At 40.4% G+C, this 72,089-nt stretch overlaps 2 protein-coding genes and 2 long non-coding RNA genes across 5 annotated transcripts in view; 2 read left to right on the top strand and 2 right to left on the bottom strand.

The window, feature by feature from the left end:
* The window catches only part of LOC136664151 (B- and T-lymphocyte attenuator-like), a 7,746-nt gene extending 73 nt beyond the window's left edge, over positions 1 to 7,673 (bottom strand). The window contains exons 1-5 of the mRNA XM_066641228.1: positions 7,537 to 7,673; positions 5,190 to 5,534; positions 3,084 to 3,221; positions 2,888 to 2,919; positions 1 to 1,730 (exon numbers count right to left, since the gene is read on the bottom strand). The exon at positions 1 to 1,730 is cut by the window's left edge and continues 73 nt beyond it. Of these exons, the coding sequence (XP_066497325.1) occupies positions 1,440 to 1,730; positions 2,888 to 2,919; positions 3,084 to 3,221; positions 5,190 to 5,534; positions 7,537 to 7,621 (891 nt within the window). The 5' untranslated portion in view covers positions 7,622 to 7,673 and the 3' untranslated portion in view covers positions 1 to 1,439. The remainder of the gene's footprint in view (positions 1,731 to 2,887; positions 2,920 to 3,083; positions 3,222 to 5,189; positions 5,535 to 7,536) is intronic.
* A 26,640-nt stretch (positions 7,674 to 34,313) lies between these two features.
* LOC136664270 (uncharacterized) lies at positions 34,314 to 41,301 on the top strand. Its single transcript, XR_010795103.1, has 3 exons — positions 34,314 to 34,402; positions 34,594 to 34,768; positions 40,658 to 41,301. It is a non-coding gene; the product is annotated as an uncharacterized lncRNA (long non-coding RNA).
* LOC136664269 (uncharacterized) lies at positions 38,543 to 71,629 on the bottom strand. 2 transcript variants are annotated; one of them, XR_010795102.1, is made up of 5 exons: positions 71,558 to 71,629; positions 39,640 to 39,984; positions 38,988 to 39,107; positions 38,802 to 38,833; positions 38,543 to 38,719 (listed from the first exon to the last, which is right to left on the bottom strand). XR_010795102.1 is itself a non-coding variant. In XM_066641398.1 (5 exons), the coding sequence occupies exons 1-5, from the start codon at positions 44,778 to 44,780 to the stop codon at positions 38,606 to 38,608; spliced, it is 681 nt and encodes a 226-aa protein (XP_066497495.1). In that variant the 5' UTR covers positions 44,781 to 44,825; the 3' UTR covers positions 38,543 to 38,605. The 2 variants fall into 2 exon arrangements, 1 of the variants encoding a protein (XP_066497495.1); XM_066641398.1 differs by lacking the exon at positions 71,558 to 71,629 and adding an exon at positions 44,711 to 44,825.
* On the top strand, positions 52,186 to 63,237 carry LOC136710844 (uncharacterized). The gene is made up of 4 exons (XR_010804669.1): positions 52,186 to 52,305; positions 56,178 to 56,286; positions 57,776 to 57,967; positions 58,209 to 63,237. It is a non-coding gene; the product is annotated as an uncharacterized lncRNA (long non-coding RNA).
* Positions 71,630 to 72,089: the final 460 nt, after the last annotated feature.

Genomic DNA, 72,089 nt, shown 5'->3' with positions numbered 1-72,089 from the left:
GCTTTGAGTTCTGTGTGACGTATGGTAAAGAAAAAAAAACATCAAATGGTAAAATTGTGATTTTATACCTGTATTTGCACACATTCACAATATTGCACAGCAATCTATCAACATTAAATCTAAAGGAACATCATTGTAACAAATGTATAACGTTATGGAGAGTGAGAAAAAGGTGTGAGAGTTGAGTACTTGACTCAGGTGGAAACACGAGTGAGATATTCATTCCATTTGCTAGACTGAGATCACACGTTTTAAAAAAAACCCACAACTTGTGAAACTTAAGACCCCAGCACACACACAAACACCTAACCCCAATCAGCCTCTTGGCTAAGTATCACTACGTGACTAAACACGTAACAGTGGTTTGACACCATTCATTTTTTCCATTATGGTAATATGAGAAACAAGCTCTTTACACAAGCAGGCCAGATTAATATTAGATTTTATATTAAACTAAGTTTAAATAACGTCTCTAATAACATCCGTGTTTGGAAAAATAGTTTTGAACTGGGAGTCATATATCAAACACATGGTGCAAATCAATCACACTTCAAACGTCAGTGGAAATTTGTATGTAATGAAAAGTTATTTTCCACTAAATAAATCAATGCCTTTTAAAGTTATTACTCATCAGCATTAGTCACAGGAAGTTTACCTCCTTCATTCAAACCGAGCAGTCGCTCAATGGTTTAAACCCTAAGGGATCTAGAGTTATTACTGTCAACACTACATACATAATTACATTAACACTACCACCATTACACTAGCGATATTGAGTTTACATTCTTTAAGAGTATGTTACATATTTCAGATCTCTTGTGCCCTATTTCCCCACCAATTCCACCCTTTACCTAGGCCTCACCTAATCACACTGTAGCACCAGGCTGGGAGTTTGAACACTAAATGCTTCCTTTGAGACATGTGAAGCCAAACAGCGCTTCTTTTCAAACTGTTGCTAACACCAAGTGATCGGTTCTGTTATGTCAATTAACAGATGCTCATTCTGACTAGCACTAGCATCCAAATGTGGAAACTGAGCTGCACCAACTGCTCGTTTTGAGTTCACTCTTTTTATGATGTCAAGAAAACCAGTGCATTTACACTTTCTGTTCTACCTACAGCAGTTAAGCCCTGTCTATTCACACACAGATTTGACTGCTAGGGTTAGGGTTAGGCATAAAGCTGTGGATGAGAAATAAGTTAGTTGGAAACTAATGTAATGTAATGTTGTCACATTTGGAGAAAATAAGTGCATTTCAGTAAGTTTATACTCCACGGTTCCACTGTGTGATCATGATTCTAGACATCACTGAGGAAATTGGTGCTGGACCATTGAAATAAGTAGCATTCCCATGTTTCCTAGTACATCGTTGTTTCTTTATTTAGGTTCTTGGAGGTAGTTAGGAAACTCTTCATCCTGTATGTGAAACTGGCTTATTTCAATTCATTCTAATCGAGGCGTACTCTGAGAGCTGCTCCCGTGAGCGGATGTTGAATGCAGGTGCTTCTCTGGGTGTCAGATGTTCTAGAGTTGCATAAACGATCTGCTGTGGTTCTCTCTCATGATGGCTTTGGGTTTGTGTGTTGTCGTGATACATTGTGGGACACTGCGAGGTGAAATTATGCTGTAGAGTCACTGTGGACGAATCAGCGATGTTCTTTTGCAGCTCTGGCTCTTCCTGGATGTGGACATGTCCATCATATTTTGGAGGGCTGGGGCTGGCCGGCACCTGAAAGGACATTGACGACTGTCATTTATCAAAGCTACTTTCATTTCAATGCCATTTTACCTCAGCCAATGTTATGCTAATTTAGACTTGTAAGAATAAGCCTCTAAGTAGCTATTTTAAAGGCTAAATTACACCAATAAGCATGAATTTCCACAAAGTCTGTTTTTAACCTGTTAAGTGTCATGTTACTTCTAGATTATGGCCAATGATGCTTGAAGGAACAAGGCTTGAGAATTCTCAAGGTCTATGTCAGTTGTCCTGTGTGTGGATGTGGTGTACCCTTATGAATGCTACACTGTAAAAAAATTCTTGTAAATTTTACAGTAAAATAGTGGCAGCAGAGTTCCCAGCCATTTACCGTATTTTTACAGGAACACTACTGTATTTCAAATTTACAGCATATTACTGTAATTGAATAATACAATATTTTACTGTAAATACTGTGATTTACAGTAAAATACTGGCTACAGAGTTCCCAGCCATTTACCGTATTTTTACAGGAACACTACTGTATTTCAAATTTACAGCATATTACTGTAATTGAATAATACAATAATTTACTGTAAATACTGTGATTTACAATAAAATAGTGGCAGCAGAGTTCCCAGCAATTTACTGTATTTTTATAGGAACACTACTCTATTTTAAATTTACAGCATATTACTGTAATTGAATAATACAATAATTTACTGTAAATACTGCAATTTACAGTAAAATACTGGCAGCAGAGTTCCCAGCCATTTACTGTATTTTTACAGGAACACTACTGTATTTCAAATTTACAGCATATTACTGTAATTGAATAATACAATAATTTACTGTAAATACTGTGATTTACAGTAAAATACTGGCAGCAGAGTTCCCAGCCATTTACTGTATTTTTACAGGAACACTACTGTATTTCAAATTTACAGCATATTACTGTAATTGAGTATTACAATAAAATACTGTAGCAGACTTTTTTTTACATTGTACTTTTTTACAGTGTACTTTAAAGTAAAGCATTCCTGAAGACGTTTCCAGAAGTTTTTAGCCTCTTAAACTACAGAATAATTATGAAATTATAACTTAAATATACTTCAGGGTTCACAATAAATTAGACATATATATTTACAACAGGCCAAAAAGTAAGAAGCTGAGATGATTTTATCACTTACCCCTGTTCTGTGGTTGTTACATTTTCTTGAACCTAAAATATATTGAAAATAAGAAAATAAGAACCAAGGCCTGATAAGATGCCCTATAGAAGATGTTCATGAACACAACTCCCCTAATCTTAACATCATAAATACCATAACAGCAGGAAATAATAAACAAATAATAAAATAAATAATAAAGTGATTTATTACTCACATATGCATCCATGTAGGCTCAAAAAAGTAACCAACATCACAACAGTAACCAGGGAGAAGATACCCATGCAGATTATAATGTAGGGTAACCAGCTCAAGGGCTCCCCACCTGATTTACTGTCATTTACAGTTGAGTTTGCTGAAAAAAGGAAAATAATACTAATTCAAAACAGGAAGTGTACATATGGAAAGACATTAAAATCTATGGAATCGACATGTTTCCATGTTATGACTCTGGACATTTATTTCTAAATCATTCATTCATTGTCTGTAACCGCTTATCCAGTTCAGGGTCATGGTGGGTCCAGAACCTACCTGGAATCATAGGGCGCAAGGCGGGTATACACCCTGAAGGGGGCGTCAGTCCTTCACAGGGCAACACAAACCCACACACTCACACCAACAGACACTTTTTGAGTCCAGCTAACAACGTGTATTTGTGACTGTAGGAGGAAACCGGAGCACCCGGAGGAAACCCATACAGACACACGGAGAACACACCACACTCCTCACAGACAGTCACCCGGAGGAAACCCACGCAGACACAGGGAGAACACACCACACTCTTCACAGACAGTCACCTGGAGGAAATCCACACAGACACAGGGAGAACACACCACACTCCTCACAGACAGTCACCCGGAGGAAACCCACACAGACACAGGGAGAACACACCACACTCCTCACAGACAGTCACCCAGAGGAAACCCACGCAGACACAGGGAGAACACACCACACTCTTCACAGACAGTCACCTGGAGGAAACCCACACAGACACAGGGAGAACACACCACACTCCTCACAGACAGTCACCCAGAGGAAACCCACGCAGACACAGGGAGAACACACCACACTCCTCACAGACAGTCACCCAGAGGAAACCCACGCAGACACAGGGAGAACACACCACACTCCTCACAGACAGTCACCCGGAGGAAACCCACGCAGACACGGGGAGAACACACCACACTCCTCACAGACAGTCACCCGGAGGAAACCCACACAGACACAGGGAGAACACACCACACTCCTCACAGACAGTCACCCGGAGCGGGACTCGAACCCAAAACCTCCAGGTCCCTGGAGCTGTGTGACTGTGAAACTATTTATAAACTTAACCACCATTTTTAAACACCATATTTAACTGAAACCAGTACAAAGTCCACATTTCAAATGTTGAAATTAAATGTTTTTTGAAAAATATTTGCCCATTTTTAATATGATACTAGCAACATATTAAACATAAAAGCTGGTGCAACAAAAGTAAAAACTGGTAAAGTTGTGTAATGACACAAAGAAAAAACATTAACTGGCAACTGGACAGAGACATATTTGCAGTTAAAAAGAGCAGAAAGTCTGAGTCTTTCAGAAGTAAAGATGGGGAGGGGTTGAAATATTATTTTTGAATTTCTATCACTATTCACCTGCACAGTATTATACACAGAGTGCTGGCAAAGAGTGAAAAAAATATATATATATTTCTCAACTCAAAAGGCCTCTGGGCCTGGGACTGGGACAAAGTGGAAAAGTGTCCTGTGGTCTGACAAATCAAAATTTGAAATTCTTTTTGAAAATCATGGAAACTGCATCCTCCAGCTAGTGCAGAGGGACTGGCTTGTTAAAAGTGCACAATGCAAAAGCCAGTATCTGTAATGGTCTAGGAGGTCTGTGAGGGCACAGTTGATGTTAAACGATACATACAGGTGTAGGACATGCTGCCATTTTGACATTGTCTTTAAGTCAAGTCAAATACATATTCTCCATGGACTACAACAGCATGTGACTTTAGTAAAAGAGTCCAGAAGTTCCCATTGAAAAGAACTGGGGCGTTATGAAACTAAAATCACTAACAGAGCTGTTGAGCGGCTGAAATCTAACAAGCAAGAAACTTGAGAGAAAAAAAAGAGGTGATGAACACAGGGGTAAACAACACCCGTGTCCCAACTTTTTTTATTTTTTAAATGGATGGAGGGCATTAAATTCAAAATAATTTTGGAACTGTTTTAACTTTCAGATCACTGTTCCTACTTAACCACAGTGTATGTGTTAATACTAAGACACTACTATATTTAACATTACCATAGCAACCAAATGATCAGTTTCTCACCTGAACCATTAATCAACACATTAATGGTGTGGCTGGATGATGAAGAACCTAAATATGAAGCTACGCATCTGTAGAAGCCTTCATCATGGTCTGATACGCTCCTGAAGTTCAGATATGAGATGAACACCTTCTCCTCTGTAGTCTGTGAGTGTGTAGTGGTTATTAGATCTGTTTCATTCACTGGTATCCTATTGTTCGCTTCATCAAGTTTGAACCATTTCACAGCTGGTATCTCCTCACAGTAACGCACTGGACATGAGATATTTAATGGGCTTTTTGTCAAACCTCTCACAGAAGTGTTCTTCCGAACATTGATTGTAGGAGCACAGAACCTATCAGCAGAACCTACAGGAAAGAGGAGAACCTGAAGTTACATCTTAATCACATATTAAAGACAGATCACATAAAGACAGATCACATATTGTCAGATCACATAAAGACAGATCACATATTAAAGACAGATCACATATTGTCAGATCACATAAAGACAGATCACATATTAAAGACAGATCACATATTTAAGACAGATCACATATTTAAGACAGATCACATAAAGACAGATCACATATTTAAGACAGATCACATAAAGACAGATCACATATTTAAGACAGATCACATAAAGACAGATCACATATTTAAGACAGATCACATAAAGACAGATCACATATTTAAGACAGATCACATAAAGACAGATCACATATTAAAGACAGATTACATAAAGACAGATCACATATTGACAGATCACATAAAGACAGATCACATATTTAAGACAGATCACATATTAAAGACAGATCACATAAAGACAGATCACATATTAAAGACAGATCACATAAAGACAGATCACATATTAAAGACAGATCAAATATTAAAGACAGATCACATAAAGACAGATCACATATTAAAGACAGATTACATAAAGACAGATCACATATTGACAGATCACATAAAGACAGATCACATATTTAAGACAGATCACATATTAAAGACAGATCACATAAAGACAGATCACATATTAAAGACAGATCACATATTAAAGACAGATCACATAAAGACAGATCACATATTAAAGACAGATCACATAAAGACAGATCACATATTAAAGACATAATTTTATTTATTTCCTGATACACAATGCAATGTTTGCACAGGCCACATATTTATTTCCCCTTCAATATGTTAAACATGGCTAACAAACAGTAAGTGAAATTTGAAATGTATGGTGTGTTCTCTCCAGAGAATTTGAACTTATTTTTACTTGTAATTTAATTTGATTGAAGCAGATTGCATTTTCCAAGTGCTTCTATTTTTCACATATATTTTTGTTGTGGAAATATGCTTTATGTGCATATGTGATTCTTGTATACAGGTTTCTCTATGTACATTTGATGTTGACCGTGAGACCGCAAGAAAAATTTAAACCTGTGTTTTTTATTTGCTCTTCTATTTGTGTGATCATAGAGATAAGACCTGGCTGTAACAGGGAATAGACAAAGCAGAGGTTTCAAAACCAAACAACTTCAATTAAATTTGATTTAAAATCACTGTGAAAAGTTGCTGTCCAAACAAAACGATGATTTGCATTTTTCTTCACAATTTAATTCCTTCACACTGAGATAAAATGTCATCATAAATGGACCAGCAAATTCTCTTAGATGTTCTCCATGTTCTCCACACGTTTGTGGGAAATCGTACACATTAATCTGCACATAAAAGGGATGCAGGTTTAAATTACAACTCAGTAAGTGATCAACATGGAGACCTTGATGTAAACTGTATTAAACTGCAAGTTCAAACAGTCAGACTTCCAATGAAACACGTGACCTGTTTCGAATGAAACATCCTTTGAAACTCATAAAAATAGAGTTCATCTCTTAAAGGGGGAAATCCAATGATTTTTTTTTAAAATATTTTTAATTTTGTGCCATTACACAGTTAAGAGGTAAACATCATGTGAAAGTGCTCTATTCTAAGACTATTTTCTTTACAGATGTAGAGACGGAAACCTGAACTCATGTCTACAGCAAATATAACCACTACAGTTAACAGTCTCATAACAATTGTAACAGTATGACACTGTATCTGTATTAATTTTATATGATATCTCCACTTTTTTTTAGGTTTTATGGGTATTAATGTAATCAGATTTCTGGTTCCATTCATCAACACGGTGAGCTTTTCTAAAATCAATTGTTTTTATTATTTATTTATTTATTTATTTTTATATACTTTAACCCTACATCATTTTTGAAAAATGTGTGGAATTTCTCTTTGAATTATACTTTGTAGAAATAAACTGGCAAACGTAATCTCAGCTGTTAAAAAGAAAAAGAAAAAAAAGCATCATTACCTTGAGCATCTATAGTTCCAATAAGAACAAGAGCCATTAGAAATACATTTATCCCTGAGGCCATTTCCACAGACTGTTTGTCCATCCTGGGTTAATCTAAACGTATGATTAAGAAAGTCTTCCAAACAAAAACATCTTCATCTCGAGTGTCAGAGTTTGAAGTCAGTGAAAGTATACTTTTCTGTGACAGTGTCTACCCCGCCCCCCCCATTCTCACATCTCTCACTCCACGTGTGGTTTCTATTTCCTTTATTTTGATTCCACTCATCTTGACTTCCGCCTGCAGAGAGAACATCTTGTAATGTTGGCCCAAAATTTGTGGACGCCTCCTCACTTAACTCAATTTCAGAAGTAAATGGTTAACAATTATATGGTTCCCACGGGGTGTTACACTGATGCTGGGGCTTTTCTGTCAGAGCTTGGGGACATTCAGCCACGGAAACATTAGTGAATTCAGGTTCACTGTTGGGTGGCGATATCTGGTTTTAAAAGACTCAATGTCTTTTAAGGCGGAACGATGTGTTTGAGGAGAAACATGACTGTTGTTGTACATGGCTGAGGTTTTGTTTTTTTAACTTGTCTATAGGTTTTTAGTCACTGTTTGAATGACTACAGAAACTCATTTGCAACTTGAGTTGTTTAGTTTTGTAGCACTTTCTGTCTGAGTTTACTTTCATGCAGTTAGCACGCTCCTGAATTTGGTGTCAGTTCCACCTTAAGTAAACTGAAACCTACCTATGGAGCAGGAACAGAACACTATCCTCATCTCAGTTCATGCTTTTCAAAGTTTGGAGGTCTCTCCGTGGAATAAACAACTCCAGATGTCTTTTCTGTGCCATGGGCCGAGTGAGAAAGCCTAGCATTTTGGACCAATACACTTTGTTTTTTAGTCATTTACAGACACTGTATATCAAACATTAGACCAGTTTTGAGCATGAAAACAATGCAAACAGAGTGGGCAAATGGTGAGGAAATATCTGATTTTTTATAAAAAGTGTTTTTATTCTTTTTTTTATTAAAATCTTGCCCCCTTTTAAAATGAATTATAATTATAAAATTGTTAGCGCATAATTCTTCAATTCAAATCATTTTCAGAATGTATTAATAGTTAGTGTGTTGAATTGAATACACTTTATTTATCCCAAAGTGGGCAATTCATGCTGGTCCCATAGACATTAATAAACAGTATACAACAGACAATGAATAAATAAATAAATAAATAAATAAATAAACAAACAGAAATAAAACCAATCCAAAACTAATGTAGATTCTCATTCAGTATTTTAATGGCTTCAGGTACAAAGGTTGCTGTCGTTGCACAGTCCGACATCTAGGACAACAGTAGAGATGACCATGAGGCAACAATTCAAAAGCAAAATAGAAAACATACGATGGCTCATTAATAATAAGTCATACTTTTTTCAGAGTGAATAGAGCAGACGATTTGACCGAGAGTGCCTGAGGGGGAGTTTGAGCTCTCGCCCCTCGCTGCCGTTGTATACTTAGCTAAACCTATGTGTGCTTTTAGGTCTTTTACACCTTTATTTGCTACACAAAACATGGGAATTTCTTTTTTAATTCATCCGAGAACTTACATTTAGGGACTAGTTTGTGAAGGAAACTTCTCGAAGTTCTATGTAAGCTCTAGAAAAACAAAATCCTGGACGTTTGTGAAATTCCGCCCGGACATTTTTTTAAGTCTAAAAAAGAGGACATGTCCGGGTAAACGAGGACGTCTGGTCACTCTATCTATACTGGACCAGGGTAATGGAGTCAAACTGTCCGACTGCATGTTTTGTGGTTTTATTTTACTAAACACCCCAAAAATCTAAGCTTGTACAACTATAGTCGGTACAAAACTAAACGGATGCACTTATTGATCAGTTTTTATCCGTGTTTGAATATTCCTCATCAATACTCTTTACTACTAAACTAATGAATGGACTCTTAAATAGCGTAATGTACTCAATTAACGTACTCTGTAGAATGGTAATATGTAGATTTGAAAAGTCCCTTGAGTTGTAACCACAAGGTACTGAGTTGTGGCCTCTCTCTCATTTAACAGTGAACGCTGCCCTCTTGTGCCTGTGGAAGAAAAGCAATATTCCCTTTTGTAAACACCTTCATAATCCGCTGATGAGCTGGATCTGGTGAGTTTGGGTGAGGAAGAGTTGTGACGGTAAAGTCAGAGGGTCCCCAGTGCACTCCGCCTCAGTCAGCAACAGAACAAACGCATGTAAACACTTCAGTGTCTCTGTGATAAAACATGAAGGAGCTCCAGTGTAGGTATGGAATAATTAACACAGGTTTCACGTCAAAGCGAGCTATTAATAACTGAGTGGACACACTGAGGAGCTCAAACCTCATACCAGGCTTTCGCTGAATTCCAGAGGTTCCTGAAACTAACAAGTCTTTATTGCCTGTCTACAATCTTCCTATTAAATATAATTCACCATATTTATTAGTAATTTAAAAAATCACATAATTGAGGACCTTATATTTACAGACAGCGCAACTAAGGTAAATGACACAACTATGCGATACCTATAACGGCCACCAGAGGGCACCACCTTCATTTAACGCCTTATTCAAGGTAATGGAGCACTGTTTGACCCCATGTTTGACATTTTGGGGATTCATTTCCGCAGATTTTCAAAAAGGACAAATAGTTACACACCTGGTAAGTCTATTATTACTTGTCAGAACCTAAAATGGACTAAAATGACTTGTCATGGCCCAAACATAAGCCATGAAATGCATATTTGTAACTCATAAAATATACTGTATCTTTATATATATATATATAAACCGAAAAAAAACACTTGTAGAGTGGTTGAGACACCACGTGGGATCCTATTAGACTTGAATAAATATCAGATAAATAAAGTTGGAACACTCAAAAGTTTTCTGGTAAATGTTTACATATAAATCCACATCTGAGCCACAAACTGGATCCCAGATGATGTCTCTAAAGCCATATAATATGTAAAAAAATAAAACTAGAGGTCTGCATTTCCAGGAGGAAACGCGAGATGTTGCGCCGCCGAAACCCCCGTCCCCCGATCCGCGTCTTTCCCGCTTAAAGCGAGGTCCTCGGTACGGAAACCCGCGTGGGTCACTAGGCGACGCTTATGGTGAAGGAGTTTACTGCTAAGCTGTTGGTAGTGGGATGTTAAGAGAGCACTCTCCCACAGCAGTTTACATTGGACTCTATGGAGCTCGGTAGGCCGTGAATGGAAAATGGGGTCAAAGGTCATGAAGCGGGCGGGCTATCGGCCTATAATTTCACGTGGTGGGACCGTGGACTCTCGGGTCTTGAAGATGAAGAGTTGATGATGAAGAATCTTGAAGATGAAGAGTCTCAATGATGAAGTTTTTCGCAATTAGTCGCAAATAAGAAAGAGATATCTGATCCAGTCACCCCAGTGGCTTGAATCAAATGGAACGAATCACTGGAAATTTCGAACAGAAGTACAACACAAAATGGCACTGTTATGACTGCTGCTGCTTACGTTTTAATTTAAAATATACTGCCAGCCAATCGTGGGGGAGGATTCATTTTGTGTTTTATAAAATCATGTTTGAAAATCCAGATCAACGTCTCATCTTTAGCAGTGTAACGGAGCACAGCACGCAGACTACAGTAAGTGGATTTTTTCACATTAATTACAATTATTCAATGTATGAACTTAATGTCATGACACTACATTCAAGTGATAGAAACCATTTAGCTACAAATGTTATGTTGAAATTTATATTGTCATTTCAAGATCGCTTGTTTGAAAAAAATTAAATACAGGATTTTGTGATTAGGTTACTACAGTAAAATACAGTGGAACCTCTAGCTACGAACTTGATCCGTTCCGTGACCCGGTTCGTAAGTGGGAAAGTTCGTTTCTCGAGTCAATTTTCCCCATTTAAAATAATGGAAAAGCAATTAATGCGTTTCAGCCCCCACCCCGAAAGTCACCCGTTTTGCACTGATATATGTTTACAACACTCTCAAATTAGTAAAAAATACATGTAGCGTTACTAAAAATAAAAAAGAAATACAGTGGTAACAGTAATAAAAAAGAAATAAAGTTTGAAGTGGTTACACATCGCTACCTTGAAGACATGACGACTGGCTGGAGGAGTAACACAGGCACTGGGCGACGAAGCGTAGACACGGCTTAACTTAGCACGAATTTACATGTCTGCTATTTACACTAATGCTAAATTGCTAAATCTACAATGTGCTAATCTTAAAAGCTCACTCAAGTCTGGGCACTGGGAGACTCGCCTATTGGGGTCAGTGGCCATTTCAGTGCCTTATTTTCAAAATGTAATGTGATGCAATTTTAAAGTGAACATTTTGTTACTTACTATAACGTCATAACCACTGTAACTTCAGTAAATGTTTTTTTTTTTGTTTAAATGATTAAATGCACATTATTTTAATGTTGATGTTGAATATTGTATTATATATTTTTTTTGTAGATTATGAGTCATCAACAAACCCAAGGTATGCAGGAGGTAACAAAACATTACTACATACAGCACTCAATACTCAGAAGTAAGCAGTCAGTTATTCAGTGTATGATATGAAAATCATTTGCAGCAATTCATGTATTAATATAAAGATTAGCTTTAGCGTACCTTGCAATAAATAAGTATTGTTCCCAGTGACTGGACTTAATGTAGGCACAGATGAAGATTCTTAACTCAAAAATATACACTGAAATACATCTGAGTTGAACCTCAGTTTCAGCTACAGTAAAAGTCCATATGAAATAATAATAAGAAATTATCCAGCAGTTATAGATCAATAAGGGAAATCAGTCACAGCACACCATGGGGGCAAACCTAGGCGTCACTGCCCAGGTTGAGTGGCTTGGTAGAGGTGGATTAAGGTGGCACTCTGTGGTCCCCCTCTTTAATAATTGGCTTCATGGAAAATTACCCCCAGAGGTCCTGCTCATCCACTGCGGTGGGAATGACTCGGGCAAAATTAAGTCTTTGCACCTCACTGCAGTGATGAAGCGTGACCTACAAGAGCTCCATCGGCACTTTCCCCAAATGATTATTATTTTATCAAACATCACCCAAAGACGCCGCTGGGGTTCTGTACACCCTAAAAAAATTGAACATGTGGGTTCAAGTGGGTGAACAGTGAAATGGCTACTTTTGTGTTGGATATTAATGGGGGTGTAGTGCATCACCATGACATACACTTTAACGAGCCTGACCACTTTCTTAGAGATGAGGTTCATTTGACCCCTTTGAGCAATGACATTTTTTTAGATGACATATCTAGGTGTCTCAGAGCCTTGTTCCCACAGGGGTGAGATGGAATTAATGCTCTAGAGAAGCTTTTTAGCTTTTTAAATGAGCAGCTCAGACTTCTTAAAGTGTATGTAATGTTTGATGTTATTTAGGTTCATATTAGCTTTATAAGTATTACATTTGTTGCCATAGTACTGTTCATTTTCTTACCCATATTAAATAATCATTTTTTGATTGGTCTTCCCTTTCCCACAAATTACAATCAATTGGCCATAAATCCAAATTTGGTTTTGATCAAATTTCTGTTCCCTCATGTCAAAGCCATCTATCCACCTCAACCAAACACTCACCGCCTCCTGGTTCTTTGACCTGTCTCTCCCCTTGGTAAATGTAGCTTGGAGAATGGAGTTTGAAACTTCCAAGTGACATACAACAGCAGGCAACCATCCTACAAGAACCGTTTATGGTATGTACAGTAAAAGCTTCTCCGTGTTATAACCTGTTTCCTTAGATACACTGAATTTGTGTAATACTGTATTTATACTGTTTTTCTTTTCAGAAGGATATCTTGCACTCCCTCCTGTAATTGTCCCCCAAAATGAACACATCTTGGAGGATGCGGCGTGCAAGCCTCTCCACTAACACTCTGTGGTCCCCCTCTTTAATAATTGGCTTCATGTAAAATAACCCCAGAGGTCCTGCTCATCCACTGCGGTGGCTGATATCTTGCACTCCCTCCTGTAATTGTCCCCCAAAATGAACACATCTTGGAGGATGCTGTGTGCAAGCCTCTGCACTAACACTATGTGGTCCCACTGTGGTGGCTGATATCTTGCACTCCCTCCTGTAATTATCCCCCAAAATGAACGCATCTTGGAGGATGCTGCGTGCAAGCCTCTCCACTAACACTCTGTGGTCCGCCTCTTTAATAATTGGCTTCATGGAAAATTACCACCAGAGGTCCTGCTCATCCACTGCGGTGGCTGATATCTGGCACTCCCTCCTGTAATTGTCCCCCAAAATGAATGCATCTTGGAGGATGCTGTGTGCAAGCCTCTGCACTAACACTATGTGGTCCCACTGTGGTGGCTGATATCTTGCACTCCCTCCTGTAATTATCCCCCAAAATGAACGCATCTTGGAGGATGCTGCGTGCAAGCCTCTCCACCAACATCGATGCTCTGGGTCTTATCTGTCAGAAAAGAGCAGCCAACCACTGTTCAAGTGCCTAGTAAGCAGGATGCAGAGATATGCTGATGATCTTAATATTGTCACCCAACATGGATTAATTTTTTTAATGTTGCTTTGTCTTTCAGTATAACATCATATGTTTCCCACAGTGTCATCCAACAGCCAGTTGGTGGATGGAATCGGCAACCCTCTCCCCCTGTACCTGCAGTAATGAAGTTATTGACTGTTACACACCTGTTTTAAGGTTCCACTGACTGATGTACAAATATAGCCATCAACACTTTAAGGACCCAATACCTCACTGCCCTGAAGTGAGCGTGTGTCGTATCCAGTTCCCCAACACTGACAATATGTTAATAAAACAAAGCATAAAACAAGGCCTACTTATCATTTCTTTGTGCATTAGCTCTGCGTTACATGTAAGTATAAATTAACCATAAATTGATGTACTTTTTAAATTAGTTGTGCCAGATCAAATGTGGAACTAACATGGTGCCTACTGTAAAACATGGACTTAAGAGTGTGTCATATTTCTAAACAAAATTGCAGCCTATATACAGGATTCAATTTGTACAATTCAGAAAATGTAGCGAAGGTAAATCCCATTACCTTAAGTCACCAGCTGGGTCATTGTAGGTTTGTTACAAAATAAGTAGAAAATTTAAAATTGTTTTCTTAAAAAAATATATAGAAGTTGAAGACTCTGTCACTTATTGTGTGTAAACCGCTTATTAAGTTCAGGGTCACGGCAGGTCCGGAGCCTAGCCAAAATCAATGTAGAGTTCTGGTGCTAAGTATTATGACCATATCATTAGTGTAGAGTTTTGTGCTATATATGATGACAGGTAGAGGAATCCCATTGAATATCAATCAATAAATCACATTTTATTTGTATAGTACTTTTCACATTAGAAGTCATTACAAAGCTGTTTTACACAGATGTGGAACCAAGACTCCTATGAGCAAGCCAGGAGTGACAGTGGCAAAGATAAACAAAGTTATATATAATATGAATTTAGAAAAGTAGTGAAGAAGATAGACGTGAGAGGGAGCAGGATGTGGTAACTCATTCTGTGTGAGAGTAAAAGTAGGTACAGAGTCTGTTTGGGCTAAGAAAATGGCCATGCATGATGTTGTAGAAGAAACAAGGCCAAGATCTTGGAGAGATTTCATAGAGTGGAGCTGGATCAGGACAACATCAAGGACAGCAGCAGGAACAGGGCTCTCCCCCTCAGTCTCTGCCTCTGTCCCTCCCCCTCCCCCCTCTCTCTCTCACACACGCACGCTCACAGAATACAACTGACAACGATTCAATGAATTTCGACCGGGGGACCCTCCAAAAAATCACCCGTAGCTCGAAAACTTTTCCCAATCAAAATTGAACGAAACATACCGTAGCGACAAGGACAGTCTGGTGCCTGAGATGGTGTAAAAATTGTTGCACTTTGAGCGAGAATTGATGGTGTAATGAGTTAAATACAGGCAAAGTTTTGAAAATCTGCGTGCCGAGCCGCTCTTAAAATACATTGAGCTCTATATGGGAGTAAAACCCTCCCAAGTGTCAAACAAACATTCATAACTCAAAAACGGTATTCTCAAAGGGTCTGATACTTTAGTTTAAGAAAGGGGAAATTTCTCTAGCATCTAAAATTTAAATGAAGTCTGTAGGTGAAAGTATAAGGAAGTTATGGTGAAATGTTAGGCAGAAAATTGAAAAAGAAAAAAAAATCATTTCATTGGGTTCCTATGGGAGCGTACCCACCCTCCGAACAAATGCTTATAGCTTGGAAAGATTTCCCCACATCACTTAACCGTATATACCGTTGCCACAAGGAGAGTCTGGGGATCGATATGGTATAAAAATATGCAGATTAAGTGAGAATTGAGCATGTTATGACGAGTTAAAAACAGGAAAAAATTTAGAAACCGCACTCTGAGCCGCTCTAAAAAATACATTGAACTCTATGGGAACCGAAACCATCCCTAGTGCCGAACAAAAATTCATAACTCAAAAACCGTATTTTCAATAGCGTTCAATTTTAGAGGTTTTAGAAAGGACAAGTTTCTCTACCATTTAAAATTTAAATCAAGTTTCTAGGTGAAACTATAAGGAAGTTATGGCGAATTGTTCGGCTGAAAAGTGAAAAAGCGGTTTTCGGACAAAGAATCTAGAGTTTATGACCTCACCCACTCTAAGAGCCTCCCATTGAAATGAATGGAGGGATTTTTAAGGAGGGATAGAAAGGGAAGGATGAGTGCAAGAGGTCCAAAAACGGACATGATGGGACCTGGTACACACAGGTCCAACCGTCTGAAATCCCGTGTCCGTAGCTTGAAAAATGGCAGAGTTAGAGCATTTTGAAAATTAATTCCACAGAAATGACTGGGGAAAAACGGAGCAAACGAGTGCAGGTATCAGAAAGCTGTATACAAGCCCACATCGTCGCTATAGGACGCACGATTTGCAGGTGGAACAGAGTCGATAGCTCGAAAGCTGCGGGACTAGTTAAGCAGACAAGGAAACGCGGAATAATAAGAATAATTTAAAAAAAAATAAAAAATATGACTTTCGAAGAACAACATAATAAAAAGAAGAATAAACTGACTTAAGAAGAACAATATATTGCGCGCGGCTAAAGCAGCAAGCGCAACATAATAAACTGAGCATCTACATTTTTTTGGCATTCAGGAGTAAATTGGAAGCACATGTAAACATTCTTGTGGTCAGAGGCCTTTAAAAGGATCTTTAAAAGACTTTAAAAGGATCTTTTACAAAACAATACATACTTCATTTATTCCAAACTTTCAGAAAAAAATAATCATTCAAATATGGCCGTGAATTTTCAGATAAATTCAGAAAATGGCCAGTTGATAAACACTCAGACTGGACTGAGAACCCTCCCTCACAGTTCATCTTTTGCAACACACACTGCACCTAGCATAATTTGGAACAGAAAATGATTTTAAGCTCTAATAGCTTTATATGAGTGTAAAATCTCATCTTTTGTAAAACAGAACACATAGATATTAAATAAGAATATTAGTAGATTTATGGGGTGGTCAGTTAGTTAGAACACAGTACAACCCTATTTCCACTCATTCATTCATTATCTGTAACCTTTATCAGGTTCAGGGTCGTGGTGGGTCCAGAGCCTACCTGGAATCATTGGGTTCAAGGCGGGAATACACCCTGGAGGGGGCGCCAGTCCTTCACAGGGCAACACACACACACACACATTCACACCTATGTACATATTTGAGTCGCCAATCCACCTACCAACATGTGTTTTTGGACTGTGGGAGGAAACCGGAGCACCCGGAGGAAACCCACGCAGACACAGGGAGAACACACCAAACTCCTCACAGACATTCACCCAGAGGAAACCCACGCAGACACAGGGAGAACACACCACACTCCTCACAATCACCCAGAGGAAACCCACGCAGACACAGGGAGAACACACCAACACCCTACCTGCTGCACCACCATGCCACCCTTCCCAAGTCAAATTAATTAATAAAATTGCAAGTCACTGAGTATAAGGCCATCTGTGGTAGAAACAGAAGTCTACATTAAGGAAGTACTGCCATGATGACCATGGTCCTCTTCCAGTGTAGTCTCATCAAACCCAAATGAGGAAGCATAAAAAGCAAGCAAACAACAAACAAATTTAAAAAAAAATTGTGTTTTAATTTCACAGAATCACACACACATGCAGGAATAAACATATGATTAATTTCCATTTACATATTGATTCATGAAGCAGCGCAGTGGAGCAGTAGGTAGTGGGTAAGTCACAGCTCCAGGGCCCAAGGGTTGTGGGGTGACTGTCTGTGAGCTGTTAAACATTGACTGAATGTTTTTTTTTTACTTGACAGAGCCTGAACTGACCATAGTACCTTTTTTGCCAATGTAATGCATTTTTTCCACTTCATTGCTTCTGCTTTTTGAATTTGTTTTCTGTTTTTTTTTTGTTTTTTTTTTTTTTTAAAATCTTGAGTAATGGCATGTTGCACAATTTATTTCGTGGGAAATTTCCCGAGGCCTAGCTTTCACTCTGCTTTACCTGCCAGAGTTAATAGGTGGAGCTGAGCTCTATTCCGTCTCTTGTCTCAGTTTGTCACATTTCCTGTCGTATCCAAAGACCTTACAGACTTTATTACCAAGAGCGCTGTAGCGGATCATATGACCTCACCGGTGTCAGACTGAGCATTGATTGCTATCACCTGACTCTCTGTGTATTTATCCCAGCCCTGTCTCACTTTCTCTGCCAAGTTTTGCCCAGTATTTTCGACCCTGTTATTGCCTTGCACTGATTTGTCTAGATACTGAGGTTTTGGACTGTTGCCTGGTTTCTTCATTGCTTCCTCTAGTATGTCCCTACATTCTAGTTATGCTCTATTGTTACTGACCTGGGCTATTTTTGACCTTGTCTCTTTGCCCTAGCCCTCTGTTAAAGCCTCAATACTGTACTCAATGTTTTGCTGTACGATGTATCTCTTTCTTTGAAGCTGGTGTTGGAGGCTCACGGGTCGTTTGGACTCATGGTCGTTTGGTCGTTTTCAGTCTCATGTATATTGAATGATATTCACATTTTCATTCAATTACTACCATTCTGTCTGCTGCACACACACCTAAAATGTCCGCTGCTGTCCAAAAAATCTGCGTAGAAGAGAATAAGTCCTCTGGAGTCTGGGGGGTTGAACTTTATATGATGAACGAGAGAGGTCCAAGCACTGCGGAAATATAGAGGGCTCTTTTAATATAAATGAGCACTTTATATTTTATTGTTCTTCCCCAAAGTTTCTCCCCATATTAGACATTTCCACCACTTAGTGAGGTCTCCAATCACACGGTGTTACCAAAGAGTGAGGATATAGACAGCCAGCACCTTTCTTTCCCTTTTTCCCTCTGCTTAAACACACATCACTGGACAGTTTTATCTCATGTCATCTAGAGCCAAAAAACCCATGATATCTTACCGTAATGGAAGATCCATTTTATCCACTTGTAGAACAAAATCCAACTATTTTCTTTTGTGTAAATATAAACAGAGGCTTTAGTTACACCATACGGACTGACAGCTTCACAGATGTACATCCCATTCAGCTCAGAGGAGCGCTTTAGAAAGTGTAGCCTGTCATCTTCTGCTTTTACATTTTCAGGAAGATCAATAAAGGGATATCTAGAAAGAACATAGAACACCATGTATTAGATATTATCTGCCAGAGAGCAGATGAGAACTGCAGAAGGAGAGAGGTTAGTCATCAGTTCCACCAAATACACAGTTAGGTCATTTATTTCTGGTTGGTTAAGAGCAGAAGGTCAGTAGAGAAAAGTCACATTGAAAAATAAAATTTGCTTTATTCTGAGCGGCACGGTGGCGCAGCAGGTCACAGCTCCAGGTGACTGTCTGTGAGGAGTGTGGTGTGTTCTCCCTGTGTCTGCGTGGGTTTCCTCCGGGTGACTGTCTGTGAGGAGTGTGGTGTGTTCTCCCTGTGTCTGCGTGGGTTTCCTCCGGGTGACTGTCTGTGAGGAGTGTGGTGTGTTCTCCCTGTGTCTGCGTGGGTTTCCTCCGGGTGACTGTCTGTGAGGAGTGTGGTGTGTTCTCCCTGTGTCTGCCTGGGTTTCCTCTGGGTGACTGTCTGTGAGGAGTGTGGTGTGTTCTCCCTTTGTCTGCCTGGGTTTCCTCCCACAGTCCAAAACGTTGGTAGGTAGTGAAGATTAAAAATGTTATTTTAGACCGTTCTCAAAGTAATTAAAATTTAAACATAACCAAAAGGTCCAAAATACACCCCCCACACACGTGCTCGTTCCGGGAGCTTTGCAAAAACCAGTCGAGTGAAGTTCAAAGCAAATCAAAGTATTTATTGGATCCAAGAGAACTAATACATGAAGAGTCTAATGGCCTCCCCAGTAGAGTTCTGAGTTCTCCTCCCATCTGACTCCACAATTATACCCCAGATGACGTATAGCCTGGTGGTGAGGCGTTTCTAGCCGATTAACATATATTAATATGCATAGTTAGACATGTTAGTACTCAGGTTTCTCGCGTGCAAGTTTCACATGCACCGTGACCCCAAAACCTTAATTCTTAGGTAGGCTTGACAATATACCTTTTATTCCCACACTCCTTTTCTGTCACCAAAATTTAGAGGAGTCACTAATGGACTTAAGGTCACTGAGATGCCCTACAGTTCAACTCCCCCTTTTGGCTAACAGTTGTAATTTATGTGTTTCCTAAAAGCTTGGTAAAAGCCTAAGTGCAGATCTGTTCAATGTTAGAGGTCTAAGAATTTAGAAAGGTGCTAATACTGAGTCAACATGCCAGTTAGTGTGCAGATTCTAAACTGTTTAAATGCATGGTTAAATACTGGTTAATCATTCATATGAATACATATAAGATACAAGATTTCACACAATTATAAATGCTTAATTTTAACTAATCATTTAAGGATATTTGTCCACTAACACAAAGTAATAAAATTATTTTCTACAACAGTAGATTGACAACTCAAAAATGTCCATAGGTGTAAGTGAATATATAAGTGAAGGTGAGAGTGTGTTGTCCTGTGAAGGACCCTTCCAGGGTGTGCCCAGTGATTCCAGGTAGGCTCCGGACACACCATGATCCTGAACTGGATAAGGGTTACAGACAATGAATGATTGAATGAATGAATGGTGTTTTAAACCAGATTCATTACAACTATGAAGAGCCACTTGTGTAAATACAAAAGGCAAATCTGAAGTTGATACACATATGAAATTACATAAGCTTTACTACTGTAATCCATCTGTAACAGGTACCAATTCATCAGCAGTTACTCTGTTGTTGCATATGTTGTTTATGTGTAACTACAGTTATTAGAGACACTTAATATAAAGCGTGACATAAAAAAACATACAAACCATAACAATTACACCATGATACATACACTAAGACTTAGAGACAGATACAGCAGGACAGGACACAGCGGAGGAACAGATTAGGCTTGAGGAAGATTATATGCAAGTGTGAAAAGCTATGATTTAAAGTTAAAGTTAGTAAAGTTAGATTCCGACCATAAAGCTGTGTTCGGTCTACGTCAACTAGGTTAAACATTCCACGACTACTTTCTCACTTCAGTAGCAGTTATTTTTCTGCCTTCAATACTGTAAACCAACAGTATATTTCACAGATTACTAAGTCCTCAAGGGCAACTACATGTCAATTAGATCCTATGCAAACACAGCAGGTGAAAGCCTGTTCTCCACCTGTCTGTCCTCTTATTACCAAAGGTTATCAATGCTTCACTTAGCACAGGAATGGTCCCAGCTTGTTTGATACTGGCAGGTAATATTCCAGTTCTCAAAAGGCCTAGCTTGCTTTCAATCTTATCTTTCTGGTAGGCAGCAGTTTGTTTCGATTGGAGGTTATCAACCTGTTGTCACACGGTGTCCCCCAGGGCTCTGTCATTGGGACCCTGCTTTTTATCTTGTACATGATTCCTCTTGGTGCCATGTCCCCGGTCCCTGGAGCTGTGTGAAAGTGAAACTACTTGCTGCGCCACTGTAATAATAAATCTGGCGCCATCATAATTGCTCCTCCTGCAACAGTTAGGAGGCTTAGTCACACTACTGTATCCCTGGTTTGGTGAGGAATGGTGAGTAATCCGAGTAACAATGAAAGTCAAGCTTGAAGTGACGCAGTATATGTCCAAGTGGAAGAATTTATATGATGAACAAGAGAGGTCCAAGGACTGATCCCTGTGGAACTCCCTAAATGAGAGCGGCAGTAGAGGTCCTATGAACAGAGATGGTGACAAACTGCTATCTGTAGTGAAAGGAGCTAAAGACTGCCCAGTGGTTGATGTAATGAATGGTTAGTTCTGAATGGAATTCTGGACAGTCCCATATGTAACCACAACTTCACAAACACATATTTAAACCATCAACTTGTGTAGTTTGAGAGAGAAAGTCACAAGGCATGTGTTTGTGATATCTCCATGGTTATGAAAAGAGTGTGAATATCAGACTCCCGTCATCCCTCAGCTTTATACCAGACCTGTTATCGTTCCCAACAATTTGTCGGTACATGTTTGCCCTGAACAAATGAATACATCCTTAGATAGAAAATATGCTAGAAAATTATTGCCTTAATCTCCAGTGTGAGGTCATGCCATAAGAATGTGTGTTACATAACTGTATGCCTTCAGTGTCGGTGTGAAATCAGTATTGTCCTGGCAAAGCAGTCAATGCTCTGGTAAGAAAACCACATATCTAGCAAACACAGACCCTAAACAAACATGACTATGGTAATCTTATTGACACATGTCTAAATCTTTTGATCATGTATATCATGGGAACTTCATACATCACTTAAAACAAAAGGGCCTTTTAAGTCCCACAATTTTAGTAATTATTCCCATTAATCCGTGAAGTGAAACACATTTACACACACAGAGTAGTGAGCACAAATGCCAGTGCATGAATTAACGGTGCCAGTGGGGCTAGGTACAGCCTTCGTCACCAGGGAGGCCAGTGTGTATTTAGTATTGTTGAGGGTATGTTAGGGCTGTAAAGCTGACTTGGTGGGAGGTGGGTTTTGGATGCCAGACTTCACTGTTGAGCTGATGACCCCTGTGAAGGGCTAGCAATGCATTGATTGAGGTGGATGTGCATGGGCTGGGCCCAATGAGTAAGCCTCGATGTTAGGTGTGAGTGGTTGCTGATCAGATTGAAAATGGCCACAGCAGCCCAATTGGTTTGGGATAGGATTTAAATTGGCCAAACGTAGATGATTACAGGAACGTTGTGACTGCAGGAAGGAAGACAGTAGGGTGGGCCCTATGTGAAAATCTAATGGATTGACATAGTACATAGTACAAAGCTCTAGTGCATCTTATGCTGTGTATGTTTACAATAACTCTAACTACACAATCATAATGACTCAGTACATCAGTGTCACTTGCTCAGCTAATGACAGTGTCCCAAATGAAGACTGCCACCTCTCCTCAGCATAATATTCTAACATGGCCTAAAAAACTGGGAAAAACTTAAGCCTCTGTTTGTAATTGTAACTGTAGCCCTGTTTTTGGTGTAAATTATCATTCATTCATTCATTCATTATCTGTAACCCTTATGCAGTTCAGGGTCACGGCGGGTCCAGAGCCTACCTGGAATCATTGGGCGCAAGGCAGGAATCCTCCCTGGAGGGGGCGCCAGTACTTCACAGGGCGACACACACACACACACATATGCCTACGGACACTTTTGAGTAACCAATCCACCTACCAACGTGTGTTTTTGGACCGTGGGAGGAAACCAGAGCACCCGGAGGAAACCCATGCAGACACTGGGAAAACACACCAACTCCTCACAGACAGTCACCCGGAGCGGGAACCAAACCCACAACCTCCAGGCCCCTGGAGCTGTGTGACTGTGACACTACCTGCTGCACCACCGTGCCACCCTGTAAAATATCATGGCTCTGGTAATTCTTCATCCAAGGCAAACTCCAAGAGAACTTAGCTCTTTCTTACTGGCCTGTGTTAACCCCCCACCTCACACATGCAGTGCACCAGTGGTGATACTACGATCCGAAAAGACTGATGCTTCCAGCACTATTACTGTGGCCCCAGATTTATGCCTATTATCACTATTATTGCCTTAATTCCCATTACTCCATCACTATTACATCAAAACTCAACTAACTAAACTGTAGCATAATGACAGACGTGTTATAGACACTGGTTATACTGTTCATTTCTATCAGTAGTTTGACCAGAGGAGGATGTATCCCGTTTGTGAGTCTTGGTTCCTCTCAAATTTTCTTCCTTCAGCCTTGATGGAGTATTTCCTTGCCTTTAGTTTCTTGCATTATGCTTTCTCCACAGTGTTATCTGTTCTGATACCAATACTGTGAAGCTGTGAACTGTAGAAATAGATTTTTATTGATGGATTGATTGGACAGGCTGCAACATAAGCTTTAAAGATTAAATAAATAACCCTCAGATAGCTAAACACCTACAGGACAATATCAACAAAGAGTGCTCTGTGATTCAGTGCACAGCAAAAATGAGGACTGAATGATGACACCAACCTGAACCTGTCAATCCCCCCAATTAACTGGAGTCCACAACCCATTAATGCATTTAAATTAATATTAATGTCCATATTCTTGACATACTCTAAATTTACATTCATTGCCTAATAATCCTGTTAATCCTAATCCTAATCATCCTTAATCCTAATAATCATGTTTTGCTCAAGCATACAGATCACGGTTACATACTGAAAATGCTTTATTCTGAAGCTACTCAAACTGTGCTAATTTGCACATTCTTTCTTTTACTTTGGCTGTTTTCAGGATGCAGCGCCCCATCCTGTGACGTCCAAAGCACACTGTGTCTGTCATTGTTTCTCTCTCCTTGTCATCTCATTTGTTGTTGCCTGAAGCTGAAGTTGTCTGTTACTTCCACACCCCTGACCAGAGAGACTTTATACCTTCTGTGACAAGGTATTAAGTGTGGTTTAAATCTGGCCAAAACTCATGCGGTGTGAGCCCTGCTGAAACTACTTTCTTTCTGCATGTTTCACTGCATATAAAACATTCATTCATTCCAGAGGCGATTGCTCTAAGACTGCAAGGGAAGCTCAGCTTCCCCTAAAATGTCAAAAAATAAGTGATCAAATATATACTGTTGTGTGTATATGTCATTGAATAAATATGCACTACAACGCGCTCAACTGTTGTTAAGAATCAGCTTCTTATCACTGGTAAAGACGCGGCTTTCCTCTCAATCGTTCCCACAGCTTCACAGTGCTTTAAACAGTGTGGATGCAGTGAAGTGCAGGGAAACGAGACGAGTCATTGGATAAATGCTGGGCTTTGTCCCGCCCATCGGGGGGTCTATGGGGCAGTGGGCTGGCCCGGACGCTCAGCTTCTGCATGATGATTGGGTGAGCTGAGGCTGAATCCCTTTTTGATTGACAGCGAAATGAGCGAATCAGCGATCCTTTGGTGTAAAGATCCGTGGGAGCATTACATTTTCATTCTGTTCTGAGTTGAACCAGACATTCTTAATCCTCTTAGCGGCATTTTCTTTGTTAAAAACGACTAGCGACAAATCGAGCTTCTATTTCTGGTGGGTTTTTTGTGGCTGCTTGTGTTTGGAGACGGACTTCTATCACTCTTTCTGACTTCTATCGCAGTTTCTGTCCAGCGGGTGCTGCTGAGCCCCTCCACCGTCACAAAGCACTCACAGGCGGACACACTTCACATGGGCCAAGGCCGTTTAAGCCTAGCTCTGCTGGCCATTGAGAGGACACTAGTCAAGTCCCTGGAAAAGACGCCTTGTTGGTACGACAGGGTCACAGATCATTTTCTTGAAAAGGAACGGAGGGTAGAATTTACGTATAAATAAACATATTCAAAATGGCGCCGACGACAGTGGCAGCATCTCGAGGTAGCTCCGTCTCCGCTTGTTTTTTCTAAGTCTTTTTTTTTTTTTTTTTTTTTTTTTTTTTTTTTTAAACTCTATTAGTCCATTGCTGTTTAGTGATTCGTGTACGTGATGTCTAAGTCTGTAAGCTACTGAGACCTTTAATTTCCCCTGGGGATCAATAAAGTATCTATCTATCTATCTATCTATCTATCTATCTAAACCGACACATTTTATGATGTAGGCCGTAATTGAGCTTCCCCTCCTTGAAAGACCAGCATCCGCCACTGATTCATTCACTGTCTGTAAGCACTTATTCAGTTCAGGGTCGCGGTGGGTCCGGAGCCTACCCAGAATCATTGGGCGCAAGGCGGGAACACACACCAGTCCTTCACAGAACAACACACACTCGCACCTATGAACACTTTTGAGTCGCCAATCCTAGACACTACTACAGACACTACCTGTTGCACCACCATGCTGCCCTGCATTTAAAACATCAGAAATGTAAATGATCTGACAGAGTGCAGAGGAGAAATGTGAAGCGTTTTTCATAGAAAAACTAAGGCCAGTTAATACAGAAAACCATGATTGAAACACACACTAATATCAACGTTCAAACAATGTTAATAACATAGCAAATCTATGTGCTACATTTTCTCATTTACCTGTACCAGGTGTAGTTTGTGGATCCCGTTTCATCACCAGATAAACAACGATATTCTTCAGCGTAGACTGGATTCTCTACTTTATCAACTCGCGTCACTTTGGAGAAGCCTGTGATTAACAAAATAAATTTAGCTTCATTCTACATTTGGCAGATGCTCTGGTCCAGATGGTCTTAATATACTGGGGTTGAACAATGAAACTGAAACACCTGTCATTGTAGTGTGGGAGGATTCATGGCTAAATTGGAGCAGCCTGGTGGCCAATCTTCATTAACTCCACACTGCACCAGTAAGACCATGTGCATCCAATGGTTCAAACATTGTGTCCTGAAGGCGGTGCCGTGTATCAGGACGACAATGCACCAATACACACAGCAAGACTGGTGAAAGACTGGTTTGAGGAACATGAAAGTGAAGTTGAACATCTCCCATGGCCTGCACAGTCACCAGATCTAAATATTATTGAGCCACTTTGGGGTGTTTTGGAGGAGCGAGTCAGGAAACGTTTTCCTCCACCAGCATCACGTAGTGACCTGGCCACTATCCTGCAAGAAGAATGGCTTAAACTCCCTCTGACCACTGTGCAGGACTTGTGTATGTCATTCCCAAGACGAACTGACGCTGTATTGGCCGCAAAAGGAGGCCCTACACCATACTAATGGTTTCACTTTCAGTGTCCAACCCCTGTATGTAACAGATGTAGGAGCGTGTACATTGTGAAGCCCTGTGTGCTGACACACGAGTGCAGTTGTACCCAATCAAGCTGTACTGAGTTTAGTAATATTGCCAGTTATGATTCATATGTGCATTTGTGTGACTAAAATAATTAAAAGAAAAAGACACAAACAGGAAAGCAACAGCTCACAATGATGACCTCAGTGCTATTACATCAGGTACTGTGGTATGTTTTTTTCCACTGTGTAAACAGCAAAATCTTAGGTTTCCCACCAGGTGATGAAACATTACTGTGATTTGATTGTATTCGGCTATGAGGACATTAGAGATGTCAGGTACTAATTAGTTCTGAATCACTGGTGCCACTCAAACTCATCCCAGAGATATTGGATGGAGCTCTTTCACTTCAAAGAAAGAGTTGCTGGGGGATTAACACTTGACACTGAACAAAGTAAACTTTGCAGCAGCTCCAGAGCAGTAGCATATTGTATTTCACAGCCTCCGATGGTGAATTGATACGCCGTATATGAGGTATCTACATGACATTTAAGACAAATGCTGTAACATGCTATAGATCTGCCGAACAATTTGTCTTTCACTTTGTGAATCACCAAATCTTGGTGCCAAAAATAGAACTACAAGCGAGTGAAGACATGAACGGGAAACACTTCCAACAAGAGTTAGCCTGTAACCTGAGCCAGATTCAATGATCTGTCCCTCATTTAATGCAAAGAAATATAGAAGTTAATTGAATATAAAAGGTTCTCCTGTTAATGGATGTCAGTGGAAAAATAATGAGCTCTCAGTTGTGTATTTGTTCAGTGTGAGATTTATACACATTTAAATATCTTCATAGATTACAATGACCACAAGAGAATCTAATCTACAACTGAGAAATATATGTCTCTGGAACTGTCTGTTGAATGTTTGGTTTAAACAAGTAAAAGTACTTAAGATTCACTGTGTCCAGACACTTACTAGTGAATTCAGTGTGTTCTTGGTGGTCAGTGATACACACATCTTATCCCCAAAAACCACAAGCTTGTAGCAGTGACTGAATCAAATCTTGGCAGAAGTAATCAGATGAAGTGTGTTCCTGGTTTCTATCCATCCATTATCCACCGCTTATCTGGGTCTGGGTCAAGCAGTCGGAGAATAGAAACCCAGACCTCCCTCTCCCCAGCCACCGCCTCCAGCTCTGAGGCATTCCCAGGCCAGCGTGTCCTTGGTCTGCCCCGGGGCCTCCTCCCTGTTGGACATGCCTGGAACAACTCACCAGGAAGGCGTCCAGGGGGCATCCGAACCAGATGCCTGAACCACCTCAACTGGCTACTCTCGACGTGGAGGAGCAGCGGCTCAGGTTTCAGCCGCTTGTACCCGCGACCCGTGTTCCTGGTTTGTTGATTAAAATGCTTCAGGCCTAATGCCATCATGCTAAGTGCCAAGTGTCAGTGTGTGCATATCCACCACACCCAACTCGAGGCAGGGGAGGTAAACTATTGGTGCTTTTTCACTACATGGAACCTACACAACTCTACTTGACTCTGCACGGCTCTTTTGCTTTTCCACTGGTCAAATCTGATACCTGGTCCCGGGTAAGTTTCCAGTCCCAGCTCACTCTGGGTTCTAACCGTGCCAGGTAGGTACTAAATGGTGACATGTAAACCCTGCAGAGCGCTGATTGGCCTGAGCCATGTCAATCACCATGAAATACAGAGCTCATTCAAATCCAACACAAACTCGCCATTGGTAAAGTTACAGCAGCTTTTACATTTATTTTTATCGTACTCAAATCGGCAGCTCATAATTTTACCTCAAGGTTTTCTGAAGAATTTAATATGCTCCTTGGGCCAATGGCCGACAAAACTTTCCAGTGAAAGAACTGGGAAGTGGAGCCGTGTTGAGTTGTGTAGAGTAGGTTTTTTTTGGAATGCTCACTCCCATTTCAGGAAAGATTATTCAGCCTTTAACATTTTAAATAAGGCTAAGGACCAGCGATATGAAAGTGTCAAACAAATAAATACAGTGGAGTTTGAGTTCCTAACTTGTGTTTATTGATCGTCAGAAAACATGTTATTTCTTACTAATTGAAGGAATAAGGTTTAAAAGACCCCCCCACCCCCAAAGGTGTTCGGAAACTCTAATAGGCGTCTTGCCTGTGACGTAGATGGTGGACAACAACTCTAGAAGTTACATTTAATTTAATGCAAAATGACGAAAAGGTGTGTTGTTTTTGGCTGCAATCATTCAATGTACAGTGGGACATCTGTGCACAAATGGCCCAAAGATCCCAAAATATCCAGAAAATGGACTAAAATTCGTCAACTTTAAACCGGCACTTTGGAAAGGACCATCCGCTCACTCCGTTATCTGTAGCTCATTTCACTGGCGCTTTTCCAACAATATGGGCATGTAAGGACACCAACGAAAGGTGTTCAAGAGCCTCTGTAACATGGAGGTAAACAGGGTAAGGACACTCACTTCGCCTGTTTTAGTTGGTGTTAGTTAACGTTAGCTTGACTCGCTAAACTCGGTGTCTCAGATTATACTCGGCTACGTAGCTGCATTACGGAGGTTTATAGTGTCGGATGAATTCGAGTTCGACTTCGATCACATTTACAAGAATAACGGTACCTCTACATTTGAGTTTAGCTTATTGCTAGGCTATTGTCATGAATAATGTTGGTTATTTAGCTAGATACTGTCATAACAGTCAGTCATAACGTTGTTTTACCGCGGCGTTGTTCAGCTGTTGTCCACCAGTGACGTCACGGTTGAGTTCAAGAATTTCCGTAGCGAGCTCGGGTTTTTCCGTCAATTTAATAAAATTGTCCGTTTTAAAGCAAATTAAGCTGCTATTTTCATTTTAATTCATACTTATATCTGTCAGTCACTACAATAATGTGAAATATTCATGGAGGTCCATTAAGTGGTGCTTAGCCTTTAAAATCAAACCTGGTTTATATTAATCTTGTGTGAACTGAGGGGAATATTCCAAGTACATATCTCTGCAGGCCGGAGGCCCGCAAGTGGGCGGAAACCAGCAAGTGGGGGATCTAGATGTTTTGTGGGAAGGTGAATGTAGGAAATGCAGCCTTTGTGATTGTGAAAAGGGCATAGTTTATCTCCAACAGAACTAGGTACCCTCTACTAGTTGTAGTTTAAAGGTTTCAGTGAAAATGAAATACATAGCACTCCTGATATTTTAATGATATATTTTTGGTAATCTGATTATGGGGTGAACTGCAGACTTATGAAATCCATTAGGTCTCTCATGTCTACAATCATTATTTTAATTTGATTACAGAACTATAGGACTGTATTATTTGTTTTGTACTCAGCACAGTATTGGATTATAATCAGTTTAAATGTGTAAACCCTTAAGTAACACTTATGGCCCACTATTGAAATAAATATCTAAAGCAGCTCCTTTCCATTAATGAACATGGGAGAAATGGTGGTAATAATTTGCAAATAATCATAATATTCAGTAAACCTCCCATGAGCACTCAGTCATAGTGTGTGTGTATGACAGTAGAGTCAGTGCCTGTAGCTACAAGTGAGGTGAACTTAATAAGATGGAAATTCACTGTAATGTAGTTATGGTTTAATGAATTCCAAGATAGTGGTGCAACCTTTCAGGAAGTTTGGCTCAACTTAAAATTATAAACAGACATTCAGAGAGGTTCACTGTACTTCATCTAGTTCCTTTGCTTGGTTTTAAATGATTCTTTATAGAAGTATGTCCTTGTTGTAGAGTATTGTGTGTTACTCTTTGTGTTCAGATGATCACATATGCTTTGATTTGGCATCAGAACCAGGTCCTGGAACACACTACTCACAAAATTAGTTGAATCAAGTTTGTTTGAACAGATAGAATAGGATCAGAATTGGATAACACTGGCTTAGACTGTCAGAAAGACTCCCTTTCTTCTTACCTGGATTGTGCATGTGAATTTGTAGAGGGACTATCATTCATTCATTCATTCATTCATTGTCTGAAACTGCTTATCCAATTCAACTCCTCACAGAACGTCACATGGAGTGTGGCTCAAACCCACAACCTGGAGCTGTGTGACTGCATCACTACCTGCCGCACCACCGCGCCGCCCGAAGGGCTATCAATTTATTTTAATACAGTTCATTTATTCAGTTTCATTTATTTCAGAAATACACCATATGTACAAATATTTGAGGACAAATGTGTAATGAATGTATTCTACATTAAGTTTCTCCCGTTACTAACACAGATGTGCACACACTGCCTCTCTGATCCCTGTAGAGAAACACTGACAGTAGAACTGGATTCTCTGGAGTAGAGAAACATGAACATAACGCCAGGCGAAGAACATATAGCACCCCAGCACTGAGCTGTGCTGATGAACCCATATTTACTGTCATGTCTCTTGTTAGGAAGTGAGTAGTAGCCTCTATGTGAGCAAACATTATCATTCTCAGTACATGTGGTCTCGGTTAAATGGTTATTCTCTTTATTTATTGCAAGAATTTCACACATTAAGCCAATCACAAACAAGTCTGTAAATCACATGATGCTGAAAATGTACTCAATGTTTACAAGGTACAATATTAACACTGAAAACAGAACAGTTATTACATGGTCACCAGGCACACAGCTGTACTACAAAATACACAATAATCTAACACAACGACCCAAAGAACTCACTGACAGTCTCTTAAACTTCCAAACAATGCTCAATCTGAGCTGCATTAGTTATGGAAATTTGTTAGAAGAAAGAAAATACCTAGGATCCCTATTTTGTGCTGGGCATTTTAAACAGACAGCCTAGGTTTCTAAAAGTATCAAACTATACACACTGTCTGAACTGTGGTGTACAAGGTGCCCTGCAGTCTAGTCTCTGTGCCTTAAGAACTGAGGTGAGGGGCCAGCTACAGTCCAGTTTACATGCCTTAAAAATTCTGGGGTGAGGGGCATGGCGTAACCACAAACATTGCATTGACCCTGAGACCCTGCTCATCAACACAAGCTTTTAGAACCAGCTCCATACCAGCCTTGTTTTTAAAAACAAATAAAAAGGGTTCTTTAGCCTCTGGGTCGTCTCCAGAGCCTTTACGACAACTACATATCTCGAAGCCAGCGACGTGCTTGAGTCGTGCTTTAAATGTTCTTCCGCGCTCACTTGGAGCTGTACCACCCACTTGGTGCTGTACGGCCCATTTGGAGCTGTACCACCCACTTGGAGCTGCCTCCGGCCTGCAGAGATACCCTTCTCGAATATTCCGTCATATTCCAAAGTAAAAGAATTTTTTGTGAGATTTCTCAAGAATGGAGGCGATAGAGGAGGCATTTAATGATGTAACGTAAGGCACTATTCAGACGAGTCATTTAAATACGTGGCCAACCTCAGGAGTTGAACGGTGCACTGATTCACTTTAGAAAGATTGGGTTTATAAAAAATGTGAAACATTTTGCATCACTTGAGTTGATTTTATCCTACTTTTTACCTCATTGTTTAATCAGTTAAGACATTTTCCAGTATTTAACAATGAGCTTGTTTTCTATTACACATGAAAATGTGAATACAACTTTATACAACTGAGTAACAATTACCAAAATTGTAATTATAATCATACACATGATAAGATGTAAAATACCCTGTGCCAATCCATTAGAGCTTCACATAGGGCCCACCCCACTCCCTTCCTACAATCAGCCACAAAATTCCTGCTGAATCCTACACCTCAACACTAAAGTAAATCTTTGCACTAAATCAAATGTCCATTGACGTTAATAATTGGTCCCGAAATAAATTATTAATAAAGTATAAAATGCATTTTGGACGTCCACTGACGTTATCGATTGGTCACCACTTAACTAACTTATTAAGATGGATTTTGGACGTCCATTGACGTTTAAAATATGTCCTTGACGGACAGACTACTTTTAGACCTGTTTTGAACGTCCAGGGACGCTCCTTGTTTACTGGGATAGTTTGTTTAAATAACATTTCGTAGCCAAAACCTCCAAATATTCATAATTCAGTGCCAAATAATGATTAACTAAGAGTAGACGGGCCAAAATATATTTATACATCATTTCACCAATCAGGAAAATGAGCTTGTTTCTGTTTTTAAAAATAAGCATCATCAGTAATCAAAGTTATTGGAGTCAATGATCTACATTTGTCCTAAAAGCTTACGTTCTCTATTACTACACATGAAAACTTTAACTGTGCTGGAGTCAGTTTTCACAAACCGAGTTCTGTTTGATCACAGTGTAGTGGATTGGGAGATAGTTTGCACAGATAATCACTGGCCAAATTAAAAAAAGAACGTTTTTGATTTAGTTCCACTTTCCTTGACAGACAAGAACTCGGATTTGTTTTTCACAAACCAACCTGGTTTGTTTGAATCCGGTTTCATTGAGCGGAATAATCAAGTTTTGAAGTTATACGCTTTAGAGAATAAAACGCTTCAGATAACACTTGCGGTAAGTGAGTTATCATCATTTACTGTAATAAGGGCTCTCTCAGTCAGTCTTTCACTCTCACCCACTCTCTCTCTCTTTCCCTCTCTCACCTACTCTCTCTCTCTCTCTCTCTCACCCACTCTCTCTCTCTCTCACCCACTCTCTCTCTCTCTTTCCCTCGCTCTACTCTCGGTGTCTGTGTCTTACTCACACACACACACACACACACACACAACTAACAGCGCTGCCCCACTCACTTTTTCCGCAGCCTCTTCTTAAAAAGAAACAACTTTCTCAAGAATGTAAAGTGTTTCTTACTTTCCGCTGTGTTGCAGAAGCCGACAAACACGACTGTGAACATTAAACGATCCATTAGTGCCCAAGTGTCCACAGCAGTGCACCTTGTACGGAGCTCGCTCTCTCTCTCTCTCTCTCGCTCTCGCTCTCGCTCTCTCACTTTCTCTCACTGAAAGACGACTTCCCTTGAAGGCAGTGCTCTGATTCTCTGATTGGCTCCTGGTAACCCGTGTTTTTTTGTTTGTTTTTTGTGCCAAGGATAAAAAAATGAATGAAACAAACAAACAAAAAAAAAAAAATACAAACTAAAATTAATTTATTAAAAGAAAACAATGTGTCTGAGAGTTTTGTTGAGATTGAGTCCAGCACGTGACTGGTGAGGACTAGTGCTGATGTCGCCCCAGGTTGTCAACAAGAACAGGGCGGTCACTTCCCAAACACACGCTCATCTTAACACACTCCTATCTCAGTTTGACCGCTTTGAGATTAAATCTGAACTCGCGGTTTCTATGAACTGAAATAAACGGGCTTTATCAAATAAAGCCATAAACAGCACATCACATACTAATGTGGTCTTGAATTAGAGTCTAACTATGGCATGAAAACAGTTCAACAACAAGTAGAGTTCTAACCACTCTCTACAGAAGCTTAAAATAAACACTACGTGCTCGGACCCTAATTAAAACAGATACAAACTCGAACAGATACAAGGTCGAGGTGGCGCCGTCGCGAGGCAACCGACGGAGTGTTCTGATTGGTTCTCTAGCTGAGCACCGTCGGACCACCAGCTCAGAACGTGAAAAGTGCACGTAAACCCCCGGAAACTCAGCGGGACAGCTTTCTGAGCACAATGTGTTATTGATGTGGTGAAGAAGAAGTATTGATCCCAATCACACAGGTGCTGGTCATTAAATTAGAGAAGGTTACAAAAAAACCTCTGGAAACATGCCACACGAATGGGTTTTATTTGCCCAGTCAAATGAGCACCAGAGGTTAATTTACAGTGAGGTTAATTTTTACTCCTCGGGTTTTGTGTATAAACCTTAGCCTATAGACTTACTCAGGATGGTTATCCACTTTGTTTTACAGGAAAACAACAAGTCTGTCACATTCCTCAGAGAGAGTCTTCACTGGCTGGTGGAATGACAACAAACAAGTACAAGTGCGTTTAATGTAAATCTCCAAATCTCAGTGTGCTACTTCACAACATGCATCAGCATGTTCCTTATCAGCTGTGAATGTAGACCACACGGACCAGAATGAGGTGAGATTCAAACTGCAGACGTACAGAGAGCTTTCATTCCAGATTACAGTGACACAGCTCCAGGGTCCTGGAGGTTGTGGGTGACTGTCTGTGAGGAGTGTGGTGTGTTCTCCCTGTGTCTGAGTGGGTTTCCTCTGGGTGACTGTCTGTGAGGAGTTTGCTGTGTTCTCCCTGTGTAAGTGTGGGTTTCTTCCGGGTGACTGTCTGTGAGGAGTTTGCTGTGTTCTCCCTGTGTCTGTGTGGGTTTCCTCTGGGTGACTGTCTGTGAGGAGTGTGGTGTGTTCTCCCTGTGTAAGTGTGGGTTTCTTCCGGGTGACTGTCTGTGAGGAGTTTGCTGTGTTCTCCCTGTGTAAGTGTGGGTTTCCTCCGGGTGACTGTCTGTGAGGAGTTTGGTGTGTTCTCCCTGTGTCTGAGTGGGTTTCCTCTGGGTGACCGTCTGTGAGGAGTTTGCTGTGTTCTCCCTGTGTAAGTGCTCCGGTTTCCTCTCACGGTCCAAAAACACACTTCAGTAGGTGGATTGTCCACAGGTGTGACTGAATGTATCTCCCTGTGAAGGACCAGCGCCCCCTCCAGGGTGTGTTCAAGCCTTGCGCACAGTGATTCCGGGTAGGTTTCTGACCCACCGTGACCCTGAACTGGATAAGCGCTTACAGACAATGAATGAATGTCACTGAAGTGAGTGCTGACTGGATAGGCATGTTTTCTTCAGTGAGAATGGTTCTATGGTTACAGCCATTTCGATTAATCCTTGAGTTCTTAATAAGTAACATCCAGCACTGGGTTTTATGGGCAAAAACTGCAAAAAGATCAATCTGTTTAATAATTTTTCCTTAGACGCATAGAGACAGTTGCCAAATGAAGTCACTTCTACTCTCCTGTCTGCACATGCACTAACGGGACAGGTTTGCCAGCCCTACTTCATTCGCAGCCAAGATGTTTTTTAAACACCGCTGCCCTTCACTTTAAAACATGAGGCTTGATTCACTCACCCCTGACAGTATACCACAAGCCCTTTCAAAGCACTGTAAGGGTGTTTGTATTGTTAATCTGTGAGTCCTTGGGCAAGACTCCTAATGCTGACTTGATTAAAACATTAAGTTGCTTTGAATACCAGCATCTGCCAAATGTCATTAATGTGTGAACTTCTTTAAAGAAAAGTGCAGTACTGTAAGTGCATAATTACGGACCACTTTTTACTGAGATGCCTCTACCACTCCTGAGTTCGTCATACGTTTATATGAAGATGACGTGGTTTGCTCTGGACCACAGTTTGGCACTCCTGCCTTCAGGTTCACTTTTATATATAGCACTGCTTCAGTGACCCAGAGTTTTTATGAGTGTTAAGTTTCTCCAAAAATAGAATGTATAGGATTAATGTCTGAGCTCAGAGTGTTTAGTGTCGGTAGCAAATGAATGAGATCACAAACTTTCAGAGGTTTGAGAATTGTTATTATTTTTATTAAATTAGCAGTGTACTTCTTTGTTACTCATTGCTTTTACGACTTTCCGTAAAACCTGAGGAGGTTCAGTTAAATGAAATCATCGGTGGAGTCTGGAATGTTTAACACTGATTGTTTCTTATTGGTTCTCCCCGTGTCCGCGTGGGTTTCCTCCGGGTGCTCCGGTTTCCTCCCACAGTCCAAAAACACACGTTGCAGGTGGATTGGCGACTCAAAAGTGTCCGTAGGTGTGAGTGAATGTGTGTGTGTCTATGTTGCCCTGTGAAGGACTGGCGCCCCCTCCAGGGTGTATTCCTGCCTTGCGCCCGATGACCCCCCGCGACCCTAAATTGGATAAGCGGTTACAGATAATGGATGGATGGATGGATGTTTCTTATTGAGGGCGGCACGGTGGCAGCAGGTAGGTGTCTCAGTCACACAGCTCCAGGGACCTGTGGGTTCCAGTCCCGCTCCGGGTGACTTTCTGTGAGGAGTTTGGTGTGTTCTCCCTGTGTCTGCGTGGGTTTCCTCCGGGTGACTGTCTTTCAGGAGTGTGGTGTGTTCCCTGTGTGTGTGTGGGTTTCCTCCGGGTGACTGTCTGAGGAGTGTGGTGTGTTCTCCCTGTGTCCGCGTGTGTTTCCTCCGGGTGACTGTCTGTGAGGAGTGTGGTGTGTTCTCCCTGTGTCTGCATGGGTTTCCTCCAGGTGCTCTGGTTTCCTCCCACTGTCGAAAAACACACGTTGGTAGGTGGATTGGGGACTCAAAAGTGAGTGTGTGTTGCCCTGTGAAGGACTGGCGCCCCCTCCAGGGTGTGTTCCTGCCCACCGCAACCCTGAATTGGCTAAGCGGTTTCAGACAATGAATGAATGAATGTTTTTTTACTAGTCATTGTTACAGAGTGGGATCTGGCTGCCTGCTAAGCTCCCCCCAGCCAACACAAGATCGATTCTTTCTTTTGAGGCAATCGGCTCCAGCTGGGCCTCTCCTCCAGTGTGAATGTTAGGTATTTCTGGGTTGTTTTTATCTTCTTTTCCCAGCTTTTTTTCCATCATTTGGCAAGCTCTACCTGGCCCTCTCTCTCTGTTTTCTGAGGGATTGTTTTATTTGGCTCTCAGGATTTTGATTCTCTGCCCTCGAGTCCCAGTCACTCACCCTGTTTACCTTAGTCTCTCAACCCAAGTCTCTCCCCCTGGGTCAGCCGCCACGTTATGCTTTGTTAGCGACTGTGCTGTTTACTTTAGAGTAAGTGTCTGGAGGATGCTGAACAGGACACACTGACAGTACCCTTAAGGCTGGTTACCTAGATGTCCCACTGGAGGTCAGGTGACAAGCATTTAAACTGTTTTTAAATGCTACATTTGCATTTTACAAGTGCAAGCCACTCAGATGGAGCAACAAAGCCAAGTAATAATGAGCAAACACAAAGCTTTAAAGGCCAAAACACTTCCATTATTTATTAAGAAATGAAGGGTATTAAATGAAAGTTTCTCCCCCTTTTTAATGCATTAACAGCCTTCCTTCTGCCAAAGCTTCAAATGTGACATAGTTAATAAATAAAGAGTTGTTCTGTGCACGTGCACATTTTTTATGGGGGACTTGGAGCCTAACCCACAAACTCTGGACAAAGTCCAGTCAGATTCCATGGATATTTAAAGTCTGAAAACATGGGATAAATCACATAATTCTGATTTGTGCTGCATCTCACACAGAGCGCACACACTTTAGAACTGTCCTGCCCTGAGTGTGCCTCTAACCCCAGCGCTGGAAACCACATTTATGTAAATGTGTAATGACTAGCACTGTATCTGAAACTGTGCTCAACGGGAGAACACTGCTGTGGCGTTGTTTTACTGGTACATTCAATTTAGCCGTGAAGCATGAGTCCCTATCAGGATCAAGAATCCACCATGTAAACATGACTGTGGGCTTTTAAGGCTGATGTTGTGGAGGGGGCACTAGAGCAGTAGGACTTCACCTCTGTGAGTGTTGGGAGAATTACTTTTAAATGATTCTGTTACAGAAAACAAAATACATGTCATTTGTAGCAAATAATGAGTAATGTATTCAGAATACTTGAGTATTTCTTATTACACCCTGCTTACTTCAGAAGAAGAGTAGTGAGTAGCTGAACGTTTCCTGCACGATTATTGCAGCAGTTTGCATGTTTTTACACGGGCTTGCATCCTTCACCACATCCTGAAGTACACCCCTGAAGTGTGTTGTTACTCATGCATCACACACAGAAAAACATAAAACAAATGATTTCTCAAATAACTGCACAACTACCGTTTATTTCTCACAGTTACATTTTAAATGAACGTTTAACAGGCCACACTTCTAACGTAATAAGCATCTCCAATCCTTCCATATGACTTTTCTAACCTTGTTTTCTGCTTCATCAGTTTTTGTGAGTATAGACACTGATGCTTTGTGGGTGTGTCTCAAGCACAGATGCGTCCAGGATGCGGTGTAAAGGTGCAGTGTCCTCCGGCGTGAACATTACTGTGGTGAACTACAAAAGAGAACAATCTTGTTACATCGGATATAAAAAATAACTTACGCAAAAGAAAGAAATGAGTTCCTTGTGTATTTACCAGGGAGGGGTCTTTGATGGATGTCCTTGAACCTAAGAAATCACACACGTTAAATGTTGTCAACATAGATTCATGTCGTATCACACAGATCGTATCATAGCTGCTGTATGAAGCGGCTGAACAAATTCAAATTCAGTTGTATTTAATGGCACCAAATAAAAGTGACAAAGACATTGTCTCACTCACGTAAACTCAGCACAGAGAGGAGCACCACGATGGTGACGGTGCCCAGGAAACCGAAGCACATTATAATAGGCGCAGGGTTCCAAACATCGTCTGAATAATTGATAGTGTGAGTGGAGACAGCTGAAAAAAATGTGAATTGGAGAGAATATGAAAGACAAAAGAAGAAAATATTTACTTTTTTATCTCAAGAAGCTGTGTATTGAATGGGACTTTTTAAAATAAATGAATGGGACTGATTGTGTATTCATTATTATTTATATGATCAGCTTCAGTTGGTAAATTCTAAGAGATATGTTTAGAAACACACGTTTGTTAGGTTTAGTTTGCAGGCCTTGTAGAGCAGTGTGAGCAAAAGGGAAGCAAAGTGTGTGATAACTTTATCTGACCGCTGATAAGACAAGCCACACTGGTTGATCAAACCTGAGACAAGGACTTGACTAATCCAGGTGCTGGAAAGTGGAGAATGTTGGAAATGGTGTGAAATTGTGTTACTCCTTGTATTTTATTTATTTTTAAACGTTTTGTTCAATAAAATCACATTTGTGATCTTACTTCCATCTTCAGACTCGGACACTGCGCCTGTAGAACAATGGTTGAACGTTCAGATTAGTGACACTAATGAAACATTGTTATAACAAGATCAGTTTCTCACCTGAGCCATTAATCAACAAATTAATGGTGTGGCTGGATGATGAAGAACCTAAATATGAAGCTACACATCTGTAGAAGCCTTCATCATGGTCTGATACGCTCCTGAAGTTCAGATATGAGATGAACAGCTTCTCCTCTGTAGTCTGTGAGTGTGTAGTGGTTATTAGATCTGTTTCATTCACTGGTATCCTATTGTTCACTTCATCAAGTTTGAACCATTTCACAGCTGGTATCTCCTCACAGTAACGCACTGGACATGAGAAATTTAACGGGCTTTTTCTCAAACCTCTCACAGAAGTGTTCTTCCGAACATTGATTGTAGGAGCACAGAACCTATCAGCAGAACCTACAGGAAAGAGGAGAACCTGAAGTTAGGCAAGCAAACAATAACCTGGGACAATTAATTAATCAAATAATTAATTATCAGTACCCGCTAATCCAGTTCAGGGCCACGGTGACCTCTTTCATTCGTTTTGAAAGTCTAAGTTCCACTTCTGAAACTCAAGAAATGCTTGAAATATGTTCAACAGACACAGGGAGAACACACCAAAATCCTCACAGACAGTCCAATGTCCACCATTTAATGTGGCTGTTTTGGCACCTCGTGTAGAAGGAGGCAGTCAGACCACTACAAAATGACATACAGAAGTGCCTAATCAGAGTGAAACTGATGGCTTCTGATAGTGAGGCCGACAATGCACTTTTAACATATGTTTGGTTCTGTGTTCTGTTTTTGTGTCCTGGTTGTTTCCCGTCTTGTCTGCTTCCTGTTTGTTCCCTGGTCATGTAATACCCTTCCCTTGTGTTTGTAGTGCCATGTGTCTTAATTAGTTTCCAGGTGTTTCTCTGTTTGAGTAGACTTCATATAGTCCATGTCTGTGGGTGGATTTATGCTTTTTGTTTCTGTGTCTTCCATCCTCTGTGTTTAGCATCTATGCTCTGTGTTTTGCGTTTAAGCTCTGTGTTTACTGTTTGGCTCCCTAGCCTTTTATTGATTAATACCCTTGCTTTCTGCCTAGTGTTTCTTTGTTGTAAATGAAATCTCCTGCACGTACCTCCATCCCTGTTTCTCACTCCTTGACCACCTCTACACCAGCATTGTGACAGACCCACCAGCCACCAGCGAGAGATTTAGGAATGTCTGTGGGACTTATTGAACTGACTACTGTTGGGGATCAGTGTAGGGATTCCCTAGTGGAGAAGATTCTACAATTAAGTATCAGTTCCAGTGTTCAGAGAAAGACCAAAAAGAAAAAGGCCAAGAATCCCGCTCCTGCTTCGAGTCCAGCTCCTTCAAAACCAGCCGTGAGTTCTGGTCCCTCAGACGTTCCCTTAATGCAAGCATATGCCTGCTTCGGTTCCTGCGCCAGCAGCGACCCCATCCACCCCACTTCAGTGATGTCGGCAGTCTCAGCTACCCCTGATCCTGTGTCTGTGGCTCCCGCCATCTCTGTTCCAGTGTCGACAAACCCCCGTGCTGCACCTCATCAGGTTCCTGCTCCTGCAACGACACCTCATCCAAGGCCGTCTCCTTTGTGGGCCCTGTACCCATCTTCGGTGCGGCCCCCATGATCCTCTTGTTTATGGGTGCCTTCATTGTCTTTGTAATGCCTTATGGACCCCTTGTGTTGTCTGTGTTGCTTTAAATGGTCTTTGTCATGGTTTTGTGATTTGTTTCGTGTTCTTTTGTTTCATTGTTCTTTGCTTTGTGTTCTGTTTTGTTTCTGTTCTAGTGTCATGTGTTTTAATTAGATACCTGATGTTTGTTTGAGTTTTCTTCTTATTGTCCATGCTTTGTCTTTCTGTCTCTGGTTATGTTTATTGTCCTGTGTCCATGCTCTGTGTTTAGCGTTCATGCTCTGTGTTTAGTACCCTTGCTTTCTGCCTAGTGTTTAGCCTCTCTGTCCAGTCCCTTTATTATAAATTAAATCTCCTGCACTTACCTCCATCCCTGTTCCTCACTTCTTGACCACCCCTACACCTACATTGTGACTGAACGTATCAGACATTACACAGACAGTGACCCAAGGTGAGATTTGAATCCATAACTCCAGAACTAGTGGACAGCGACGTTATCAGTTCTGCCACTAAGCCACCGCTAATGAATTGATTGCTTACTTATATACACACACACAGGTGCTGGTCATAAAATTAAAATATTATGAAAAAGATGATTTATTTCAGTAATTCCATTCAAAAAGTGAACTTTGTATATTATACTCATTCATTACACACAGACTGATATATTTCAAGTGTTTTTTTTATAATTTGATGATTATAACTGACAACTAATGAAAACCCCAAATTCAGTTTCTCAGAAAATTTGAATATTACTTAAGAACAATACGAAAAAAAGGATTGGTAGATGGTAGATGGCTGCATTGACCTTGGACCTCAGAAAACACAGTGGACCAACACCAGTAGATGACATGGCACCCCAAACCATCACTGACTGTGGAAACTTTACACGAGACCACAAGCAACATGGATTCTGTACCTCACCTTGATTTCCAAATGAAATGCAAAATTTACTTTCATCAGAGAACAACTTTGGACCATACAGCAGCAGTCCAGTCCTTTTTGGAAACAAGATACTTCTGACACTGTCTCTTATTCAAGAGTGGCTTCACACAAAGAATGCGACAGCTGAAACCCATATCTTGCATATGTCTATGCGTAGTGGTGGTTCTTGAAGCACTGACTCCAGCTGCAGTCCAGTCTTTGTGAATATCCCACACATTTGTGAATGGGTTTTGTTTCACAATCCTCTCAGTTATTCTCTCTCAGGGTTCAGTTATCCCCATTGATTTTACACTTTTTTCTACCAGATCTTTTCCTTCCCTTCACCTCTCTATTAATGTGCTTGGACACAGCTCTATGAACAGCCAGCCTCTTTACAATGACCTTTTGTGTCTTGCCCTGCTTGTGAAAGGTGTCAGTGGTCTTCTTTTGGACAACAGCAGTCTTCTCCATGATTGTGGAGCCTACAAAACTAGACTGAGAGACAATTTAAAGGCCTTTGCAGGTGTTTTGAGTTAATTAGCTGATTAGAGTGTGGCACCAGGGGTCTTCGATATTGAACCATTTCACAATATTCTAATTTTGTGAGAAACTGAATTTGGGGTTTTCATTAGTTGTCAGTTATAATCATAAAAGAAATAAACACTCGAAATATATCAGTCTGTTTGCAATGAATGAGAATAATATACAAGTTTCACTTTTTGAATGGAATTACTGAAATCAACTTTTTCATGATATTCTAATTTTATGACCAGCACCTGTATGTGTGTGGGTGTACAATATAAAATATTATATTGTACAATATAAAATATTATATTGTACAATATAAAATATTACAATATAAACAGTACAATATAAAATATTACAATATAAACAGTACAATATAAAATATTAGCTGTACAAGTGAATCAGAATCAGAAATACTTTATTTACATTATTTATTTACAATTACATACCATTGTGAAATGTATAGTTTTAATAAAACTTGTTTGTAGTTTTATGGTAACTGCTGTCTAGTGTTAATGGCAATTGTAATTTTCTCTGTTGTCTGGAATAATATTGTATCAAAGTATGAGTTTTGGTTTAGACGATTTAGAGAGGCCCGGTTAGGACAGACGCGTTAGCTGTACACGTCTCCATGTTTAGTTTTCATCTTAGGAAGGACTTATGGCCTACTTCTTAAAGATCTGTGAGTCCTGCTTGGCTCTTAATATCTGATAAATACGCTTGCCCTACACCAGGAAGAGCTTTATAGAGCGGTTACTATACACACAGAAAAAAAAGTGCAGTAGAGGTACATTATTGATCAATAAAAGGTATAAACAGTGTAAATGTACCTTTTATAAAAGTTCAACAGTGGTTTTAAAGTGCAGTTTTCTTCCCGTCTCTATGGGTATATTAGGAGAGATGAATATTTGTAAGATTTAATTATATAACTGTGAAATAAATACGCCCTGCTAGATGTAAAGACCAGAACGAGTTTCTCCAGCTCTGCATTATTCCGAACATATTTCATATTATCGTTTGTGTTCTTAAGATAATACAATGATGAATTATTACCAGCTTTAACATGACTACTACAACTGAATCTGTTTCAAGCCGGTTCTTTAGGTTTGAGGCTTGAATCCAGTTACACAACCTGTCTGTGCCAAATAAAACGCCTGATAGCTTTTTCCACCTTAGAAAGATTTGTCACATTATGTTAACGATGTACTCAATGTGAGTTACGAGGACCAGAGTCAGTTAGAGATTTCTTCACCTGCAAGATTCATCTGCATCTGTTTTGATTTCTTGCATCCACAAAATACGAAAACCATCGTTAATATTTAAAACCATGTTGAAAACAAATAATTAATTTCTATTTCCGCTTGTAGTAGCACTGCTACTCCATCCATTGTTAGCGTTTTCCATTTCACCATGTATTGAAAGTAGGAAAAGTTACGTAATAAATGGAAGGGATACTTGAATAAAACCTTTGAGTATAACATACTTCATTCCAATTTTGTTTTTTGAATTAAAATGTGACCTCTATGGTGTTAGGTTTTAAATAATCACTCATCCTTCATGAGACACTGAGCAACAACCGCAGTGTTCAAAAGACTGCACAAGTGACCGTTTATTCACTTTCCATTCCCTGATTGCACAATAGCTAGGCAACCAACGTTTTATGTGTTGAAGAAACTATTAAATAAAAGTAAACAAATTAAAAACTAAATTTATATTATATCTTTATATATATAAGATATTAGACACATTGTTGATGCATGAAAAATCATCAAAATGTCTGAGAGAGAATTTCTGAAGGAAAAGATTTACATCGTAAAGATTTAAATAGAAAACGGCCAACTGAAGAGAGCGTGATCAAGTAAAATTTGCTACTGGTTTCTTCAAATATAAAATTGCTATTTCCTTCTATTTTAAGTAATGTGTTGAATACCAGTGTAGTAATGGAGGAAATGAGTGTACCTTGAGGCCACTTTGCGCAATAGAAGGCTCAGAGCATATGCACGTATTCTATGAAAGGAATGCAAACTACAGAAAACACGTCTCACCTTGTCCAAAAACAATGTGGGAGAGCCCAAGAGCCACCAACAGCCGAATCTCCAGAAATAATGCATTCATCGTAAATGAAGAGCAGTTCAATAAACACAAAAACAAACAGGTCCAAGTTCAGTGTGGAGCCTCTCTCACACACTCTCTTTCTCTCTCTCTCTCTCTCTCCCTCTCTCTCCCTCTCTTTCTCTGATAGTGTATAGCTTCACTGCGTAAAGGGGAGTAAATTCTCTATTAACACTTTAAAACCCTTCATTTTTATTAAACTCACAAGAGTGGACTTATCCTCCTCTGGTCAATCTACCTACATATTATTCACAAAAATAAAAGGACCACACATCACACAGATCTACTTTCTGCTCGTGTGTACTGACACAATCATAGTATATATAATGTAGGAAAGATGATGACGTTATTATTATCATTAACAGTAGTAGTAGTAATAGTTAGGAATCTATGAATACTTCAATGTGGGGTGGGCAGCTAGTCCAAGGCAAGTGGCGGTACCACTGAAGCGGACAGCAGGAGAGCTGAACAGTCATCCAATCAGCATCCAGCCAGACTGGTGGGCAGTCGTCCTCTCAGAATGAAGGTAGAGAGATGGAATTAGTTTGGATCTGTTTGGGTGAATGTAGAACAGAAAATGTGAACGTTTCCAGAGTGTGGCTAATGACTCCGGCAGATCTGACTATGACAGCTTTAACTAAAAGGAGGACCAGAAGGACACACAGACACGGGAGCATCCTGAAACAGTGGCATCCCTCCGCTCCACCGTCAACAAACCTGAGTGATCGCATGAAGCTGCAGACAACACCAGTGTCTATACCAGTACTATAATTCCCTCTGTCCCTGGACCCCCTGGATCTGCCGCCTTTATCTATGGGGGAGCATTAACTACCAAAAGATAAACTGAACAAGTGAGTTTTCAACCTAGATCTGAGACTTCAGCTGTGTCTGGGTCCCGAACATTTTCTAGAAGATAATTCCAGTGTTAGGAGTCTTTATATGAAAAGCTCTTCCCCCAGCTGAGGCCTTCTGAATTCTGGGAGCTATTAAAAAGCCAGTACTCTGTGACCTGAGTAAACGTGGAGGCTCATGAGAGGAAATAAGATCTTGCAAAAGAATTCAGGAGTGAGCCCATGTACAGCTTTATACGTCAATAACAGAATTTTGTAATCGATATGGGATTTAACATGCAGCCAATGAAGTGATGATAGACTAGTTTTAGTGAGGACCCTGTCTGCAGCATTTTGAACTAGTTGACATTTACTTAAATTACTGCTGGTGCATCCTGACAGTAGTGTGCTTCAATAGTTTGGCCTTGAAGTAATAAAGACATGTACTAATGTTTCTGCGTCCTGCAGGGATGTTGCAAAGTTGTAAAAAAGCTGTCCTGGAGACGCTGCCTATGTGCTGATCGAATGATAATTCTGGGTCAATTATGACACCAAGATTTTTTGCTGCTGAACCAGGTTTAACTGGAAAGTCAGTGAGGTTTAAATAAAATCATTTGATCATTTGTTTCTTGCCATTTTTGGCCCCAAAAGCAGAACCTCTGTTTTTTTGTTGAAGGAGAAAGTCACGAAACATCCAGACTTTCACATCTTTCACACAGTCCTCTATTTCCTTCAATCTGTGTTTGTCATCGGGCTTGGCTGATATGTACAATTGTGTATCGTCTGCGTAACAGTGAAAGTTAATGTCATGGTTTCTATAAATGTGCCAAACGGTACATTTATAATGTAAATACTAAGGGTCCTAAAATAGAGCCTTGCTGAATTTCAAATCATACTTTAGAATAATTGGAACATAAACCAAATCTTGATCAGAGGCAAGAAGAAGAACATTTGTTATCTTAACTAGAGCTGTGTTTTTCTAAGATCTTAGATATAAACGGTAGGTTTTAGGCCTTAGGGTAGCATTGCCATACATGGTCCAATCTAAGGGATTCATTCATTCATTCATTATCTGTAACCCTTATCCAATTCAGGGTCACAGTGGGTCCAGAGCCTACCTGGAATCATTGGGCGCAAGGTGGAAATACACCCTGGAGGGGGCGCCAGTCCTTCACAGGGAAACACAGATACACACACACATTCACACCTACGGTCACTTTTGAGTCGCCAATCCACCTACCAACGTGTGTTTTTGGACTGTGGGAGGAAACCGGAGCACCCGGAGGAAACCCACGCAGACACAGGGAGAACACACCACACTCCTCACAGACAGTCACCCGTAGGAAACCCACACAGACACAGGGAGAACACACCACACTCCTCACAGACAGTCACCCGGAGGAAACCCACACAGACACAGGGAGAACACACCACACTCCTCACAGACAGTCACCCGGAGGAAACCCACGCAGACACAAGGAGAATACACCACACTCCTCACAGACAGTCACCCGGAGGAAACCCACGCAGACACAGGGAGAACACACCACATTCCTCACAGACAGTCACCCGGAGGAAACCCACACAGACACAGGGAGAACACACCACACTCCTCACAGACAGTCACCCGGAGGAAACCCACGCAGACACAAGGAGAACACACCACACTCCTCACAGACAGTCACCCGGAGGAAACCCACGCAGACACAGGGAGAACACACCACATTCCTCACAGACAGTCACCCGGAGGAAACCCACGCAGAAACAGGGAGAACACACCACACTCCTCACAGACAGTCACCCGGAGGAAACCCACGCAGACACAGGGAGAACACACCACACTCCTCACAGACAGTCACCCGGAGGAAACCCACACAGACACAGCGAGAACACACCACACTCCTCACAGACAGTCACCCGGAGGAAACCCACGCAGACACAGGGAGAACACACCACACTCCTCACAGACAGTCACCCGGAGGAAACCCACGCAGACACAGGGAGAACACACCACACTCCTCACAGACAGTTGCCCGGAATGAACCCACGCAGACACAGGGAGAACATTAAAAAAGAAAATTAAAAGAGGGTTGATAATAACTGGTAGTACCTCTTTGATTAATTTTGAGGGAATTGCATCAAGTGTGCAAGTTTTACAATTTGCAGAGGTGATTATCTTCTCTAGTTCTGACTGCAGGAGTCGGAAAAGCAGCTTAAACCTTTAAATTATGTAAACTCATAGAAATAAATGGAAGTACATGTTGTTGTTTTTTTTTCTTTATGAAACCAAAAGTGGTTCCTCTATGGCATTGCAACTGATCCAGAATGTGGAAGGATGACTCCACTGCTGCATTCGCTCCACTGGCTTCCTGTAGATTCAGAGCTCTGATAGTGGCCTAGAGGGACATAAATGGCTTGATCAAGACCAAGAGCCCCTCAAGCGACAGAATGTTTTCCTCCATCCAAGCAAAACAAAACACTGAGATACTGCAATCAAGTTATGAAACAGAACTAAGTCCGTCGTTCCTTGCACATAAGGAAATGCCACAAAAAGCAGGAAAGGAGAGGTGGTGTCCTGGTAATGGAAAGTGCTCTTCATGTCTGCCATTGAACGTGTAACCTGCTATTGGTCTCCAGGAAAGTGTAATTTCTCAGAACGATCTGGAGCTGAGATACACTTGTCTGTTTTGCAAAAACATACAGTGGTGGCTGCCCCCTGTTCTCAGAGCCATTGGCCATTGATTGCATACACAAATGTCTGTGTATGTGACTTTCCACATACTGTACTTACCTATGTGCTACGCTTGTACTTACACGAGAGAGCAGACGATGGAAAGATGTGAGTAATTGCAGATCTGTCTCTGACACAGTTTTCTTCAAAACTTTGCGCCATTGTGATGCTGTTGATCGCCTGCACTGCCCCCTACCATTTACAGGTGTACTGCACCACAGTGTCTTTAGTTGATTTGGTTTCCTTAGACGTTGTTTAGTATCTATGTTAAGCTCTTGTCTGCTGTTTCTACTGCTCTTAGTCTTCGAGTGGTGTTACCTTCCCTTATCACATTTAATTCCCTGTGTTTGTGCATTTGCATTCAGGAAGATTAAAGATTATTCAGACGAGGATGTCATTCTGTAGCTGTGCACCGATTGGTTATAGCAAGAAGAGTGCTGGCTTTGTTTCTTCACTGTAAAAGATACACTAATGTGGTAGCTCTTGTTGGAAATTTGAAACTTATTAGATTAGCCCCTCTGTGTTGTTTGTCTGCATCAGGAAATTTAAGTTTACTAACAGCTTTCATTTCCAGGAAATTTCAGATTCCCAAGATCAATGACGTCTCCCTTTGTGCTACATTTGCTAAATCGACAGAGAAATTAGACCGGATGTAGGTCTACAACATCAATCACTAATGAGCCTATTACCCTTACCCTGATAGTGTTCAATGCCCTTACCCTAGACAGGGGTTCAATCTGGACAGAGTAAAATTACACACTCACTCAGTCAATCACTCACACACACACATACACCTGTGGACAAATTTACACATTCACCCAGTCACTCACACACACCTGTGTGTGACTGTCACAACATCTGTTGTATCACCATGGCGTCTCCTGATAATATTAATTGTCCTTTATTTAACACACCAATACCTATTAACATAATGAACATAATGAAATCCAGCTCATCAAAGCTTTAAATTGTGGTTGAAATAAGGAAACGCCAGCCAAGCTCTACTTCCCCTTCACCATTCCCAGATGAAATTGTTTAATCTGTTTCTGTGCTAAAGAAAAGGAACTGAAATACATAGAATGCCACTGCTGCTGATGATGATGACACCAGACGAGGTTAGGAAATTTTTATTGTTGTTCCGTTTTGCTAACCTTATCCGTTTAAAGTGAATTCTGATCGGGAAGGCATGCTGTTTATCTACATCTGTGAGGGAGTCGTAGTACTTGTTTTGTCTACACAAAAGCTGTTCTGAAAGATGAAGGGATACAAGTCTCACACAAATGCTGTATATTGATTTTATAAATGGCCAAGGTCCAGCAGTGAGTCTACAGTATCGTCCAGTGTAGTGTAATGTAATCAAGCATTTCTACTTAACAATATTAATATGTTTAAGAGATACCATAGACATGGTTATGTGAACATTACTGTCATTCCTTCTCACCACAGCATAGCTACTCTGATAAATATAGCACAGGAAGCAGCAGACATAAAAAAAATAATAATAAATACATAAATAAAAACAATCCAACACATCCTGCAGGACACCAAAATTCTGTGAATATCAGATATTAAAAATCAAACAGCAAACAATCTCTTTCTCTCAGATTCTACACTGTAAAAAATTGCTGTAAATTTACAGCAAATCTGCTACAGTATTTTATTGTACATCACAGTATTTACAGTAAATTATTGTATTACTCAGTTACAGTAATATGCTGTAAATTTGATATAGAGTAGTGCTCCTGTAAAACTACGTTAAATGGTTGGGAACTCTGCTGCCAGTATTTTACTGTAAATCACAGTATTTACAGTGAATTAATGTATTATTCAATTACAGTAATATGCTGTAAATTTGAAATACAGTAGTGTTCCTGTAAAAATACAGTAAATGGCTGGGAACTCTGCTGCCACTATTTTACTGTAAATCACAGTATTTACAGTAAATTATTGTATTATTCAATTACAGTAATATGCTGTAAATTTGAAATACAGTAGTGTTCCTGTAAAAATACAGTAAATGGCTGGGAACTCTGCTGCCAGTATTTTACTGTAAATCACAGTATTTACAGTAAATTATTGTATTATTCAATTACAGTAATATGCTGTAAATTTGAAATACAGTAGTGTTCCTGTAAAAATACAGTAAATGGCTGGGAACTCTGCTGCCAGTATTTTACTGTAAATCACAGTATTTACAGTAAATTATTGTATTATTCAATTACAGTAATATGCTGTAAATTTGAAATACAGTAGTGTTCCTGTAAAAATACAGTAAATGGCTGGGAACACTGCTGCTACTATTTTACTGTAAATCACAGTATTTACAGTAAATTATTGTATTATTCAATTACAGTAATATGCTGTAAATTTGAAATACAGTAGTGTTCCTGTAAAAATACGGTAAATGCCTGGGAACAATGCTGCCAGTATTTTACTGTAAAATTTACAAGAAATTTTTTACAGTGTATGTTTCTATATTTCTCAGTTGCTATGTGCAAATATGTTTATATATTATCAGCAGTAGTATTTAATTGGCTGGGCTCCTGCCATCAACAGGTACTAGAAAGTTTGCCCAGTGCAGAAGAACAGCCAATAAAAACAATATAAGCTCATAGGACTACTACCAGAGTAGGAGTAATGTGGGTGGTGGAGCATTCTCAGAGCTGCTGTGATGCTCACTTGGTGGTGGTAGTGTGTTAGTGTGTGTTGGGTTGTCCACTCTGTTACAATCACCTACACTCTACGAAAAAAAGGTACAGTAGATTGGTATATTATTGTTCACTAAAAGTACACACAGTGTAAATGTACAACAGACAAAGTACTTAAAAGTTCAGTTGTGTTCCCTAAAGGTGCATTACGTTCTGTCCTCCAGAAGAGAGGTGAATATTTATAAGTTTGACGCATATGAATTTTCAGTGTACCCACTAACTGCCCACTCTTTTTGATATGCCCATATTGTTGGTCCATGATACAGCTGGCGTAATGAGTGGATGGAGACAAGACCCTGTCCCAGGGGGAAATGCTCCGTGGCGCTGGACACATTGCTGCTTTAAGCCAGAAGTCATATCTAGGTCAAAAAATGATTACATAATTACATTCCTAGTGCATGCATGCATTTCCCTTTGGGATCTAGTCTCTTCTCATTTCATCTCTCTGTGTGACACACACAACCTTTACACTGTCTAGCCCCAGCTCAATTTGTATAATGTAAGCAGAAGAGGATGAAATGGCTTTCAATCATTCTCTAAGACAATCGCTGTTTCCTGAATGAACATTCATTCAGTTCAGTGTCGCAGGGGGTCTGGAGCCTACCCAGAATCACTGGGCGCAAGGCAGGAACACACCCTGGAGGGGGAACCAAAGTCACCAAACACACCAACGTGTGTACCCCAGCACCCGGAGGAAACCCACATGGGCACAGGGAGAACACACCCAACACATGAAATGAGTGCATTTTTTAAATCTACGATTATAATAGAATAAGGTGCACTTATGTTTCCTAATTAAAGTTATAAAGACAAGTGACAATTAGTTATAAGACAGTGTACGTTGTAAACCAATGTTGTAGAAACTAATTAGACACAGAAGCTGTTGCTGCAAATTTGTCATCCACTTTTGCATCATCAGTGGTCACAGGATGCTTTTGGCTGGATATTGAGGGGTTTAAAAATTCTAGCAGCAATGGTTAATGAGCTACCTCTCACTCCTAATGCTCAGCTATGAATGAGGAACTTAGTGCCAGCGTCTGCCTCCTTGTGGATTGTTAGCCAATCAAATCACAGTGAAGCAGAATGTGGGCAGAGCTAAGAACATATAAAAAGCCTTTGAGCTCAGGGCTGCTGATCAGCTTCTGGGCTCTGACACCTGTGTGTATGTGTGCCTTAGGGTTTGAGTTTTTAAATAATGTCTCACTATATCATTCTGTACATAGCTCTGCTTACTCTCCTCATGGCCAGACATTGTCAAGGTAAGTGAGTTGTTTGATATGGACTTTGGTCAGAGAGATAGCACTGGAAAGAAAGTTGATTAAGAGTTGATACAGAGTGTAGTGATTTTAAAGGTGTGTAGGTTATTACTGAAATTATAAAATGCAATATAGCAATAACAGTCTTCTGATATTTACATCGTACAGTTAATACAAACAAATATAAGATCATTTCTTATTAGCAGAGGTATTGTTTGTGTGGTTGATCATGCCCTGTGCTGCAGGGCAGTGCCGGTTGTGCTGGTAGTGTACTCACTAATTGTCCATATTATTGATCCATGATACTGCAGACGTAATGGGTGGATGGAGACAAGACCCTGTCCCAGGAGAGGCGCTGGACACACTGCTGCTTTAAGCTTGAAGTCAAATCTAGGTCAAAAAAATGATTACATTCCTAGTGCATGCATTTTCACCTCTGTGATTATTTCACAGGCATGACACACACACACGACTTACAATCATTCTCTAAGACAATCGCTGTTTCCTGTGTAAAATACAGACAGCAGTAAAACAGGAAAACCACCACTCGATTACAGCATCATAATAACAACGTGCATGTGATTAGTTTCAGGAGTGACTGAACAAACAGAAGACAAGTGTAGCACATACACTACCAGCAGCTCACTGATAGACATACATGAGTCAATGGGTACACAGTAGTGCAAGATAATCGTATAACAACTAAATAAAGTGAACAAGTGCATACCGGTTCTAGTGAAAAAGTCACAGCTAGGTCTGATGAGGAGCTGAAGTGACAGTACCAGTATAAACAAACCCGGTGTCAACAGTAGTGCTAATACAGGGATATGAAGCCTGGAGGCTGGTTGAAGTGGTTGAGTGCCTGCCTGATTTTCAAAGTCACAGTTGGGTATTGGTGGTAACTGATGAGGTTGCTGAGTGGTGTGTGTGTGGGGGGCAGAAGTGAACTGTTTAATGAAAATTCCGCCATTTTGTCACTAATGTGAAAACCATAAGAGAATCATCCAAGCAAATTAGTCAGAGGGAAAGTTCAAAAGAAGCTACCAAAGTACCAAGCTAAGGGTCAGTACAGTTGTTATAGGTCCATCACAGTTCAGTGTCCCTGTCCATAGGGCACTGACTGAGGGACAGATGTGACAGTCGTACACCGGAGTACATGAAGTGCACATATTATGGTTTTGATGTATTCTTAATAAAAGCACCAGTCTGATACTTTTACATTTGGAGGTAAACAGTTACTCCCCAGCGCTGAATTTAAGTACACACATGTACAGTGTTTGTTGATAGTTTTACATCTTGATTTGTCTAAAGAATGACCAAAACTGACTTCCAGAAGCTCCACCCTGTGGAATCTGAAAATTTCAGTCAGTTTTTATCAGTATTTGAAGTTATCATCAGTAACATCATTTTGGGAGTAGGACCGCACCCAAACTCCTCTCAGCATTTTGTGCTGATACGGAGTGTTTAAGCCCAGAATACTTTTTGAATCAATCTGCGAAAGAGGCAGGAAATAAATATCCCATATACTGTAAATTAAACAAAATATATTTTTCCTGGGCTTCACACACTCCTGCCCTACACACACATAAATATCACATCACAAGGACTGCAGAGCATGGGAGGAGCAAATGAAGGAAACACTGCAAATCAGCTTCCGCATCGGAGAGCCTAAGTCAGAAGTGTGTTAGCGGGTTTTGCGATTGAACATGATGTCGCACGATAACATTTTGAAAGTATATGTGCTCGTGATCCTCGTGTCTGGACTTTCTCGAGGTAAGTGTGAGTTTTTGGAGATGCTCTGTGTTTAGATTAGTAACTCTTGAAAAAACAATGAAAAATACTGATATTGAGTGTAGCGTTTTTAAGTTGTTAGGGTTACTACTGAACTATGTATGTGTAATACATCAAAAATACCTTCTTCTGTGTTTGAGACATCCCAGTAATTATTTAAATTGAATCAGCTATTGGGCGGCATGGTGGTGCAGCAGGTAGTGTTTCAGTCACAGGAACCTGGAGGTTGTGGGCTCGAGTCCCGCTCCGGGTGACTGTCTGTGAGGAGTGTGGGGTGTTCTCCCTGTGTCTGCGTGGGTTTCCTCCGGGTGACTGTCTGCGAGGAGTGTGGTGTGTTCTCCCTGTGTCTGCGTGGGTTTCCTCCGGGTGGCTGTCTGTGAGGAGTGTGGTGTGTTCTCCCTGTGTCTGCGTGGGTTTCCTCCGGGTGACTGTCTGTGAGGAGTGTGGTGTGTTCTCCCTGTGTCTGCGTGGGTTTCTTCCGGGTGACTGTCTGTGAGGAGTGTGGTGTGTTCTCCCTGTGTCTGCGTGGGTTTCCTCCAGGTGGCTGTCTGTGAGGAGTGTGGTGTGTTCTCCCTGTGTCTGCGTGGGTTTCCTCCGGGTGACTGTCTGTGAGGAGTGTGGTGTGTTCTCCCTGTGTCTGCGTGGGTTTCTTCCGGGTGACTGTCTGTGAGGAGTGTGGTGTGTTCTCCCTGTGTCTGCGTGGGTTTCCTCCGGGTGCTCCGGTTTCCTTCCACAGTCCAAAAACACACGTTGGTAGGTGGATTGGTGACTCAAAAGTGTCCATAGGGGTGTGTGTGTGTTGTCCGTGAAGGACTGGCGCCCCCTCCAGGGTGTATTCCTGCCTTGCGCCCAATGATTCCAGGTAGGCTCTGGACCCACCCTGAACTGGATAAATTTTACAGATAATGAATGAATGAATCAGCTATTTTAATGCAACTCAAGATTGAGTTGCAGAAGCAGATATTTAACGCTGTCAGTCTGTTGACACCCTCCACACGTTAACAGGAAAAGTTTAGCAGCCAAGAGCTGTGAGCTGTTTAAAAGATGCTCCAATTATGTGTTATGGGCAGCTGAATTAATCAAGTATACCATTTAAGCCATTTATACCAACAAACTCGACGGAGACCAGTATTTTTTTACGTTCTGCTCAGATACAATTATTCAAAATATGACACGTTGACCTTTTGAACAAATTCCAAGCACTGCTCAGCTGCTGTGAAAGAAGATTTCTTGAAGAAAAGCAGGGGTCAGCACATATTTGCTGGTGATTAATGTGGTGTAAACAACTTTTTATACATGGAAAACCCTTTGAAGTACACCATCTGTTCGCTCTTTTACATTTCAGTAATCTTTCGCTGTATCCTGTTCCCAAAACTCAGAGTTTCCCACCATTCGTTTTCCCTATCTCCTGTATTTCTAACACCTTTCCAGACATGGCCTGTGCCTCCCCTCTACCTCTGTGGTCTGGAGACAAAGGGAGTTGATTGAAGGGAAGGTGTCGATATGTTATTTGAAACACACACACACAAGTCTGCGGTCTCACACAGAGAATTAGGAATAAAACAATTGGCACGTGTGGCCATTGCTGATTAAATATCTCTATTGATTATAAATCATTTATATAAACAAATTTCCATCACATTAATTATGGATGTGTTAAATACTTTGGCTCATATAGGTTATCTTTAGCAGTACGCAGACATTTGTGAATCACAACAAATTAAAACGATGAATAGCAAAAACTTGGCTGAATATGTGCCACGTGTGAGTACGCAGATCCTTTATATGAAATTACAATGGGGTCTCCTCCCAAAAGCTGAAAATATGTCCCTGTGGAAGGGTACACGTCCAAAACATCATGAACTAAAGCTTCATTGAGATGGAATGAGGAGTCGTTTGTTCAGATTTGGCTTTATTAGCCTGTGGATAGTCGCTAACATGTATTAGCTTTGTGTGAACATACCTCTGGGTAATTGTGTACTGCTGGGCATGCACTGGTCTTGGTTGGGTGGGGGTGGGAAACCCCTGAGGATCTCCCTTATACCTACAGATCATCACTAATGTCTTTTTTTTCTCTCCCTCAGCTCATTCTCCGTTGGTTTACATCACTCCTGTTGATAACCCAAAGCATGCTGAAGAGTATAAATGTGTAGCTGAAGACATTCATGAAGACTATGAATGCAAATGGCAGAAGTAAATAATATACATTTGTATATTGCTCATGTATACTCTTGTATTGCGTGGCACCTGTAAACATGTGAAACTGTCCACAGCATTTTCCTACGGAAGTGAAAACAGGCATACACACATGACCAGCCCATGTACATTTTATAAATCCCATTGAAGTTTACATTAATTTATACCATAGAACAAAAACACTTCTTAATGCAAACCCTACGCCATTGTGAGCATTTTACACTTCTGCATTGGTGTCGCTCTGCAATTACACCACCACAACACTAGGGCTCAGTCTCAAGCATCTTCTTCTACACTACGTTTTACACAATGCAGTGGTAAAGTATTATCTTATGATCACATTACTCCTGCTCCCCACTGGACTTCTGTATTCCATACGGGTTTGAACCATTCGTGTTGGTGTTTTGTGAATCTTTGTAAGTGCTTTGGGTTAAAGGCGAAGCACCACTTAATGGACTACTTAATGGACCTAAAGGAAAGAGCACTGCTTCTTGGTTCTCGGAGGCTTGTGAAATCTAATCTATTCACAAAACTAAAGCCTTCTGACTTGTTAATGTGTTCCAAGTCCCCTCTAATGTAGTTCAGACATGGTCTGGAGGTATGTTTTGTGTTATTGTTTAGCTGAAGAATGAACCCCAGATGAAGTAGGTGAAGTTCTAAACGTGTTACCATGCTGTACTATTTTTTTTTTTACATTTGGTTCATGATGCATGTCACTCTGCATAAGTCGCTAAGTCAGGATCCAGGAAAATCAGCCCAGACGCTTCCTCCTCACTGAATGTGACTTTTCCCACACATTGAGGAACCATCCTTTCTCGTAATCGACAAACCAAAGACCTCAAACACTGGAGTATTTTGGTTTTATAAAGACTGCAGGGCCCAGGCAAGTCTCTACTTATCATTTTAGCCTCTTAACAATGGCTTCGTTACTTAGGGTCCTCTTTTTGGGGATGTGTAAAATGTATCTCATCGATCGATCAATTTCACGTCATGGTTTGCTTGTGCATTTGCAACCAGCCACCGTCCGAAAACGTAGGCTTACTTAAAGCGACAACATACTGCACTTATTACTTCCTGGCATATTGCACTTAATGTCAGGTATTTTGTATAAATTGTGCTGTAGTTTGAATGTTAGATCCTCATTTGTAAGTATATATTATTAAATATTAATGTAAATGTACTAACCCTGACAGATGTCTGTGTGTCCCCAGTGTCCTCTTTTTTTAAAAAACGGAAGGCCACTCTATCTTACTGTCACCCAGCCTGTCAGACCCTTCAAATGAGACTCTTCTGTCAATTTGAATCAAAGAACACTTTTTTTTATAAACTCCTGGTTATAAGTTTGTTTATAAGCGTGTATTCAGCTGCTCTCAGTAAAGAGCTCCACAGCTGGAGTGATTTATATTAATGTAGAGCATGTTCTCACTCCTTCTACAGATCTACATTGGCACACATTTCTCCTCACAGAGCTCTTGTTTTACTCCAGGCAGGGTTCAGGTATTCTTCCTGAAGCAGTAAAGGCTGAAGGAGACAGACTACACTTTCTCAACTCCTCAACTGAACTCGATGGTTTATACATTTGCATGGTGGTCAGCACGCATGGAAATGCTGCAGGTTCATTATTTCGATATTCAGCCCACCATTCACCCCTCCGTCCACGCCAGGAACTTTGAGGAAGGTATGTAATATGCAATCTAAACTATTTGACACATATTTGTCTTCTTTCACACTCGCTCTGTCTTTTTCTCTCATTCTTTCTATAACCCCTTCCCCTGACTCTCACTATAGAAATGCTGCCCCCCCCCAACCCCCCCTTGAGCAAATCAAATTACTCAGCACCCCACGCCACCCCTACTATCAAAACAACATGTGCATACATGAGTAAACAGTGCCTAACTTTACTTTGTTGTGGTTTTCAGAGCCCGTGATTCTCGCTAGAGATGGGGATTTGCGACATCACTGGATCCATTTCACTGGAGAGCTGTGCTAGAGGAAAAGCAACAATCTAAAAGCGATTTCAGTCAAGCCAATCCCATGCAGTGGAAAAGCACCATTAGTTTAAGTGCCCTATATATGTCATGTTTAATATGGGAACATCACATGCCTAGCATTACCGTTACCAGCCCTGCATTTCAAAATAAAACATTTAAATTCATTTACCATGTTGTAGCTTAGAGGCTAAGCACCACTTAATGGACCTCCGTGAATATTTCACATTATTGTAGTTACTGACAGATATAAGTATGAATTAAAATGAAAATAGCAGCTTAATTTGCTTTAAAACTAACCATTTTATTAAATTGATGGAAAAACCCGAGCTCGCTACGGAAATTCTTGAACGCAACCGTGACGTCACTGGTGGACAACAGCTGAACAACGCCGCGGTAAAACACCGTTATGACTGACTGTTATGACAGTATCTAGCTAAATAACCAACATTATTCATGACAATAGCCTAGCAATAAGCTAAACTCAAATGTAGAGGTACCGTTATTCTTGTAAATGTGATCGAAGTCGAACTCGAATTCATCCGACACTATAAACCTCCGTAATGCAGCTACGTAGCGGAGTATAATCTGAGACACCGAGTTTAGCGAGTCAAGCTAACGTTAACTAACACCAACTAAAACAGGCAAAGTGAGTGTCCTTACCCTGTTTACCTCCATGTTACAGAGGCTCTTGAACACCTTTCGTTGGTGTCCTTACATGCCCATATTGTTGGAAAAGCGCCAGTGAAATGAGCTACAGATAACGGAGTGAGCGGACGGTCCTTTCCAAAGTGCCCGTTTAAAGTTGACAAATTTAGTCAATTTTCTGGATATTTTGGGATCTTTGGGCCATTTGTACACAGATGTCCCACTGTACATTGAATGATTGCAGCCAAAAACAACACACCTTTTCGTTTTCGTGGTCGAGAGGAGCCAGTTGAGGTGGTTCAGGCATCTGGTTCGGATGCCCCCTGGACGCCCTCCTGGTGAGGTGTTCCAGGCATGTCTAACAGGAAGGGGGCCCCGGGGCAGACCAAGGACACGGCCTGGGATTGCCTCAGAGCTGGAGGCGGTGGCTGGGGAGAGGGAGGTCTGGGATTCTTTTCTCTGACTGCTTGACCCAGACCCAGATAAGCTGTGAATAATGGATGGATAGAAACCAGCAACACACTTCATAAAAGATCCACTTTATAAAGACTGAGATCATCTGAATACTTCTGCCAAGATTTGATTCAGTCACTGCTACAAGCTTGTGGTTTTTGGGGATAATAAGATGTGTGTGTCACTGACCACCAAGAACACAGTGAATCTTAAGTACTTTTTACTTGTTTAAACCAAACATTCAACAGACAGTTCCAGAGACATATATTTCTCAGTTGTAGATTAGATTCTTTAGTGGTCATTGTAATCTATGAAGATATTTAAATGTGTATAAATTTCACACTGAACAAATACCAACTAAAACAGGCAAAGTAAGTGTCCTTACCCTGTTTACCTCCATGTTACAGAGGCTCTTGAACACCTTTCGTTGGTGTCCTTACATGCCCATATTGTTGGAAAAGCGCCAGTGAAATGAGCTACAGATAACGGAGTGAGCGGATGGTCCTTTCCAAAGTGCTTATTTAAAGTTGACAAATTTAGTCCATTTTCTGGATATTTTGGGATCTTTGGGCCATTTGTTCACAGATGTCCCACTGTACATTGAATGATTGCAGCCAAAAACAACACACCTTTTCATCATTTTGCATTAAATTAAGTGCAACTTCTAGAGTTGTTGTCCACCATCTACGTCACAGGCAAGACGCCTATTAAAGTTTCCCAACACCGTTGGGGGGGGGAACCAACGGTCTTTTAAACCTTATTCCTTGAATTAGTAAGAAATAACATGTTTTCTGACTATCAATAAACACAAGTTATGAACTCAAATCCCACTGTATTTATTTGTTGACACTTTCATAGAGCTGGTGCTTAGCCTTTATACAGTCATTCTATAATGTTTTTTAGCAGGAACTACATGTGATATCCTACCATTTTCTTTAATAGAGTCATTCCTAAGCTGTGATTTAGCGTAAGTAAATTTCATAAATTCCATATACATTTTGGACATACATTTCACAAATCAAAATGGAAGCAGCTACAACATTGAAACATCAGAAGGCAGGTCTTTGAGTGTTACAGAGTTGACAGTTTAATTCTCCCTTAACTAATGACCTACGTGCTGTGTGTATTATACACTGTATGGGTATGTAACGCTGTCTTTAATCCTTTCAGCAGCCTGTAAAGCCATTGTGTCTAATGTTGATTGTGTGAAACATTCTGCAATTAAGAATTTCATTGTGTGAACGAGAGTGAAGAAATTTGATGAGGCTTGACCTGCTTTGATAACGAGTTCACACTGAAGAGTTAGTTCTAACTTCTGTCCTGGTGGCTTTGTAGAACTAGAGACTGAAGCAGGAAGCCGAACCATGAGGCTGCACCAATTTGACTAACTAATAGAGATGCATTTCCATGTCATGAATGTGCTTTTGTGTAATTCCAGATATGAATCTAGAATGTAAAGGTCAATCTCACAGATCTGTCCAGTACGGTGGGGATGAAGTCGTAACCGCTGCCTTCCACCTCATAACTGGAGACCAGTTTCTCAAGTGTAGAAATAGGAATGCTCTCCCATTCATGTCTAATACAGGCCTCTAACTGTTCAACCGTCTTAGGCCTTCTATGTCGCACCTTCCTCTTTATGATGCGCCAAATGTTCTCTACAGGTGAAAGATCTGGACTGCAGGCTGCCATTTCAGTACCCGGATCCTTCTCCTACGTAGCCATGATGTTGTGATTGCTGCAGAATGTGGTCTGGCATTATCTTGTTGAAAAATGCAGGGTCTTCCCTGAAATAGATGACGTCTAGATGGGAGCATATGTTGTTCTAGAACCTGAACATAGTTCTCTACATTAATGGTGCCTTTCCAGACATGCAAGCTGCCCATGCCACAAGCACTCATGCAACCCCATACCATCAGTGACGCAGGTTTCTGAACGGAGCGTTGATAACAACTTGGGTTATCCTTGTCCTCTCTGGTCCGGATGACATTGCGTCCCAGTGTTCCATAAAGAACTTCAAATCGTGACTCATCTGACCCCTGGCCCAGTGCAAACGTATGAGCTTGTGGAGATTGCTTAGAAATGGCTTCCTCTTTGCACTGTAGAGTTTCAGCTGGCAACGGCAGATGGCACGGTGGATTGTGTTCACTGACAATGCTTTCTGGAAGTATTCCTGAGCCCATTCCGTTATTTCCTTGACAGTGGCATTCCTGTTTGAGGTGCAGTGACGTTTAAGGGCCCGGAGATCACGAGCATCCAGTAGAGTTTTACGGCCTTGACCCTTACGCACAGCAATTTTTCCAGATTTTCTGAATCTTTTGATGATGTTATGCACGGTTGATGATGATAACTTAAAAGTCTTTGCTATTTTACGCTGGGTAACACCATTCTGGTATCACTGCACTATCTTTCTGTGCAACAATGGTGAAATTGGTGATCCTCTTACCATCTAGGCTTCAGAGAGACACTGACACTCTGAGAAGCTCTTTTTATACCCAATCATGTTGTCAATTGACCTAATTAGTGTTAATTGGTCTCCCAACTGTTCATTATATGCTCAAATTCCTTTTTCCAGCCACTTGTCTCAACTTTTTTGGGATTTGTTGACACTGTGAAATTTTTAATCAAAATATTTTTCCTTTAAAATGTTACATTTACTCAGATTAAACTTTTGATCTGTCATCTATGTTCTATTACGAATAAAATATTGACATTTGCCATCTCCACATCATTGCATTCCGTTTTTATTCACAATTTGGGGGGACCAACGGTCTTTTAAACATTATTCCTTGAATTAGTAAGAAATAACTTGTTTTTTGACGATCAATAAACACATGTTAGAAACTCAAATTCCACTGTATTTATTTGTTTGACACTTTCATAGAGCTGGTGCTTAGCCTTTAAGATTTCCAAACTACCAAATGTTGGTACGGTCAGAAGGGTCCATTGTGGTTTGGTGGTTCAAATATCACTCAATATAGCTATTGGTAAATAAACTGAACTTGCCTGTGCAAATCTGTATTTTATTCAAAGCGTTAGTTAAACAACTCTAACCCCGCAATGAGCGGGGTAGAACACACCTTATATAACCAGCTTTGTAAGTCTTGAATGTCTGAATGCGTCTGTGAGCTCCGTATACCGTTAGAAAGCGCAGATCCTACCGTTTCTAAAAATAGCGCTCTCATCGCGGTGCTGTGAAGCCTCTGGGAGTAATCCAGTGTGAAAAAACACCTAAAAACCAAGGTGCTCCTTCAAAATTTGTGTGTCATATTCGTCATGAAATGGTGTAATTATAATCGCTATTATCAAAATAAAAGACGCTATGAAGGAACAAACAGACGGCGTTTACTTTCAGTTTTGTTTTGACTCAAATGACGTCATCTCACGCTGTCTCTGGGCAGAAAACTGAGTCATCAGCAAAAACATATTCCTATTATTGATTTATAGGTTTTCATAGGGGTATTAGGGGTATTTTTGGTTTCACATCAAATAATAATGCATTAGATTAACAAATATAAACTAAAAAGCTTAAATAAATCTTCATTTTGTATTTTTATCTTTAATAGCTATATGCATAGGGTTCATAGGGTTAACTTTAATAAAAATTGGTGCTTTTTAATTAGGATTACGATTACAGTTAGTGTTAGTGTTTAGTTTTAGAATTATGGTTATTGTCTTAGGGTGTGTGTGTGTAATCTTCAGTGAGGATGGATCAATATTTGAACATAATTATATTCAAAAGAAATGCCCTTTGACCAACATGAGTGTTTCACCTGGTGCCCCTGGTTAGAGCCATAGGAGTAGTTTAGCCTTCCCTGCACATGACTGCCCACACCTCTCTCTCTTTCTCTGTCCCGGCCCTGTGCCCCTCCCCTTACATCCTCTCTCCTCTGTCCCTGCCTCTCACCCCCCCCCCCCCCCCCCATTCCAGCTTCAACAAAAGAGTACAGTGGAATGTTACGAATGAAAAAAGCATGTATCTCTCTTTACTATCACTTCTCTGTCAGCTGACAAGTGTTAATATACGACATTGTAAAGTTGTGCTCTCATTATAAATAAATATATTTACCTACAGTCTGCAGTGAGGTTTCCATACTGTGTAGTGACACATCAGCACATTAAAAGAACAAAGATAAAAAGATAGAAAGGTTGAATTCAATGGCATTCACTTCACCTTCACCTTTTAACCCCCTGGCTGTATATGTGAGTAGCTGATGTAGGTGTGTAAAGTTGTAAGTCTGTAAATCCTATACGCCAGATGTCCTTCCTGCAGCAACCACCTTCATGCTTTATAGACCATGCGCAGAATAGTTGCAAAACACCATAAGTGCCCTATGCCTCTCCTTACAGACACCTCACTCAGACCTTTGGACCTGTATGAGCTTATGTAATGCTGGTCCAAAAGAGAACAGTACACTGTGAATGAATTCAGTATTAATTAAGTTGAACTTTAAACGCATTGATATGAAAAAAGCAGTACTTATTATTATAGTCGATTGGCTTAAGATTTATGCAGCATCAGTTAGCAGACACTCCCCAGAACTGGTGGCTGGCTTGTATTCTCTCAGCCGTGCACCGTGTCAGGTGTGAGCTAGAGGGGTAAATTACACAGGACTGAGTTAAGGAGCAGTGTTCTGTACGAGTCCTAGACTCACCCCCTAGAGCGTCTGGTTCCTTTCCCCCTTTAATGTTGCCTATAACTGCCTAATACTACAGGAAAAGACATTTGACTGGCATGCCAAAGGACCAGTCATCTGCTATGTGGCTTTATGTGTAGAAGGAATTGACCAATACCCGTACAAAACGATACATGGACATGCATGTACGCAGATGTACAGAGAGCCAGTCTAAAATGCTACTGGAGTCCTGACAAGTTCAAGTTCAAGAAGTTTGTCATTTCAGCAGTATACAGTGTTTACAGTACACAGTGAAACGAAATAGCGTTCCTCCAGGACCAAGGTGGCACATAAGACAATACACAACTTTAAAGTGCAACTAGTGCAAACATAAAACAGTGCACATACATTAAAGTGCAAAAGACATAGCTCAGAAAATAAAAAAATAATATCCATACAATACAATACAAAACCATAAGTGTGTGTGTGTTGGGGGGGGGGAGTCCAACTAACCAGTGTTTTGTGAAGTTTCTGTCTCTAGATGTTCAGGAGTCTGATAGCATGTGGGAAGAAGCTGTTACAGAGTCTGGATGTGAGGGCTCAAATGCTTCGATACCTTTTTCCAGACGGCAGTAGGTCGAAGAGTGTGTGTGATCTCCCACAATGCTGAGTGCTTTGCGGGTGCAGCGAGTGGTGTGGTTGTCTGTGATGGAGGGAAGAGACACGCCGATAATCTTCTCAGCTGTCCTCACGATCCGCTGGAGGGACTTGCGATCTGCCACAGTGCTGTTCCTAAACCAGACAGTGATGCAGCTGTCGATGACTCCTCTGTAAAAAGTGGTGAGGATAGGTGGTGGGAGATGAACCTTCTTCAGCCTTCGCAGAAAGTAGAGGCGTTGCTGGGCTTTCTTTCTGATGTTACTGGTAACTAATGTTAGTGGACCAGGTGAGATCATCCGCTAGGTGAACACCAAGGAATTTGGTATTCTCGACAATCTCCATTGCAGAGTTGTCGATGTTCAGGGGCGAGTGCTCACCCCTTGTTTTTCCTCTGAGGTCGGCTATGCCGTCGGCGGGATAAAATTGAAATTCCACATAAACACGTATATAACTCTGCGAGATTTTATCCTAAAAAAAAAATACAACATACCTCGGAAACCTTGAAGGGTCTACTTTCCAACTATACATAGGATGAAACGATATATATATTTATATTCTTGTTAGAGAAGCGTAAACAACAACCGGCACATTTTTTTGAGGCACAAGCTTTTTTGTTCCGCCCATAGACGCGTTCTGCCATTCATATGTTGACACTATGGTAATTCGGCAGCTGCTAGTGGAGGATCATTGGCTGATAATTTGCATGAAAACGCCCATTCGCTTGTTATAAACACAGAGCACATGTCGCGGAATTATTTTCGTGGAGCTTCGTCATGTCGCACTCACGGAAGCTGCAGAGGCACTGCTACACATCCAGGAGAGCTTTGCTCTGGAGAGTGAAGAGGATTTCAGCTCATCTGACGAAAGCGGGGAGGACAGTGACGAAGATTTATAATAAAGATTTATTTTGAGATGCGGATTGATCCGAAGGAGGATTTTTGTGATAGGTAAGTGAAATATTTCCTTTTATATGAAACAAACCCACGCTTCGCGCTTACTGAGTACACTCCTCGAATTCCGGGTAAATTAAAATAAAGAATAAATTAAATAAGTATTACTTTGTATATGAATGCATAAATGAATGTAAAAAAACCATGTAAGATGTATAATTATGCAAGAACGAGTTCATTCATGCTTATGTAAATACACTGAATGCTGCTGTTGTGTAAACGGCACATTCAAGTGTAGCCTGTTGCTAATCTGAGTGTGCATGCTGAGAGTGCTAACATTAGCATGCGAGGCTCCAGTACCATAAGTGTGGCTTATGTGTAAATGGCTCAGAAGACAGTTGCTCACATTTCTTTTTATTTTTCTTTCAGAAATGTGGAAAATACTCCACCTCCAAGCAAAAGACAACGGCGTCAACCAAGTCTGCAACCACCAACGTGTAAACACATGGTCCTTCCACATCTGCTCTGTAAGTTTAGCATTTAGCATTACACAACTCAGCACAAAACTTTGAAGTGGTACAGAAAACTGTTTCTTCACTTCTTGGACATGGCTGCTACCAATGCCTACATTCTCCACAAACAACTTATGCAACAGGACAGCCTGACCCACAAGGCATTCATGGAAGAGCTTGTTGAACAGCTGTGTGGTATGCAAAAACCCCATGCAGCCAGACAGAAACTGTTTTAGAGACTGGCATCTTTTGTTGAACTGACTCAAACATAAATACACACACAAGGACATACAGTATGACTATCTTTAGTATATTATCACTATCTTTACATGTGAACACATTTTCCATTTATTTTAATTCATGCCAGTTATTTATTTTTTTTGTTTTTATTGCTTGTTTAGTTCTCTTTTTTTGCAATAAACTGTGACCATCTGCCTCTTGTCTCTTCTCTTTTGACAGCTGTGGCGGTGACAGCTAATGGGCCATTCATTAGGCAGTGGGGTGGGGACCTCGCACCTTGGTTTTCGCACCTATCTTCATGCATATGCAATGTAGGAGCCAGTGACTGAGAAAAACAGTGTCACCTCACATTTGTTATGTCCTAAGTATAAAATTACAGTAGAATCAGCAGAGTGTTGCCAAGACCCGTGTTCACAAAGTTTTTACCTCAAAGGTCCCGGCGAGAAATGTTTAGAATGTGTTTTTTCACAGTATATCAGCACTTCTGAAAATAGGTTTTTGGAAAGTCTAAGTTTAGAGTAAATTTAATCAAAATATAGATGTATGACACTCTTACTGATTCAACATTGTTGTTGCAGAGATAGTTCTGAAAAATGCATGTGTAACACTTTGAGAAAAAATAATTTCAGATGCGTACAATTTGTAAAACAATCAAGGCATGTCAGACTACACCAGAGTGTCTGAAAACCCCTCAGACTCCAGGGGGTTACGTCTACAAACATCTCTTTGGTTTTGTCCACATTCAGAGACAGGTTGTTGACTTCACACCAGTCAGTTAGCCGCTGCACCTCCTCTCTGTATGCTGACTCGTCGTTCTTACTGATTAGACACACCACAGTAGTGTCATCAGCGAACTTGATATGATTTGAGCTGTGCATCGCTGCACAGTCATGGGTCAGCAGTTATTCCTACCGGTCCAGACTGACTGAGGTCTCCCAGTCAGGAAGTCCAGGATCCAGCTTCTGATGGCCAGATTTTCACCTCTTTCAGAACAGGTTTCGATCGCCTGACGATGGGTCTGTATGCAGGAATTAGCATAACAGACATGTGATCTGAGTGTCGGGGCTCTGCCCTGTACGCGTCTGGAACGTTTGTGTAAACAAGATCCAGCGTGTTCGCTCCTCTCGTAGCAAAGTTCACATACTGACATACTAGTGGAATTTAGGGAACACTTCCTTGAGACTTGCATGGCTAAAATCTCCAGCAACAATAAACAGTCCATCCGGGTGTGTGTTTTGGAAATCAAAACACACATCCAGACAGCAAGGCCAGGTTTGTGGACTGATAGTATCAGACTCTTGATGGTTTTGTGAACACACCTGATGAGGGCAATCAGCTGCCTGCAGCACATGCCTTTCACAGGTACATGATAAGTATGAATCATATACCTGTTTGACAAGACCTGTTGGATTCATACAACAACTTTAAAATTGTAGGTGGAAGGCTTGAGTGATATGTACACATCTAAAATGTGTAGATAAAGAGAAACATGGAATCATTGCACTGTAAAAAAAAAATGCTGTAAATTTACAGCGAGTCTGCTGCCACTATTTTACTGTGAATCACAGTATTTACAGTAAATTATTGTATTATTCAATTACAGTAATATGCTGTAAATTTGAAATACAGTAGTGTTCCTGTAAAAATACAGTAAATGCCTGGGAAATCTGCTGCCACTATTTTAGTGTAAATCACAGTATTTACAGTAGATTATTGTATTATTCAATTACAGTAATATGCTGTAAATTTGAAATACAGTAGTGTTCCTGTAAAAATACGGAAAATGCCTGGGAACTCTGCTGCCAGTATTTTACTGTAAAATTTACAAGAAATTTTTACAGTGTGGGCTCAATGTGCCCAATACTCAATGTTTCTTCTGAAATCAAAGGTATCAATTTAGTTGGATTTGGTTCTATTTGCTACAGTAACAGCCTCTACTCTTGGGTAAGGCTTTCACATTTAAAGCATTGTTGAGAGGTTTTGATCGCAGTCTGTCATCATGAGTGAGATCAAATGTGTTGGACAGAGCCCCATCACTTCACAGAATGTAGTTTTACTGCTCCAGTGCTTTAACTGTAGGGCCCATATACCACGTTGTCCATGCTTGGTGTTGGGAATTTTGACTTTAGGCTCATGTGCGGCTGGCTACAGAGCTTCCCACTGTGTTGGTCATTGTTGTAATATGTGTATGGATATGAATGCACCTCTTTACAAACACCCTAAGGTTAAATATTTGTAGCGTGATCCTTCTGTTACAAAAGTTTATTCTGAACCAACTTTTCTTTTTTTTTTTTTTTTAATAGATAAACGTTATTGTCAATTAAATTTACACAAATGGAAATTTGATTTAAGAAATCTGGCTCATAAACACAGACAAGATACACAACAATACCTAAAACATTTGGCTCAGTATCCAGGGCGACTCACCAAAGTGCTGTGTTCGGACAGGATGTCCCAAACTCCCCTGAGCCAGAACAAGTGGTGATGTTGAACTTGTTCCATTTGTTTTTTCTAGGACCTGATGACAGCGTCATAGGAAAAAACAGCAGAACTGCTTCTTTTGGGATAAATGTAAAAAGTTAAACTTTTACTTTAAAGGCTCTGTATTTTACTTTGAAATATGACTGACAAGGTGCTACATGAGTGAGATTAGCTCTTGCCAAAATAGAACAATTCCATGTGTTTCCTGTTTACTGGATGTAAACATTGCTTGTCTGTTGTGTGAGTATTTGGCATTGTTTCTTTTTACATTTCTCATGGTTCAAGGACCTGAATCTTAAATCCAGTGTTAACCTCAAACAGAGTATTGCCAAATATCAACACAACAGTCCTACTTGCAGAATTAAATGTATGTATATGTACAACTTGTGTTTAATGTGCAATTTCTAGTGTTTACTGAATTTAATGTATTTGAAAAAAAAATATATTTTCTTAACCTCAGCAAATCCATCACCTAATGGTGCCTTATTAACTGAAAATGTTTAATTTGCTCGATACCTAACCTTAATTACACCTATAACTATAAACTATTTCAGCAAAACCCAACCTATTATTAATTGCACACAAAAATGAAGGATAAACCTGATTAGATGAGTGGATATGCACAAAGGATGATTCCAGAAAACTGAACTACATGATAAACTTAAGCAAGTAACATCCCACCTTGCTGTATAAAAAATGTAGAGCAGGATCAAGTTAACAACAGGGAAAGATTTAAAGTTCAAAAAGGTTAATATATTAATCCTGTGTGGCAAGAGATTAGAGTGTTAGAATAATGAGAAAGACAACAGGAAGTGGGCTGCAAGCAATCCGGGGGTGTAACTTATTGCTATATACAGATTTGACTGTTCCTCATATGAACTAGAATACTGTGATGTTACCAAAAAGTGATAAAGAGAATGAGAACTTGATGGCTTTGGATGTTCATGTGCATCACTTCCTGGAGATGATGAACATTGTAAACAACACACCAACTTATGACCTGTTATCTCGTCCAGTCCCAAGTGCCTGAAAGGGACGTCTTTTTGAAGAATGTTGTAGTACTACTCAGGAGAATCAGTGCAAAACCAAAACCTGTCTGTTCAAAGTCTGTTCAGCAAATGATTCCATGCTTTCAGCCAAGATTAAATCACAGATTAAGATCTGGAACAATGCAAAGACATAATGGATGGCTGTGACACTGAGGAGCTTGTTTTTATTTACACTTTTTATTTTTATTTTTTGTTTAATCTAACTTTGTTATATCATGCTTTTTCTCATAAATATCTAATAAACTTTTGCACATTTTAAGTCTCCTAGTCTCTGCTGTGTTATTAAAATAGTTTGATTCTGGAGACTAGAAATAACCAATATTTAAAGAGAGAGAGAGAAATCTGGAGGTTCTGGGGACAATCGAAATACAGCCATTGGACGTTAGACAGAGTTGTTGGTAGTGGGGAAAAACAATTTTTCTTTAATATCTTAAAAATGATAAAGTGTAGAAAATAGAAAATGCCAGTGTTTAAGCAAAGAAAACTACATTGTAGTGTTGCTAGGTGGTTGCAGTAGTATCCCAAATGGTTACTACAGTGTTGCTATATTGTTAGTTGGTATCACTAGGCTATTGCTATGGTGTTCCTGGTGGTTGTTAAGGTGTTGTTAAGTGATTTCTTTGGTTTAACTAGGCTGTTGCTATGGTATCCCAAGGGTTCAGGCAATGATAAGTTGTTGCTAGGTGGTATCTATGTTGTTGTTAAGCAGATGCTATGGTTGCTGAGAGGTTACCAGGTAATTGTTATGGTATACTGAGTTATTTTAATAATCATGCTTAGGATTTCAAATTACGGACACATCTGACAGCACAAAATACTAGAATTGTAATAATACAGTGATAGGATTGTAAATTTTAGATGACATATTAGTTTTAAATGTTTTGTCTCTGACCTAGTGTAGTAATCCTGTACGTTGTGGTCAATACAGGAACTAAGACTGGAACTGAGTGGGAGGTCATGCTGAATATCTCCTGATAACGCTGGTGAATGAACATAGTCAATGTCTGTCACAGTCCCTGTGACAAAAAGATGTAAATGTTCATGTGGTTCATGGCCAACCAAACATATTTAGAGATGTCAGACAAGATTAATCTGGCACATTACTCAACACACAGGATTTTCCTTTTTTTTTTTGTCTAAGGCGTCTAACCTTTGTCTCCTGAACCCGTTCCCAGTTCCTGTGTTTTCAGTACCAGTGTTGATGCACTTAAAGGATGTCACGTCAGAGTGCAGAGAGCAGAGTGAATAGTGGAAGAGAGGGAGTGATTCACTATAAAGTTCCACTCGTTCTGGATCGATTATTTTCCTGATCATTTTTTTTTTTATCCTGTGAAACTACATGCCCTCTTCAGAATAAATGTGTTCTTGCACCGATTCAGGGTTTAAATACTAATCACAATCTGATCCTGATGTGGCAGAGAACTCAGTATTTATTCCTGAAATCTATACCATAGTATGACTTCAGCAGTACACTGCATTCCTCAATTTTTACGTAATTCTCAGAATTCTGACTGTATTTTTGGAATATTATTATTAATATTAAAATTATTTATCCGTGCCGTGGCCCTACAACCCTGTCACACTAAACCCTCCTTGCCCGGAGGTGGAAAAAAAAGTAGGAACCAATACAAAGATACATGTTAATTTACTCAAACTCTGCTGATGTTTTAACAAATAAGCAGTGTTCCTTGCATAATGTTTTTTGAAGTGTGATTGTCCTGTATAACTACTCACCCCTTCTCAAACGTATTATTCCACTATGGAAATAAGAGGGATTTACTTGCTAACTGTTGGTGCACTTTACCTTCAGCAAAAACGTTAAAAAACTTGTGAGCTGTCTTCACTAGTGAGCATTTTACAGTGTGCGCGCTCTCGACACGTAGGCTGTCCCAATTCTCAAAGACACCTCATTATGCTAAGGTATCTCAAAATGGCCGAATTGGAAAGTAGAATCGAACCCTCCATTAGCTGCTAAGGCAATCCCAGGATGCAACGTAAGAACAACTCCTGTCCATTTCGCTCTTCTCCCAGAGCAAAAATACCGGGAAGATTAGAATCCACCGCGGTGAAACTGAGGCGACGTTAACCGGTGAGATAAAAAAAAAAAACAACAAAAAAAAAAAACAACAAAAAAAAAAAACGGCTTGTTTCGTGCGGTGGGCGGGAACAAGTCGTGTCTCAATAATCTGCCTCATGAGGACAAACGACCGTTAGAACGCTGTGTACTTAAACAGCTGTCTATACAGTCAGTGCCTTCTTAGGCAGC

Source organism: Hoplias malabaricus, chromosome 12 (genome assembly GCF_029633855.1).
Source record: "Hoplias malabaricus isolate fHopMal1 chromosome 12, fHopMal1.hap1, whole genome shotgun sequence".
In the NCBI taxonomy this organism is placed as follows: domain Eukaryota; kingdom Metazoa; phylum Chordata; class Actinopteri; order Characiformes; family Erythrinidae; genus Hoplias; species Hoplias malabaricus.
The sequence above is the reverse complement of the archived record's forward strand: the minus strand, read 5'-3'. Positions and strand labels throughout refer to the sequence as shown.

Bases quoted from the DNA above. Each gene is read 5' to 3' on its own strand.
- LOC136664269 (XM_066641398.1), bottom strand. From the start codon at position 44,780: ATGAATGCATTATTTCTGGAGATTCGGCTGTTGGTGGCTCTTGGGCTC. The intron at 39,985-44,710 runs GTGAGACGTGTT...TCTTTCCTGTAG, and splicing joins CCACATTGTTTTTGGACAAG to GTTCTGCTGATAGGTTCTGT. The intron at 38,834-38,987 runs GTGAGTGAGACA...GTGATTTCTTAG, and splicing joins CCTCTCTGTGCTGAGTTTAC to GTTCAAGGACATCCATCAAA.